The 72,089-nt window shown below is 46.7% G+C and overlaps 1 protein-coding gene across 1 annotated transcript; it reads right to left on the bottom strand.

Annotated features, from left to right (window-relative positions):
- Positions 1–31,635: 31,635 nt before the first annotated feature.
- Positions 31,636–55,927, bottom strand: LOC146809275 (pleckstrin homology domain-containing family H member 2-like). Its single transcript, XM_085614852.1, has 3 exons — positions 55,909–55,927; positions 39,434–40,758; positions 31,636–32,076 (listed from the first exon to the last, which is right to left on the bottom strand). Exons 1-3 carry the CDS (start codon positions 55,925–55,927, stop codon positions 31,636–31,638), a joined length of 1,785 nt encoding a protein of 594 aa, XP_085470978.1.
- Between the last annotated feature and the right edge of the window lie 16,162 nt (positions 55,928–72,089).

Genomic DNA, 72,089 nt, shown 5'->3' with positions numbered 1-72,089 from the left:
ACATCAGCAAGTTATATTCATGTGATGATTGTTCCTCTTCTGCACTGCTTGAAAGCAGTGGGGCGATGCTCTTCCGCCATAGTGGATGAGCCACCTCTGGGGGTGCGCCATCTACGTGTACTAGACCTGGGCAACTCGACCCCCAGGCGTCCTGCGCTACGCGTCCCACCTTCTCCTTACCTGGACATTGACACTATGGCGCACTCTGCTGCACCCTCTCCAAATCTGTGACTCAGTCAACAGGAGCCTCAACCAGGTGGGATTTCACAAGCCTGGGCACAGCAGTCACGGCCAAGTCCGCAGGTGAACCTCCCAATGCAGTTGATGCAGAAGGGCCTCCTTAGGCATGAAGTTGCAGCGCTCCCGACACACAAGTTCGGCGCAGGTCAGGGGCCTCACCCTCCACAGCGTCCGGACAGCCCAACATCATCCGGCCTGTGATGCGAGAGACGGCACCCACCGTTGGTAATCTCCTCCGTGCACCCCCATATAGTGGTGGATCAAAGTATGCAATACAGACCTTCCTACGTTGGGGCACAGGAGAGCCTCTACTATTAACAGCTCCAAGGTGCGCAAGGTGGTCTTCTCATGCAGGTCAGCAATGTGTCTCCATGCGGCCTGCCAGACTTTACCACCAGGTACAGGCGATTGTCGCGCATCAATATCTACCACCACGGCTCATTGACTCCACAGCTCCTCCGCATCCCACTCCAGGCTCCAGACACAGGTCCAGCGAGGCAACCAGGCTCCAGACGCAGGTCCAGAAAGGCATCCAGGCTCCAGACGCAGGTCCAGCGAGGCATCCAGGCTCCAGACGCAGGTCCAGCGGGGCATCCAGGCTCCAGATGCAGGTCCAGCAAGGCATCCAGGCTCCAGACGCAGGTCCAGCGAGGCATCCTGGCTCTCATCCTGGTCATCCTAGAAGTTGGGTGGCTTGCAGGGGTTGTTGATGTGTGCTGCACTTGGCCCAGGCAGCTCCATTCTGCATTTTGTTTGGTTTTTATGCCTATTTTCTTTTGGATGTTGACTGATAGGCTTTTTTTTCCATTAGAGACAAAAAGAACTAATGTTGGGCTGGCTAACATGAGTTTTTTTTGCAGCTTATGGGCCTATCGGTAGATTACGCCCAGTAACGCAGGATTTCCTATCGCCTTTGTGCTGATGTTAGTGGCAGTTTTCACCGCCGTTCCCTGATACTATTGCCATGTAGCGATGGCTTGTTAATACGCCGCTAACATGGCCATAGTTTTCAGGGTTAGGCGGCGATAAAAAAACTGCCGCTAACTGGCGTTTTCGATAGGTATCGCCGGTCCTTGTGAATATCCCCCTAACTGGGCTGTCCTACCCCAAAGCCAGATCCACAGGCTGTGCGAAATATACTTCTGTTTCCTTGACAAAGCCCGGCCTATTATGAGGGGGCACTTGTAATTCGGTTATGGGATGTCTTTCACATTTGTGATGGAGTACCTGTCTTCGTAACACTAATTCAGCCCTATCTTTCATAGCTCATACAGGCCCAGATCACAGCCATGCCTCTGGTTGCACAGATGGTTGGCTCAGGATCTTCATCTCTTACAGGTTCCGGGGTTAGAGGATGTGGCTTAACTGCCAGTGCTGCTGATTTATAGCTGGGGACCCAGATTCGAGTCGGGCCGTGGCTCAACATTCTGTGAATCTCGGCAAATCACTTAGGGGCATATCAGCAACAACCAGCGATAATTATCGCTCAGCGCTCTTAGCGTGAGGATAATTATCGCCAGGTAACGTGGATTTTTATCGCTGAGATAGCGTGCTATTAGCAACGCTTATCTCCTCAGCGATAAGAATCCTCACGCTAACTGCCTAACGTGAGATTATCGCTGGAAACCCAGCGATAATCTCACGTAGTGTTGCGTTAGCTTGCTGATAGGGACTCACAAACTTAGCCATGATAACCACCTTCCATAGGATATCATGGCTAAGTCAGTCCTGAAGCAGGCGTAAGGAAAGTAGCGATAACAGGAGTTATCGCTACTTTTCCTGACGCTATGCTTCATAGCGTGGGGCTTGATGATAGGAGAAATGTCACTTAGCGACATTTCTCCTGTCATGTCAGGTCAGGAACGCCCACTTTGCGTGTCATTAGAGATGCAAAGCTGGGCGTAAAGAATCCCCACGCTAAAGCAAGGTTTCACGCCTTAGCGTGGCCTTGCTAATTAGGCGATAAAATTATCGCCGCTTTTCGGCCGAAAACGACCGCTTAAGCGGCGATAATTTATTATCACCTCCTTGTAAATATGCCCCCAAGGCCATAAGAGAACAGCACTATCAGTGATGTTATGGGAGACACCGAGGGGCCACCTGCTTGTGGTATTTTAATTGTGATTTTGGCCTCGGGTGCTCATAGATCAGATCCAATCTTTTTTCAGAATTGCATGTGTGACCTTGGGCAATGTACACTCTGCCTACTCTCTCAGACTATAATCTGCAGACTACTAGCATAAAACATTGGTTGGGTGTGGTGTAAGTGCTGTTCCAATGATGTCTGCTGAGGGGTTCAGGGAATACAAATACCGGATAGAAGCCACTCATCTCCTCGCTGTGCAGTATGTACTTTAGACTGCTTCATCCCTATGACCTTGCACTTTACAAACATGCACTAATTCAAAGTGCCAAGTAAAACAAGAATCATTTGAGGATTACATTCAGCTGCAAAGTAATTAAAGTTTACAAAGGAACTTCTGTTTTTCTTGGCTACAACGAGACGTTAGCCGTGCTCACGTGACGTGGCGCACAGAGCCCACTTTAATCCTCTCTCTAGGTTACAGAGCTGTTTTTTCCAAAAGTTCATTGCAATTAATTTGTCCATGTTAATAACTGAACAAACTCATACAAACTATATAACATTCAAAACAACCTTCATTTTAAAATCACACAAATATGAAATCGTCTAGAATTTAGGCAGTCTTCTTTAAAATGTTGAATTATGTAGAAACCCATTTTATTAGCTTTCCAATCAAATTAGAATTCATGAAGTCTTATGTTAAGTAACAACAAAGCTTGACAAGAAGATGCTAAAATGATGTATCTGTCACACTAGAAATGTTGAATAAATTATAAAATTAAAACAACAGGTTATGGTACTTTAAAAAACAGCACACCGTTCCTTCTAACTCCAGTATGCTCTTCTAAACTGTCTCCCCCTTCAAATTCAGACGTTGATGAACTCGAAAGACAGTGACAAAAAGGTAGAAGGAATAACTGCTCTGCCATGTTTCCAGGTCCACGAGTGACATCCGGCAACAGTCAACTTTCTTTGCGTTCTGGGACTTGTAGTTTTGTTTATAGCATTATACAAATAGGACTGGGATGGACTGGAACAGCCTGTCAAGCATGGTCCTGGTAAGAAAGTTATACACCTGCTCTTCTGGGATCACTCCAACACCTGCGAAAGATTTCTGACATCTTGTGGATACACAAAGCATCCATGGGGCACTTCAGGAGATGCACAAAAGTCGGGCATTTCCCGAGTTCTACGAAGTATAACATTTAGGCTGCCTAATTTCCACCAGTTGTAACATTTTGTTGCTGGAGTTGAAATGCAAATGTGGATCACTTACCTTTTACTTGTTTTTTCCACTGGAAATATTTTTGTACGGAGAAAAGTTCTGCAGTATTTCCCCCAATTAATATGTGAGTGTTGTTGTGCCCTGTACTGCGCACACTAGGGGCCTTGTGCAGCACGAGAGCAATAACTGACACCCACACTGGGTTTGCGGGGTCGGATGGAAAGACCTTGAGCGGTCTCCACCCATTTATTTTATAACCTCGGGCCACGCCTGGCACGAAGGTGAGGTGTGAGAGCATCCAGCGTGCCCTCCTGCAAACAACAGGACTGCTGACCTTCCACATCCCATCCCAACTCAGTCCTTAGCAACAGTTGGTATGTGATCATTCAGGTGGCATGCAAAGTCTTTGATCCGTTGGCTTGGTTGAGGTTTGGGCCTCAGGAGGAATCGTTGATGTTGATTGCGGCCGGTTGGGTCTTGATGGGCTGTAAGGGGTGGCGCACTTGGAATATCCTCGACTATTGTTGTGAGCCTGCTGGCTGGTTCCGTGCCCCCGCCCCGGGCCTACCCCCTCTCTCTACTCCTTCACCTTCCGGGGTTTGGTGTTGTGGGGCCACATCCACTTTCTTGAACCAGAAGATGTTCCAGGTCACAGTCTCCTGTCTCTTTGAGGCTGTTACCATTGTTCCTTCCACCTTTACTATTGTCCATAATCCTTGCTCATACGGTATCTTGAATTTCCATCTGGGTCTTCGGTCCTTGATGACCAATTGGTCCCGCGGCTAGAGGTCATGATGCTTGGCCCGCCTTTTGTGGCTGGCTGCTGCATTCGGTTGTTCCCTTCGCGTGTGTGTTCCGTGATCATCATACAGGGGCAGCGCCCACCCGAGCACATGGGGAACTTGTTCCTGCACGGTCCATTAAAAATCAGTGTCTACAGGGCTTGTTGCATGTGTGTTGTGTGGTGTGATCCTGTAGTCCCTTAGAAACAATTGCACGTGGCACTCAGGGTTAGCGTGCTTGGCCACTGCAATCCGCAGCATCTTATTGAGTGTCCTTATGAACCTTTCGATTTCCCCATTAGCTTGTGGCAATGGGGGAGTGCTGCAGCGATGTCGCACTCCATTAAGTTTCAGGAAGTCACTGAATACCCCGCCTTGGAAGGGTGGGCCATTGTCACTCTTGATTTCGGCTAGGCAACCGAACACTGCCAACACTTTACCCAACATGGGAGCCGTGTGTGAGAGCCGTTTAGCTGACAACTTCAACAACAGGGTATTTGGAGAAGGTGTCTATCATTACTAGCATTATCCTCCCATCTTGGAAGCTCCTGAAGTCTAAGCTCACCTTCTCCAGGGCGCTTTGCATGACTCCTCTGTGATGATTGGTGCTAGGCTGTCTGGAACTCCAGTCAGTTGACATGCCTGGCATCGCTGTACTGTTTCTTCCACCAACTTTTCCAATCCAGGGAAGCATATTTTCTCCTGCATCCTTGACTTCATCTTCATCAACCCCTAGTGTCCCCTGTGTGCCATCTGCGTTACATGATGATAGAGCACTGCTGGGATGACGATGGGGGACCTGCGCAGGAGGACACCTTCCTGGGTTGTACTAAGTTCATTCCTCACTCTCTGCATCTTAGGGAGGTACTCACGGTCTTGCCCTGACCAATCGTTGGCACTCTGTAGGAAGTTCTGCCATGTGCTTCCTTGGACAGCGTTTTGCACTTTGGTATAGACTGTCTCTGTTTCCGCTGCTTCTGTGATGTCGTCCAATGTCATGGCTCGAGGACACGCGGTGTATGAAATCATGTTGATGTATGCTTCCATTGTCTCAGCATCTAGAACTGCGCCTTGGGTGTCTGACGATATCGTTTGTCGGAAGAGGAAGTCGGCTGGGTTTTTCTCTCCGGGTCAGCAGACGACCACCATCAGGTATTGTTGTAGTTGAATGGCCCACCGTTCAATTCTGGGAGGTGGGTGCAGTGCTGATCCTCAGAACAGTGGGACAAGCGGTTGATGGTCGGTTATGACCTTGAAGGGCTGGCCACTTATGTAGAAATGAAAATGTTCAAACAAAAACAAAAAAGGGAGTAGAGAGGTACCACTCGTCCGAGTGGTGGAGGTGGATACTTCCTCCCGGTCAGATGCTAGTAAACATAGGGATCCACCCGTAGGTAGAATATGTAAAGAGACTCCCAAAGGGGAATGAGATGTATCCCACAGCCGTGGAGAATACACATCAGTTGTTTAAATACCCCTCACACACCAAAAGGCCCCTTGGTGTCATGCTTCATCATGGGGGTCTTCCCGCCCCTCTACGGGACGGGGCGTGCTACGACCTGCGTCTACGCGGGAGCACTGTTATCAATGAGATGACTATGTGTGATGCAAGGGTGTGAGAGGAAGGGTCAGGGGTGAAATGGAAAAGTGAATTAAAAAATACCTGGCTCTTTGGTCTAACGAGATTTATTATACCGTTTGAGCTGGTATTAGTAAAAATAGTGGGGGGAGGAGGAAGTATGCCTCAAATGAAAATGTTGCCACAGCCATTTGATCGCCAGGGTTTCTCCTCGATTTTGGGCGTATCGCGCCTCAGTGGGTGGGAGCGCTTTGCTGGTGAATGCTCCGGCGGCCCACTGACCTGGCACTTATTCCTGGGCCAGCACTGCTCCAAGGCCCACTGGGTTGGTGTCCACGATTAGTTTGGTGGGTTTGTCCGGGTCGAAGTACACCAGTGTGGTGTTGTCGAGGAGGGCACCCTTAATGCGCTGGAATGCTGCTTCTTTATGGTGGCCCTAGCCCCACTTTGTGTCTGTCCGAGTTAGGGACTTCAGTGGCTCTGAAATGGTAGTCAAGTCTGGGATGAATCAGCTGCAGTAAATGCCCATCCCAAGGAAACTTAAGGGCATTTTAACAAGGAACTGACGCATCTTCATAGATGCGTCAGTTTCCTTGCGTCAGCGTTGAATGTGCTTGCGCCACTATGGATGCGCTGTATTTACAATACAGTGCTCCATGGCGCAGGGATTAACAGATGCGTCAGAAATTCTGATGCATCTGTTGGCGCAAAAGTGACGCATTGCTGGAGTTGCTCATGAAAGTGACGCAACACCAGCAATGCGCCACAATAGATGGGTGAGGCCCATTCAAAAAGCCATGTTTCATTCCTTACGCCTGGTCTGAGCAGGCGTATGGATTTTGAAGCAGTGAAGGCATAGAGTGACGCAGTTAAATCTTGTAGATTTCACTGCGTCAGTTCTACATGGCTTTTTGCGTGGGAACACCCACCATGCATACATTATACCTGACTCAGGTATAATGTGACACAGGGCTTTACAACGTGACACATCTCCCTAGATGCGCCATGTTGTAAATGGGCAGCAACATTTACGCCACAGCTGCATCACAAAAGTGACTCAACAGCGGCGCAAAAGTCACGCAAGGGGCTTGTAAATCTGCCCCTAAGTACCTCAGACACAGATGTGGGTGGCGTTTCTTGTTTTATCGCTTAGGATTTTCGGGGGTCTACCTGTATCCCGTTCTGGTTGAATATGTATCTGAAGAATTCTATTGTCTGCTGGAAGAACAGATATTTTTCTCGGTGTAGCGCAACACCATGTTCTTTGAGACACTTCAATGTGGCCCGGAGGTGCTTGTAATGTTCAGCTGTCGTGGCGGAATGTATGAGGATGTCATCGTGAACATTTAGGACACCTGACAGTCCTGTTAGGATCTCACGTACAGCATTTTGAAACACCTGAGCTGCTGAGGAGATGCCAAAGTTGAGGCGTTTGTACTGGCACAACCCTAGGTGCGTGCTGAAGGTGGTTATAAACCTGCATTTTTCTCCTAGAACCAGTTTGTGATATCTGGCGTTCAGGTCCAATTTGGAGAATCACCGGGAGCTGTTGACATCAGCTATGATTTTGTCCACGGGTCGGGGTTATGTGTAATTCCCTCCGGATGGCTTTGTTTGGGAGTCGCATGTCGATACATAGTCTTATCTTCCCTGGCTGTTTTGGTTTCTCGGCAATGACCATTGGAAAGAACCAGACACTTTTTCTATGACTCCTTGTTCTTCCAGTTTACGTAGTTTGCGCTCCACCAGTGGTCAAAGGTGGAATGGGATCCGTCGGTGTCGGAGTGCTGTCGGCCTTATTGTTGGATCGATGTGTAGTTTCACGGGTGGTGATGCACCCCAGTCCTTCGAAAAGTTTCAGGAGTTGGTCAAGCAGATCGTTCATTTGGTTTGACTTCATGCACCTCGCTATGACACTAAACCCAAGTCTTCCGGGGAGTGGCTGCTGATTAGGGTGTCCGCTTCTTGGTTGGTGACATGGATCGTTGTCGTGATTTGGTTATTTTCTGATTGAATGGGTACTGCCATCTGTCCACATAGGGGTAGATGTGATTGGCTCCCATGCACAAATATTTTGGTGTTGGACGGTGCTAGTTGCGGCGTGGGCCATAGGCGATTGTACTGTGGTATTCCCATGACATTCACGGCGGCCCCGGTGTTGATGACCGCCTTTATTTCTGACCCTGCTATGCGGATTGTGCATGTGGGTTGCAGTCTCCGGCGCCTCTTCAGCTTTCTTGTGAACGATATAAGGAATGTTTCCTCTTCTTTGTCCTCTTTCGGCGAGGAGTCTTCCACAGGGTATATTGATTGAGGGGTGGTCTTCAAGTCACCAGCATGTGCAAGGGTGGGGCTTGATAGTTGGTGTACCATTTTCCTCAGTGGCTTATTGCCTCGGGGATCTCTGCCTTGGGTTTTCTTTCAGCACACTGAGGCAAAGTGGTTGGGGATTCCGCAGTGGGAACATGTTTGGCCTTGGGCGGGGCAAGTGTTGATTGGATGTTCTTCCCACCCACAGTATCTGCATCTGCTCTTCTGTCAGCATCTACTTGTGCTGTCTTGATGACCACGCTTTTGTCTGACGTCCGTATTAGCACTAGGTCCATCTCGTTGGCTCTTGCTGCAGATAGGTTGTGCGACCTTCATGAGCATTAGGATGTGGTCCAGGCTTATGTTGGGTTGTTTTAGGGTTAGTCCACGCAACGTCTTGTTGTGTCATCACTGAATTAGCTGGGCATGGATTTCTTTGGGCTGGTCATCAGCTGTATAGGTGCTCGCTAACTCCCGTAGCCTGGCGTACAATGTGTCAATTGATTCGCCCTCTCGCTGTCTCGCCTAGAGCAGTTTGAACTTCTCGAAATCAGGTTTAAGTTGCGAACCAGAATGAGCGTTGCATGCTCTTACAGCGGCTCTTAGTCGATAGGTGGGATTGTGTACAATAGGTGCTTGAATAGGAGGTAGATTTATTCTCCCATGTAGTGTTGCAGCAATGACCGTTTAACAGTGCCATCTGTGTCTCATGTTGTCACAAAGTAGTTGTTCAGACGCCCTACTCATGTTTTCCATCTGTGGAGGCAGTTGTGGGATGGGCCAGCTCGCTGAATGGCAGTAGTACACCTGTGAGGGCGTGTTGCATGACAAAGTGGCTGGGATTTTGGGCAGTGTTCGGTTAATCCCCCCATTTTTATGGTACAGTGTGAGCCTTCCCCTCTGTAATTCTCCTTTTCTGATTGAGGGTTGTGCTGTCTCTGTTTTAAAAAAAAAATGTGTTCCTGTATAACTTTGCTCTCCTGTGTGCTGCCCTCCTTTATTTATTATTTTCGATGAGCCATGGACTGTCTCTTGAAAGCACAACTATTGCCTTGACCAATGCTTGTTTTTGGCCATTTGGATGGGCAGAATAGAGTGTGAGACAGTACCTCTTGGCTGCCCCAGATGCTGGTGCACGCATATGTTAGAAGGCTCCTGATAGGGGGCGATGCTTTGCAGTATGCGGCGTATGTTTGTCTCATTTGATTGCCAGGAATCAGTTTGTTGCTGGTTGCAGTGCATCTCCTCCCTCAGGGCTTGCCGAAGGCAACATGCCATGTCATAGCATATAGAGGCATGGTTGGTGGGATGCACCCAGCTTGCAGGTTCACCCTGCCGCCGACTCGCTGATCGCCTCAGTCTGTGGGCCCTGCTCCACTGCATCGCAGGACCCTGTTTTGCGGGCTCGTCCCCACTTTCATCGCCAGTGGTTTTTTATTTTAATTTATTTTTTATTTTAATGCAGATTTATATAGCACGAACTTGACCCAAAGGTATTGGAGTGCTTTACATGAGCACCGGTTACGTTAAACAAGGACACATTCAGGCACGGGGAGATTAAGTGATTTGCCCAGAATCACAGGATGTGGACGCAACCCGGAGGCTTGAACCTTGGTTTCCAGCACCAAAGTCGGCAATCTAGCCATCAGTACTGATGGGTGAGTGACGCTGCACGCACTGCGGGCCTTGCACAGCGCAAGAACAATAACTGACACCCACACTGGTTTTCTGAGTGGTCTCCACCCATTTATTTAATAGCCTCGGGCCACACCTGGCCCAAGGGTGATGTGTGACAGCATCCGACGTGCCCACTGGCAAACAAGAGGACTGCTGAACTTCCACAAGTGCCACCTCCTCATTTCAACCTGGAAGAGCAGTCATTCTCCCAATTTCCATCCAGAACGACGCTTACTCCTCTCTTTGACAGGAGGGAATTTACATGTGTTTGTAGCGTGGGAAACTACTTGCAACAAGTGTTGCATGTAGACTTCATCTAGAGTCCACTGAAAGTTGTGATACCATCAAGTTAGTCGATGGGTTAAAAAGTCTGGACCTAAACCAAATTGTCACTGAGCCCACTCATATTGGTAAACACATTTTGGACGGTATCTTTACCAATCATGCACAGATTAAATTTAGCAGCACGCTACGGATGATCTGGACAGATCATAGTGCTATCTTATTTTAATTATTCCCCATTGGACCGTCCACCAGAGCTCGGAAGAATAACAGGATTGGCGCATCACGCCCCTGGCGGCAAAAAAATACTCCGGACCTGGAAATCACTTTACGGTCCCTTAGCCCCTACATAGATACTGACCCCGATTCTGCAGCCCTAAATTTCAATAGCTGGATTGACTCAGCAGCAAAGAAACTAGCCACAGAAACATGCACACACATTGGCAAAAGATTACCATCAGCCCCATGGTATACAGCGGAGTTAAAAGAACTAAAGAAAAAATGCAGAGCTAAAGAACGAGTCAGGAGGAAGGAATACTCTGAAATTGATAAAAAACAGTACAAAGAGGCGTTAACAAAGTATAAAGAGTCAATAATCTCAGCAAATCATGTTTCTTTACCGAGAAAATTACGGCAGCTTAAAATACAGCTGGAGAACTTTTTTAAACAGTCTCTACCTCAGCCAAGTTTGGCAATAGCAACAGTTTAGTACTAATTGGCAGTTTTGCGACAAATTAGCAGAGTTCTTTCACAATAAAGTGGTAAAAGTTTACGACGAGTTCTCTAATAGCAAAGCTGGAGTTAAGTTAGATGGGCCAAACAATGGTCTATTTACAAACATTTAACTCCCTAACGCCTGACTGAGTCGAGAAGCTTATAATGTCAACAAGGATTTCTATGGTCCTTCATATGGTCCCTAACATAATTGTGGACCATTTAATACCTCTTCTCAATAACGTTCTGGGCGCAGGACACTTTCCTGCCACCTGGAAAAAATCCCTGGTCAGACCTATCTTGAAGAAACCATCCCTTGATCCTACGGAGGATAGCAATTATCGACCCTTCTCCTGCCTACCATTCCCATCTAAAATCCTTGAAAAAGCCCTAAATGAAGAATTGCTGTCTTTCCTAGAGGCAAACGATAAACCTACCGGTGCAACATGGATTCCGGCCTCTGCATAGTACAGAGCCGGCAATAATTACCGCCACAGAGGATATGCGTGTCCAACTTGACAGGAGAGGGAAAGCCATACTGATTTTGGTAGACCTCTCAGCCACCTGACATGGTTGATCACCAAATACTCATCCAGCGTCTGGATGTAATAGGGATTGTAGGTAAAGCCTTGGATATTCTTCGATCCTACCTAACTGATAGAGAACATACTATAGTGATGGAAGAGCACAAATCGAACCCATACGCTTTGCCGAGCCGGGTGCCCCAGGGATCCTCACTTTCGCTAAGCCTGTTTAATGTTTATGTCACCCCATTGGTCAAACTTATATGCTCCCATGGCTTCACTGCCATTTGTTAGGCAGACGACACGCAAATAGTCGTGTCTTTATCATCTAAGCCGGAGGACGTGTCAACAAGTTTTAATGATTGCATGAGTCATAGCATTAGGTGGATGCTAAATAACTGCTTGAAGTTAAATACTGGAAAAACTGAAGTGGTTATGTTTGGCAGGGATACTTTCCTTTGGAATTCTTCCTGGTGGCCGGAAGCAGCAGGGCCCTGCCCGCGGGCTGTAAAAAGGGTAAAAAACCTTGGGATTATGTTAGATGACCATCTATCAATATCTGACTAAGTCAACAACATTACTTCATCATGTTTCTTCACGCTAAAAATTCTTTGAAAGATTCTACATTTTATTCCTATGGCCCTCAGAAAAAACAGTCATCATTGCCTTGGTAATATCTAAAATTGATTATTGTAACATGCTCTATTTGGGAGCAAAAAAGAGTACGATATGCAAGCTGCAGACACTACAGAATGCAGCTGCTCGCTTGCTACATAAGATTCCCAAATTCAGCCCTATAAGCCAAGGCATTCAAGATCTGCACTGGCTTCCTGCCCAGGCAAGGACCCATTTCAAATCTATGTGTATCCTGCACAAGACACTGAATGTGGTGGGCCTGCCTATCTCAGACAGCATATCAAGCATCATATTCCACAGCAAAACCTCAGATCCTCATTGGCCTCCTTACTCGTGGTTCCTAGGGTAAAGGCCGTAAATTTGGGGTGGTAGAAGATTTCTCAATCTGGCCCCTATATTATGGAATACATTTCCATTAGTCTTAGAAACCAAACCAACTACCTGCTGTTTAGGAAAGCACTGAAAACATGGCTATTTGTCCCAAAACCATAGCGGTTTTTATCCCCCGTTGCATAGATCAATGAAAGCTAGCGCTAAGATGCACCAGCAAACACGCGCTTTACAAAACCTTAATTTCATTGTGAATATCATACTCATCATCATATCTGTTTTTTAAATGTAAAAATATTTCAATAAAACATACAGCCATACAAATGTACAACACATAATAAAAGCGCTACTAAAACAAAGCTAAAGTCATCAGATATTTCGAAAGTTCAAGTATATACAAACAATACCAAAGAGTAGATCAGAAGGTGTTGCCTCACAGCTAGAATGGTCCACCCCGATGCTGGCGAACTGGGTTTGAGTCTCAGCAGGGACGCTCAACATCCTGTGAATCTGGAGAAATCACTTAAACTTCCCGTGCCTAACAAGAAATAAAAATGAATGTGTCTGCCGGTAACGCAACTGGTGCTTATATAAAGAGCTGTGACACCTTCTGGTCAAGTTCATGCTAGATTTCTGAACAAAGCTTATCTATAGAAAATGTTATCATACGGGGGCAGTGCCCACCCCGAGCACATGGGGATCGTGTCCTTGCACTGTCCGTTAAACATCAGTGTCTACGGGGCTTGTTGGGTGTTGCTGTGAGGTGTGCTCCTGTAGTCCTTTAGACAAATGCAGGTGATGCTCAGGGTCAGTGTGCTCGGCTACCGCAAACTGCAGCATCTTATTGAGTGTCCTCATGAATCTTACGATTTCCCCATTAGCTTGTGGCCACTGGGGTGTGATGCGGCAATGTCGCAATCCATGAAGTCACTTAAGTCCCCCCTTGGAAGGTTGGGCCATTTTCACACTTGATTTCGGCTGGGCAACATAACACTGCCAACACTTTTTCCAACATGGGAGAAACGTGTGTGAACGCTGTTGAGCTGACAACTTCGACAATGGGGTATTTGGAGTAGGTATTTATCATTGCTAGCATGATCCTCCCATCTGGGAAGCTCCCGAAGTCTATGCTCACTTTTTCCCAGGGCGCTTTGCATGACTCCTCTGTGATGAATTGTGCAGGTCTGTCTGGAACACTAGTCAGTTGTCATGCCTGGAATTGCTGTACTGTTTCTTCCACCAACTCTTCCAATCCAGGAAAGCACACTTTCTCCTGCATCCTTGACTTCATCTTCATCGACCCCTGGTGTCCCCCGTGTGCCAGCTGAGTTACATGATGATAGCGCACTGCTGGGATGATGATGGGGAATCCACGTTGGAGGAACGCTTCCTGGGTTGTACTAAGTTCATTCCTCACTCTCCGCATCTTCGTGAGGTACTCACGGTCTTGCCCTGACCGATCATTGCCATTCTGTAGGAAGTTCTGCAATGTGCCATGTGCCCCCTTGAACAGAGTTCCGTACTTTGGTAAAGACCAGGTCTGTTTCCGCTGCTTCTGTGATGCCAGTTGCAGGGCTTGAGGACACTTCATGGCAACTTCCTCCTATGTTGCCAAACCCCGAATACAACATTTTTAGAGCAAAGAGGAATGGACCATGTCATGAGGATGTAAAATGTGACATCATCAGAGCGCATTGAGGGGGCGGGAGTTACAGTTAGCTCAACAAACTATAACGGACGAATTTCTCTGGTTTTATTCGAGCGAAATGTCTATGTAACGATAACGTAGCTGAAACCTGTGGTTTATTCCGTGAATTTGTAAGGTTTTTTAAATGCTAATTTCTAACTATAACATAGTAGTCGCGTTTGCAGAGTGGTGCAGAAAAGGGGCTGGGCCGCCGACCAGCACTCAGGAATTCCGCTGGGTAGTACTCACAGGAGGCCCAAGAGGGCAACTTGGCCCCCAAATTTCCTCAGGAGTAAAGTGGGTTTCATCCCCCAACCAGTAGTGTGCCAGGATGTGAGTTTGAAGAGTGGTGGAGAAAGGGGGGCATGGCCTCCGAAGACCTCTCAGCAAACCCACAGTGTGGGGCTTACTGGAAGTACATGGTGGGCTAGTTGGCCCCTAAGGACCCTTAAGATTCAAGGGGACTTAATATCCCAACCCAGAACACTCCAGGAGGCACGTTTGCAGAGTGGTACAGGGAGGCGGCGGGGCCTCCGGCAAAATGGAGGTTCTTCCTTTTTTTTTTTTGCAGGGGGGCTGTCTGGCCCCCTTCTCTTAGTATTTCTCGGGCCCTGGGGACCCTATTACCCAGTGCCTGAGCCATATTTTAATTTTATTATTTTTAAACAGGAATGGGGCCACAGGGCACCCTCCCAAGGCCGATTTCGGCCACGGGGACCCCATCCCCCCATTGCATGGCAACTTCTTAAAAAAAGTAAATTTAAAGGAGGGGGACCTCTCGGCCCCCATCCGGAGGCCTTTTTCAGCCCCGGGGGCCCCATGCCCATTCCCTGCGGCTTTGCCACTTTGCTCCCTTTCCCTGGACCCCTTTTGGCCCAGGGGATCCCATTCCCCGAGGCATGGCCTCACTGTTGGGGACCGCAGGGAGAGCCCCAATGCCCCGTGGTCCCAGCCGTCTCCCCGCATTCTGCTGGAGCCGGCATTGCTTTTGGGCAAAGGGAGCTGCTGACATCCCATGCCCAAAAGCAATCTGCTTCGCTTCATGGAAGCAAAGCAGTGTTTGCTATGACAGGGCGGGAGCTGTGCTCTCTCCAAGTCATAGCAAACTGCAATGTCCCAGGGATTGGCACCTCAGGACATTGCTGGAGCCGGCCCTGGGAGGTGGCGGTCCCTAGGGCCATCTAGGGCTCCAGGAGGGGGGCCGCGTGGTCCCCCTCCCATCTGTGTGCTGCCAGGGGAGGTGGTGGTCCCCGGGACCAGGGGTCTGCAACAGACCACCATATTAGAATAATTAGTGCCCCGGGTAGGTGGTGGACTCTGAGGCAGTGTGGGGGGGGCAGAAGTCCCCCCACAATTCCATTTAATTATTGAAGCCCCAGGAAGGTGGCAGTCCCTGGGGTTTGGGGGGCCCACGTGGCACCCCCACTCATAATAATTGAGTGCCTTGGGGAGGTGGTGGTCCCTGGGGCAGCGTGGGGAAGCAGGAGTCCCCTCCACACATATTTATAAAAAGGCCACTGGGAGCCCACCGGGGGGTTAAAAGAAACGAATGCAAGTGTGTGATTGGGAGGGTTCAGCCAATCAGATCTCACAATTGTCAAATATCGATATCTGTAAGTGTCTAAATTTCTCAAAAACTACTGAACGGATTTACACCATTTGAAAAAAAAGAGTGCCTTTCCAAAAGCTACCTTTTTGCCAAATGTGGTGTAATTCTGTTCAACAGTTTGGGCTCTAGCCGTGTCTAAAGTTTCCTATGGAAATTAACATTAGAAAACACGTTTTGGGACCCCCCTTTTTTCTCAGCCCCCTCTAGACGAATTAACCTGAAACTTTCAAGACAGGAGCTGACCAGAGTGGGCCATTAGTTTTGAAATTTTCGTGAGGATTCGTCAAATGGTGCCAAAGATATGATAACGTTCCAACTACAACTACCTTCTGGAGTAAATGGGCCTAAGACTGAGTTAGACGTCCCGTTTATGCCATCTATTACCATTTTATCCCAAACTTTCCTTTTGACGGAAGTAATACTCTCTTGTCTTTTTGTGTTCGCCAGTCCATATCCCAATAAGCCCCAGAGCTAGTGAGGTTCTGCGAGAAATGCAACCCATGGAAGCTTTGGGTCGTTATCACAGCTAAGGGGCTCTTTCAAGTCCTAACGATACACCAATACTTTAGGATTCATCTACAGTTTTAGCCAAAACTGAGGAGGATTAATAGCCCATTTATGCATGTTCTGTATCTTTGTGTAACGTAACTGGTGCTCATGTAAAGCGTTCCAATACCTCCGGATAAAGTTCGTGCTACATAAAACTGCAAAAAAAACAAAAACAAAAAAAATAATGTTTGTATTATGTCAGTATCTAAAATAAGGCCACATCGGCCAACTGTCTTGTACTGCTAATATGTAAAATCCAAACAATGCACTTGATCCAGTACTGTTCTTTCAGTTTACTGTTAAGTCCAGCAATGTTGAAAACACAAGAGATAATATGCCCCAACGCCTTTGTCTAAATTTCCGAAGTGGCATAATTAATGGCATTGCCTTACTTAGGGTAAGCAGAAAAGTTCTTTGAAAGTAGACTTTTGTTAGAAATTGGCTCACTGGTTGAAGGGGTGAAACCCTATTCCAGCATCAACCACAATCCAAGTGAAGGTAAAGTCAGAAGCAAACCGCAAATTAACCTGTGCTCAGCCCTCTGGTAGCGTGGCACAGAGCAGTCATGCTTAACTTAGGGGCAATGTGTAAAGTATTTCTGCAAACAGTAATAAAGTGAAAACACAACACAAGAAAACCCCCACATCAATTTGGACATATAGAGTACAATTTAATAAATAAATCAAGATTAAAACGAAAAAAATTCAATCAGTAGAACCAGAGATATGCAATTTTAAAAGTTTAGGTGAAAATAGCACCAAAAAACACAAAGCGCCAACTGTGGATAGCTAGTCGCAGTAGTCACAAGTACAGGCTGACCACGTTAGAGCGTGGGCCAACTACAGGGACCCAGATAGGCCTGCTGAACAAGAGTACCTTAAATCCTGGTTGTGAAGAGTTCAGGAGTCCCACGTCGAGGAGGCGCAGTCAAGACAATGCGAGTGTTACAATTGCAGTCTCTATGCTTGTTGTGTTCCTTTTTGTCCTCACCCTCATTAATGTATCCTGAATTTTATAATGTACATTCTAATTCCATCTGGAACGTTGTGGTTGCTACTAAGCACTCAGGCCAGTTATTCTGTTCCTGTTTGCTGACCAGTTGTATCCTGTTGCTGTGCTGCCTTATGAAAATAAATACTTCAAAATAATTTGGATCGCTTTACTGTTTCAACAGTGAGGTCCTGGTCAGAGACGCATAGCATCAGTTCCTAGGACTGGCGTGGTTGCGATACGAGGTCCTGCATCATTGTTGAAGATACCATCCACGAGGAGGGCTTGCGATGTGAAATTCTGTGAAAATCCTGTGTCAAGGATGTGTTGCGCACTGGCTGGTACCGAAGAAGCTGTGGGGCTTGATATGCTTAATACTGCGTTATCCTCAAGGTTACCATTGATGAGAGACTTGTGATGTGAGGGCCAGTGTTGAGGATGCGTCGTGTAGCAGCGGTTCTGATGAGACTGCGGGCTGCAATGCAAAGTCCATGAGTCAGGAAAGTCCACACAGCAGAGGCAATGCGTCAGTTCTGCTTGGGGTTTTGTCGCACAGCAGACGAGATGCACCGGTTATGCTGGGTCCACAGATGGGCTGGCTGAGCACCTTCAGCTTCACTTCCAAGGGTCAAGGACTGGGGTGGCACCACTTCGCAGGGTAGGGCTCAAAGTTGGCCACGTGCTGGGTTTAAGGCTCTTGAAGCCTTGTATCCCTGGGGCTCTAGTCAATAGGACAGCCAACTAGCCCTTGGAGTCACTCTGGGGCCCTGTGTAATGCAGGTCCAGTCATCCTCACCCTGGCAAGGGGGCAGCAGGTAGCAGGGCAACACAAAGGGAAGCAGTTCTTTCAGCAGCACAGCAGTTCTTCTTTCTGGCAGAGTACATGGGTCTAGAAGAGTTGGAATCTAAGGTCCAATATATTTACCTGGTGAACACTTTGAAGTGGAGGAAGCTTCTAGAGGTTTCCACATCCTGAGGTGTCAGGCATCCACTTCCTCTGTGTCCTGGCCCTAGCTTTTCTAACATCACAATAGACAAGTGTCAAGCCCTTTGTGAAAGTGCTCAGGCACAGCAGTGTGATGTGCAAGTGTGGTAGGTGATAACACCTTCCTCTCATTAAATCAGGGTGGCCCATCCTGCCAACACCTGTCTTCCCTCTATCTCCATGGCTGCAAGCACTCTGCATAGACCTACTGCCTGCTACACCTAGTCATGTGACCCAGGATCAAGTTGCAGGCACCAAATGGTTCGGACAAGAATTTCAGGGTTTTTCACTGCCAGGACATGAAAAACTTAAATATACATGTGCAACTTTTTTAATGGACTGCACCGTGTCCTCTGGGCCTACCCTAGCGGTGACCTTTATGCATTAACAAGGAAGGTTTGTGGATGGCAAATTATTTATTTTTATTGCAAGCTGGTGACCAGATATACCACCTGACCAAATATGCACAACCAATGGGCCCATAGGCCATCATAACACAGTCAACTGTATATTTTTCATAATTTTTATCGCAGTCATCCATTTTCATCCAATTTAATCAAGATGAAATGTTAATGTCCAATCCTCCATGTTTTATTAGTGACATAACTCCAGTGTTAAAAGAGCATGGCTAAAAATCCATTTAAAATGTATTTCTGCAGCAGGTAAATCAGCAGCGATGTAGGGTCCGCACTGATCTATAGGCACCGGAACTGGTCCCTTACCCTGTTCCTGGCTGTCCTAGCTGTGAGACAACCCAGTCACCTCATCCATGTCATAGTCATCGTGGTAGTACTGCCGGCTCCAGGGAACATCAAAATAGTTCCCGCTCTGTCTATTGTACGATGTATCCTCTGACTGGGTCCCCCCTCTGCCTCCTCTTCCTCGTCCACGTCCTCTAAGCCCTTAACCTCTTGGGGCCTCTCCCATCTGCAACAACTCCGGGCACTCATTCCGCCAATGTCCCTACTGCTTACAATATGCACATTGGTTAATCCCAAGGGGCGCACTCGAATCACCACCCCTATTGGACCTGGCCTCTCCACCTCGCAATCTTCTGCATCAACACCCTCGTCATCAGATCCGTTGACTTTTTCTCCACCTTTTCTTTGTCCTCATGCTCTCTATGCTCGTAGTACTGTACCATCCTCAAAATCACTGATGGGGATGAGGTTGTCCAAGTACTTTCCGAAGCCTACAACCTAGTTGCAACTTTGGGAAGCAAATTTGTGACAAATCTGTTAACAAACAAACGCACACCACCCTCCTGTGACAGGTCCCCACCACTAAAGTATAGAAACACCCCTTCAAAACTAATAAAGAAATTCGACACATTTTCATCCTTCTTCTGACGACATGCAGTCAACTTATCCCAGGCCACTCTGTTTGATGGGATAAGGGAGTGCATGTAAATGATAATACGCCCCGGTAAAGCTAGGAGCTCGGCTTTTGGCTTATTGCCGGGCTTACGCCCCTTATCCCATGCCTTGATCTCATCCCATGTGCCACCCAACTCCAGTGCATGGTCCTGCGTATGCCCCAGCCTCCATATATCTACTGGTACTAGCAGACCAAAGAACAATTTAATATCAGCTAACATCATCACTGTGGAGGAGGCCGCCTCCGTCAATTCTTTATAATATGCAGTAGGGTTTTTCCGGGGGTCTGACAGCTGACTCTTTAGGTATAGGACCTCACTCCTCTTCCAAGGGGTATAGATCCACTGTTCCTGGAACCGAGCATCAACCCGTGGTCTAATTACAGGGTCCGTGTAGTCACGCAGTTCTGGAATTTCAGGATGGTTAATGGAATGGACCTCCCTCATGGGGTGCTGTGTCCCTATCCTCGGAACCTTTTGGAGCAGTCTGCCTCGGTAACCCACCAGTGTTGTTACATTGCTAAAAACCTCATTGGGAGCCATACCCGTCGCATATTCCCTGCCCCGTATGTCATAGATGATATGCGCTGCAACACCCTGAAAACACTGTTCCCACAATCCTATTAGCGTGGCCGATATGTGCTTAAGAGCATGCTGATGTATGAATGGCTCATGATCTTTCCTCACACTCCACACACGATAGATCAAGTTCCAAGCCCACTGAGCTGCATGATTTGCCACCATTTGCTTTTCCTCATCACCCACGGCAGAACGCATCAACACTTTCTCGAGGTGGTCAATTCGCACCATGCATCCCACGAACAGGCGTCTCAATATTTGACAATGTTTGAGGTGTCACACCCAAGGGGGAAAGGGCAGATGCAGAGGCAGGTACCATCAGGTAGGGAGACAATGTTGTAGGGGTAAAAGGGGGCATAACAGTTGAAACAGAACTAATAGACAAGACAGGAAAGCTAACGACTCCCGCCCCTGTGACTGGTGTGGGTAAGGGAGAAGCTTGTGGGGCCGGGGCTGAAGCAGTAGTGCCAGAAACGGAAACACTATAGAGAGGGTGGCACTAGGGACCGAAGACTGGGATTTTGGAGCCGTCGGGTATATTCATTTAGGGGCATAAGGAGGTGGGGGGCGAGAATCCAATAGTTCTTCAACAAAATTGTCAGCTTCTTTTCTAGGAACATAACATTTATCAGTCTGTAATCGGAACTTTTTTACCTAAGGCCACTGCCTTCTGTGTTATAGTTTGCGTCTGCCTCTTCCGGGCCTCTTCCGCTGCTCTCATATGTCACCGCTTTGCTTCTTTCTGCCACATTCTTAAAGAATCAAACATCGACTGCCTGCTCTTTTTAGCGAACAATTTATCCTGCAAGAAATTACATTTTTGTTTATCGAACGAACCTATAAGTGGCAATTGCAACTCAGCATTTTCCCTCGTATATTTATGCCACAACGTGCTAAACATAATAGGGCCAATGCCATGTTTGACGTATATGTCAAAATTTGGTGAACCCTCCGGAGACACAGGCTGGCTCTCTTCCAATCGAGCATCAGTAGAACAACATCGACATCCAAAACATCCGAACTTACTTAAACAAGGCATCTTAATATAAGACACATACACTGCCCTCAACAAACAAATACAACATCAACGAAAATAATAGAAGGGAAATTAACAAGACTACAATTGTTCAAGAACCAAGACTAAACAGTCCGCAAACCGCCCACTGCAGTCCGGAGACTGTACCAAGTCCAAGAAGACAGGCTCTTGCCCCAGACCTTTTTCGTGAAAAAACAAAAACAAATTACCAGTTGGTCTGGCAGATTGTTCGCAAACACTCTGTATCTTTTAAAAGGGTCCAAAAACCCATCAAGTTCAAACCACAATAGCCCAAAAAAACCCGTACCAAGACACAGCCCATCGACTTGTGCCGTTCAAGCAATGCAGTCTAAAAACAGCACTGAGGCAGTCAAGAGACGGTATCAGGACACATCCCGCAGGCTTGTGCCGTTCAAGAATGGCGCCATTTTCCAAGAATCAAATCACTCACCTGGTGCACTCAGGTGGACTCAAATTATTTTCCACTCCTGACTCTTCGGACCAAATGGTCAACTCCAAGGTTTCGCCTTCTCAGGACCCCAACCGGTGACCACCAGACAAGGAGTTGCCCGATCAGACGGGCGGGGCAGCTGCGAGAACCAAGCTCAATCGTGTGGGGTACCCCGATCCGCCCAACCGACCAGACGCACCCCGACCCTCCAAATCAACTTGCGGGGTCCCTGTTTGGGTGCCAACTGAAGGAAGTGGCCCTTAAGGGCCACCTGGGTTACTTACAACCACCTGCTATGCGTTCCCAAGAATGGAGAGTCGAATGGACATTAGAGAATACACAATTACATGTTTATTATCAATACTCTGCAGAGGAGTTCATCATGACCTGCACCCTAAGATGTCTGCCGAGGAACTGGTCCCCCCAACAGCTTGCAGTGAATAATCATTCCTCCCAGGAAGCCACCAACCACGCCCACAATGGAAAACTACCGTACCGGCCTGGGCCAAACATGAACAAAGAGGCACAGTAGGATGAGCTAACACCTGCCAGATGGATACATATTATCAGGGACCCAAGGCCACGGTATTGGGTCTCAGCTTCTCCTAACGTGGGAGCAGAAACTACACAGTCAGATAGGTATGCGAGGGCAGAATTGGCTATTCATTAGTAAGTCGAGAAACAGCCTTGAACAGAAGAGAAAATTATAACGAAATACAGTGTTCTGCTGAGGCAAGCAATACAAGTACTGAGGCCTAACTCAGGCACAGTGTAAGCAGCCTAATAGGGATCACGAAATACAAAATGGAGTCACACTCGCTAACTCAAGCCTGCACATTACGGGGATAACTCAGTGGGTTGCATAACATGAATACAAATGGCATCTGTTTAGCCACACACTTCTAACCTGACCTGTGACTCGGTGTCCTCATCAGAGGCAGAGCGGTCAGAGTTGCTCTCTTGACTCATTCTTTTAAATAATCCTGATTTTATAAATTGCTATTTGCACAGGTGCTTCGTTTTAACGGACACAGATTTTTTGTGTGCACTTTCACGCGTGGGGGCTACCAACCGGTAAGAGCTGTGTTCAATGCTCTGGGGGTAGGAGGGTCCTGCGCACCACTTCTGCGTTCTGAGCACTTCAGATGCACGGGGCAGCAGTCTAGTTGCTGCTCCCGGCGTCGGAGGAAGTAGCCTAAATTCACCCTATGACGCGACTGTGCACTGGCTGACCTGTGATTCGGTGTCCTCGTCAGAGGCAGAGCGGTCAGAGTTGCTCTTGACTCATTCTTTTAAATAATCCTCATTTTATAAATTGCTATTTGCACAGGTGCTTCATTTTAACTGACACAGATTGTTTGTGTGCACTTTCACGCGTGGGACCTACCACCGGGTAAGAGCTGTGTTCAATGCTCTGGGGGTAGAAGGGTCCCGCGCACCACTTCCGCATTCTGAACACTTCAGACGCACGGGGCAGCGGTCTAGTTGCTGCTTCTGGCGTCGGAGGAAGTAGCTTAAATTCCCCCTATGACGCAACTGCGCAGTAGACACGCGCAGCAGGCGTGCTGCTGGCATGCCGAAGGCGCGCCTAAGGCAAGCCCGTCTGTGCCTGAACGGGGCCGGGGTCCAGGACCCCTGAACCTTTTTCCCCGGTATGTCACAGCTACTCAAGCGCTCAACTACACCAGCTAAATAGCGCACCTAGGACTAACTGTCTCCACCATATGCGGGGTCTAATTACAGGGTCCGTGTAGTCACGCAGTTCTGGAATTTCAGGATGGTTAATGGAATGGACCTCCCTCATGGGGTGCTGTGTCCCTATCCTCGGAACCTTTTGGAGCAGTCTGCCTCGGTAACCCACCAGTGTTGTTACATTGCTAAAAACCTCATTGGGAGCCATACCCGTAGCATATTCCCTGCCCCGTATGTCATAGATGATATGCGGTGCAACACCCTGAAAACACTGTTCCCACAATCCTATTAGCGTGGCCGATATGTGCTTAAGAGCATGCTGATGTATGAATGGCTCATAATCTTTCCTCACACTCCACACACGATAGATCAAGTTCCAAGCCCACTGAGCTGCATGATTTGCCACCATTTGCTTTTCCTCATCACCCACGGCAGAACGCATCAACACTTTCTCGAGGTGGTCAATTCGCACCATGCATCCCACGAACAGGCGTCTCAATATTTGACAATGTTTGAGGTGTCACACCCAAGGGGGAAAGGGCAGATGCAGAGACAGGTACCATCAGGTAGGGAGACAATGTTGTAGGGGTAAAAGGGGGCATAACAGTTGAAACAGAACTAATAGACAAGACAGGAAAGCTAACGACTCCCGCCCCTGTGACTGGTGTGGGTAAGGGAGAAGCTTGTGGGGCCGGGGCTGAAGCAGTAGTGCCAGAAACGGAAACACTATAGAGAGGGTGGCACTAGGGACCGAAGACTGGGATTTTGGAGCCGTCGGGTATATTCATTTAGGGGCATAAGGAGGTGGGGGGCGAGAATCCAATAGTTCTTCAACAAAATTGTCAGCTTCTTTTCTAGGAACATAACATTTATCAGTCTGTAATCGGAACTTTTTTACCTAAGGCCACTGCCTTCTGTGTTATAGTTTGCGTCTGCCTCTTCCGGGCCTCTTCCGCTGCTCTCATATGTCACCGCTTTGCTTCTTTCTGCCACATTCTTAAAGAATCAAACATCGACTGCCTGCTCTTTTTAGCGAACAATTTATCCTGCAAGAATTACATTTTTGTTTATCGAACGAACCTATAAGTGGCAATTGCAACTCAGCATTTTCCCTCGTATATTTATGCCACAACGTACTAAACATAATAGGGCCAATGCCATGTTTGACGTATATGTCAAAATTTGGTGAACCCTCCGGAGACACAGGCTGGCTCTCTTCCAATCGAGCATCAGTAGAACAACATCGACATCCAAAACATCCGAACTTACTTAAACAAGGCATCTTAATATAAGACACATACACTGCCCCCAACAAACAAATACAACATCAACGAAAATAATAGAAGGGAAATTAACAAGACTACAATTGTTCAAGAACCAAGACTAAACAGTCCGCAAACCGCCCACTGCAGTCCGGAGACTGTACCAAGTCCAAGAAGACAGGCTCTTGCCCCAGACCTTTTTCGTGAAAAAACAAAAACAAATTACCAGTTGGTTTGGCAGATTGTTCGCAAACACTCTGTATCTTTTAAAAGGGTCCACAAACCCACCAAGTTCAAACCACAATAGCCCAAAAAAACCCGTACCAAGACACAGCCCATCGACTTGTGCCGTTCAAGCAATGCAGTCTAAAAACAGCACTGAGGCAGTCAAGAGACGGTATCAGGACACATCCCGCAGGCTTGTGCCGTTCAAGAATGGCGCCATTTTCCAAGAATCAAATCACTCACCTGGTGCACTCAGGTGGACTCAAATTATTTTCCACTCCTGACTCTTCGGACCAAATGGTCAACTCCAAGGTTTCGCCTTCTCAGGACCCCAACCGGTGACCACCAGACAAGGAGTTGCCCGATCAGACGGGCGGGGCAGCTGCGAGAACCAAGCTCAATCGTGTGGGGTACCCCGATCCGCCCAACCGACCAGACGCACCCCGACCCTCCAAATCAACTTGCGGGGTCCCTGTTTGGGTGCCAACTGAAGGAAGTGGCCCTTAAGGGCCACCTGGGTTACTTACAACCACCTGCTATGCGTTCCCAAGAATGGAGAGTCGAATGGACATTAGAGAATACACAATTACATGTTTATTATCAATACTCTGCAGAGGAGTTCATCATGACCTGCACCCTAAGATGTCTGCCGAGGAACTGGCCCCCCCAACAGCTTGCAGTGAATAATCATTCCTCCCAGGAAGCCACCAACCACGCCCACAATGGAAAACTACCGTACCGGCCTGGGCCAAACATGAACAAAGAGGCACAGTAGGATGAGCTAACACCTGCCAGATGGATACATATTATCAGGGACCCAAGGCCACGGTGCTGGGTCTCAGCTTCTCCTAACGTGGGAGCAGAAACTACACAGTCAGATAGGTATGCGAGGGCAGAATTGGCTATTCATTAGTAAGTCGAGAAACAGCCTTGAACAGAAGAGAAAATTATAACGAAATACAGTGTTCTGCTGAGGCAAGCAATACAAGTACTGAGGCCTAACTCAGGCACAGTGTAAGCAGCCTAATAGGGATCACGAAATACAAAATGGAGTCACACTCGCTAACTCAAGCCTGCACATTACGGGGATAACTCAGTGGGTTGCATAACATGAATACAAATGGCATCTGTTTAGCCACACACTTCTAACCTGACCTGTGACTCGGTGTCCTCATCAGAGGCAGAGCGGTCAGAGTTGCTCTCTTGACTCATTCTTTTAAATAATCCTGATTTTATAAATTGCTATTTGCACAGGTGCTTCGTTTTAACGGACACAGATTTTTTGTGTGCACTTTCACGCGTGGGGGCTACCACCCGGTAAGAGCTGTGTTCAATGCTCTGGGGGTAGGAGGGTCCTGCGCACCACTTCTGCGTTCTGAGCACTTCAGATGCACGGGGCAGCAGTCTAGTTGCTGCTCCCGGCGTCGGAGGAAGTAGCCTAAATTCACCCTATGACGCGACTGTGCACTGGCTGACCTGTGATTCGGTGTCCTCGTCAGAGGCAGAGCGGTCAGAGTTGCTCTTGACTCATTCTTTTAAATAATCCTCATTTTATAAATTGCTATTTGTACAGGTGCTTCATTTTAACTGACACAGATTGTTTGTGTGCACTTTCACGCGTGAGACCTACCACCGGGTAAGAGCTGTGTTCAATGCTCTGGGGGTAGAAGGGTCCCGCGCACCACTTCCGCATTCTGAGCACTTCAGACGCACGGGGCAGCGGTCTAGTTGCTGCTTCCGGCGTCGGGGGAAGTAGCTTAAATTCCCCCTATGACGCAACTGCGCAGCAGACACGCGCAGCAGGCGTGCTGCTGGCATGCCGAAGGCGCGCCTAAGGCAAGCCCGTCTGTGCCTGAACGGGGCCGGGGTCCAGGACCCCTGAACCTTTTTCCCCGGTATGCCACAGCTACTCAAGCGCTCAACTACACCAGCTAAATAGCGCACCTAGGACTAACTGTCTCCACCATATGCGGGGTGAAGCAACCATCTCAAAATGTCCACACTGCCCGTTCACATTCTCCCTCCACTCTCTGCCCTCCTCTCCTTCCATGGTCTCATATAAAATCCTTCTCTTAAACTGCAGATCCCTACCTAAGCATACCACAGAAATCTCAATGTTGCTTCAAGATCTTGCCCCCAAGGTCCTATTTTTAACAGAAACCTGGCTCAACTCGAGTTCTGAGCCTGACATCGTGCAAACTTTTCCCCAGGGGTATTTAATACAAAGAGTGGACAGAACTACAGGCAAAGGCGGTGGGATCGAGATTCTTTATAAAGACCACCTCACCTATCACCTACTTGGGAACCCACTCCCTGACTGCGAGAATGTGCACTTTTCTATAGAATTCACCCCTCTTCTCTCGTTTTCAGGCATCTTGAACTACCGTCCTCCGGGTGCGGCCGGCGCCACCTGCAAAACCCTACTAGAAACAGCCATTAACCTAGCCAGTTCGGCTGCTAACTTCACCCTCCTTGGTGATTTTAATGTACACTTTGACGATCCTGGAGCTTCCTCAGCACTGAAATTAGCAATCGACCTTGCGACTCTCCAACTGGCTCAAAAAAATCTTACTACCCACTCATGTTCAAGGACACTGCCTCGACTTGGTAGAACCTTCGGGGAAATGACCCTATCCCCATTCTCTGGTCCGACCACTTTCTCGTCCCCCTCTCATGGTGCCCCCAGGTCTCCATCCCCCACGCCCAACCCTCACGGAGCCTTAACCAGCTATGGTCCAAACTCCCCCAGGACAAATGGATCCAAGAGCTGGAAGAGACCAGACCCCTGCCTGCTCCCAGCCATGTCATAGCGAACAATGACTTCTGCAATTGGATAGAAGACTCGCTGAACCAGGCCCTCCCCAAGACCCTGATCAAAAAAAGGAATGGTTCCTATAGATCCCCCTGGTATTAGTCAGCACTATGTACCCTTAAACAGGTCTGTAAAGTACAAGAAAGATGCTGGAGGAAAGATTTCTAACCTAGCAGCAAGCTCAAATACAGAAGAGCCATTGACATGTACAGAGCAGAAATAAAAAAAGCCCAGGCATCCTTCTATGAGGAAAAAATCCTGCAAGCGGCCAATTTTCCCAGAGAGACCTTCCTCATCATAAAAAAACTTCTCAAAAGTACAGTCCCACAAGCCGCCCCCGATACCTCAGGCACACGCTGCGAAAACGAGGCTGAGTTTTTTTACTCAAAAATTAAAAAACATTAAGCTGCTGCCCAGAATCGACCCTGCAAGCGCGCACGCTGGTCAAGATCCTCCCCCCACTGGCCACTGGTTGGAGTTCCATCCCCCGCTCCCTTAGGAAACGCTAAAGATATTGATCTCCTCAGTAAAAAGTGGCTTGCCCAGGGACCCCGCACCCATGAACATCCTAAAAAAGGTATCTCCCATAAGCACTCCCCCCATCGCAGACGTCATTTTCCTCTTGTGACATTGTTTGTATAACTGTGTAGTACCCTTGATAAATTTCAAAAGATAAAACTTTTTTTTATATATACCCGTGTTTTGAATATTTATTGTTTTGTGATTGGTTCATTGGTTCTTATGTCCTCACAAGGAACAAAAATATTTCTTAGATAAAAGACATTTGAATAATATCTCTGTGGCGAGTTTATCAATAATTCTTGCAGTTAAAAATATATATCAAAAGCAATAGAACAGAGTATTCCAAAAATAAACCCTTGAAGGCGCTTTTTACCCGTTCATCTGATTTGCCCAAGCCCTCAAGGGTAGATTGGGTTTCCCATTGTATTATATTTGACAATCCAGCAGTTGCATAGCAGGGAGAGAGAATGTAGCGTACATAAGAACCATCCAAGGTACCTGTAGGAAAACGAATTACTACTTTTGTGTGTAATAAAGTCACAACCTTTTTTGGTCCAGGCTAAGTTTTCAGTAATTTAAACCTACACTGTGCTCCTGCTAGATATAGCACAGAGCAGACAGAGTTAAATTAGAGAAAATGTGTAAAGCATTTAAAAGTACCAAGACACTTAAAAGTTTAAAACACGACACAACTCCAAACTACAAAAATAGAGTAAAATTCAATAAACAGATTGACTTCAAAGCAATGAGAAACCAATAACCGGAACCTGAGATATTATTTTTTTACATGAAAGTGTACCAAGAAGAAGTCACTGTTCGTGGGGAACCTGGACCTAGATGCAATTTGAGGCAAACCACGATGAAATGCAGTCAGATACACTAAATAAGTTCATCCAGGTTGAAGATTTGTTTCCTTAGGACTTAGAAATGCAAGTCACAGGCTACACTAGTAGAAATTTTCTGGAGGCCAGATAGTTTTTAGGATAATGTCATGCTGAAGCTGTTGTTTTGGGTGGGGAAAGGTCTGGGTGGAAGAGGTTCGAATTTTGTGTGCAAGGCAGTCCTTTTGTCAGCCTGGTAAAGATTTATACCTTTGGACTTAGAGCCTGAATATGAGCTTGGTGATGTGTGAGCAGATCGTCGTGCCACCATCCCCCTCCAACATTGTCAAACCTCACCACCAGCCACGCACCAGATTGCGAGTTGTCTCGTGCTCTAGCAGGTGGTCCTTTGGCGTTCCCACGGTGGCGCCTATTAAAAAGACTCTGCAATGGGAATGCCAAAGCCCGTTCCAGCGCGGCATGGACTGTAAAGTTCATGGCATGCAGGAAAGGGGGTGCATGCAGACAGGGAGCAGACCATGTGCCCCCCTGCATGAGTCCCATGGCCATGAGGGAACAAGAGTCCCTCTATAGCCCCCTAAATTTCCTCACTGCCACCCTTTTCATGGGGGCTCACCACCATGAAAAGGGTGGATGTGAGGAATCTAGTAATATGCTTGGTGGTGCTGCAGCGGCACTGCCAGCACATTTCATCCCTCAGACTGCTGCGCCATCACCAGGCATCGCAGATCATTGGTGGTTGTGGTGGACCTATGGCGGCGTGACTGCCATACTTGTTATACAGCAGTCGGACCACTGGTGCCGCGGTTACCGCAGCACCACCTTGTTTTTGACGGTCCATCGCACCGCCAAACCTATAATCAGACTGAAATAATCCACTACTGTTGATTTATAAAAAGATTTAATTGTGGATCATAAACTAACATCCATCATGACATTCCACGAGCGTTCCAATTGTAGGGGTGAGTGGAGGGAACCAAACAAAGGAAGCAAAATACAACACAGACCCTAAGTCTCTTTTGTCAAAGGTCAGAATCCTCCAGCTGACAAAGCTAAAGGTTGTCTTTGACGATGAGCTCCAAGAGGCTGGATACCAACTCATAGAGAACCAGCTGAAACAGATTTGCTGCTGCAGAGATTCATGTTGTGTTTCACTGTGTCAGGTTGAAGTTACATGGGTGGACCATGAACATTCCCATACACCCACCCTCGTATTTTAAAGCAATCATGATTTAGTAAAGGTAGTAGACCTGGTTTTATGTGAAAATCGGGCACCTAACTGAGAGAGGAGTATCAGGGACAAATAGCTTAATTTAGCATTGTTATTTCCTCTTTCTATATGTGCTTCATTCTGCAGCACGCATATTTTTCAGTGCAGGCAAAAGCCTTTATTAGGAGACAGTGACTGAAGCGGATACGATACTAACAAGATGCCAGCATTCCTTTGACTCCCTTACAATGCAAACGATCTACTGTCTTCTACATTATGTCTTCAAATCTTATTTATGTTTAAAACATTGTACTGTTTTAAATTAAGCAACAGCCACTTGAATGTTTCCAGGTTTAATTTGGTAGTTCCTTGTGCATCAACTGGCCCTGAATCTAATAATGTGGCAGTTTTATGCATCAGCTGTCGCTGAAATTGCATGTCGCTTCCAGAGACCCTGCAGAATTCAGTCTTAGACACCCAGAGAAAAATACAAATTACATTTATAATTAACATTAAGACATGTAGCTATATCAACATATTTGCAATGTAGGCTTTGCAATCACAACACTTAAAGTGCTAAGCATAATACAAAACCCTTAGGGAACTAATCAAATAGATTTATTCTCGATCAGGCAAACTAACAGGCTTCACTGAGCTAAAAATCCTTCTTTTTGTTCTTACAAATGAGAAAATCGCATATTCAGTCCAGTTAAATTTAAAATCGACTTATTTAGTTGATTTCGTTTTCACATTGAAGGTGTTCAACACTTCATTAATAAATAACATACGAACAGACAAGAGAAGATGGACATTTTTGTTTGAGGTACACAGATCCCAGAAAAATATTGATGTCAAGGTTATGGTAATACTTCATATGTATTTATATGCATTTTCCATCTTGGAGTTGTTTTAACCAATCACTTGTGTATCTGAAAAGCTTGTGCTCTCAGTGTTCCAACAATCATGCTCTTTTTCTATTTAACAACCTTAGTTTATGTCTGTGTGCTGAGCCCAGTCGAGCTATATTGTATTCACTATTGCTTTCTATGTGTTTAATGTTTGAATTGCACATCGGAAAAAGCTGAGGCATAAGCTGAGTGAATTCTTCTTTCTGTATATTGCGATGGGGTGCAGCAATCTTTGTGTTCTTCTTCTTTTAAAGTCCTTATTCGTTTTTTGTAAGGTTGCTCTTTCTAGAGAGTCCTGTCCAGGTAGGACTTGGGTTTCGCCTGGCTATACTATGTTTCCCTCCCCAGTGGAACCAGATGTCCTGCTCACTGGGGTGGTTGGTTTTGGTTGCTTCCAGTGATAGCTCTAGAGTCTGTTTTAGGACGAGAGTGAATAAGTCAAGTGAATGAAATAAGCCTTTTACATCCATCACTTGCCCTCTATGAGGGGTTGCACAATAGGGCAGGTGACATCTCACTTTATAGAAGGGTAGGGCCCTTTGTTGGTCGGTTGCTCGATAATAGTGGCTGACTTCCGCCCTGTTTTGACTTTTGCTCTTCTGTCCGAGATGAGAGAAGTGCTGGAGCAGACAGATGATGAGCAGCTCCCTTCTGCTGATGAAACGTGTTAATGTAACTCGCAATTAGCAGCGTGATTTCCAATATCTTTGGCCTTTCCATGCCAAAAATAAGCTTTTCGGTGGACTTCTCCTTTGTTTGGCTGCTTCCAACGACCAGCATGAAGTCATCTCTATAACCGCCAAACGTCATCAGGTTCTTGAACACAAATGTCGTTAATAGTCGCATAGAGCTGTACTCCAGGACATTAATGCCGTCTTCATGAACAGCCAGCCATGTAAAGGTGGTTTCCAGTGGTGATGGAGCCAAAGGCTTAGCAGAGAACAGCTTGGCACCAAAAAAATGTCAATTTTCTTGCGACAGTCAGATAAATACGCACACAATCTGCAGCACTGTGACCGCGGAGAGCCATCCATCTTGTGGATAACCTCTGACGAAGAAGTCTCAATTGCTCTTCAGAACAGCCATTCCTGTACATGTGTGGGTAAAACCTCTCCAAAATCTGTTTTACTGTTTGATTTGACTTGGATTGTGTTGTGGCTTGGCCTGATGGAGTTTTTTTTTTTTTTTTTTTTTTTAAAAAACCTTTATTGAGCATAAAAAAATAGTACACAGCTGTATGCCTACAACCTGAATGATCAGGCCGGCTGCAACCACATGCGTTGGGGCATCAATGAACATATTTTGAAAAGCAATCACTGGTTGACACAGCTTGTCGCCTACAACCCAAACGGGCCGGCCGCGAAGCATAGGAACTAGTACTGTGTAGGCATGTAGTAGGGAATAATCAGAGCTGCATGAAGTGATCCAGCATGAGGAGCCTGAGGTTTCATTCAACTTCAATAACGGAACAAAAACAAGTGCTACATAACCAGCGCCCTTCCAGCGAGGATCCAGCGCACCTAGCATGAGGCAGCCGTGGCAATGGGGTGCCTGGTTGTGCGGGTTTCACATCTCTCTATGGCATGTGGGACCCACCCAAGGTGTCGACGTCACGCGCCACGAGGCACCGTCAAATGATCTGGGCGGGCATAGCAAGGCCCTAGTAGAGAATCATGACATGACGCTGCCGCCGGCAGTGTCGCGCATGCCATGTCGTAGTGGGGGGGGAGGGAGGGGGGGGAGGGGGGGACAATCAGCTCGCGGCACCCACCACCCGCATACCCCATGAGTGTTAGGTGTTTCCACGGGACGTGTGTAGCCCAGCCGAGGGCAGCGAGTGCGCTGGCGTCGCATGTATGGAGAACTAAGGGAGCGCGGGAGGGGGGGCCAAAGCAGTGTCAGCTGGCAGTGAACTGGGCGCTGGAGCCGGCGAGGTGAACCGGCTTTCCACTGTAACAGCCCCACTCGTACCTGCAGTGGGCTCGTCTGGGAGCTGCATTTTCAGGAGATACGCAGTGAGGGGACCCCACAGGTCCTTGGGTCGCGATTTGTGAGGCAGAAGGTCCGAATAGTTGTGCAGTTGTTCCTGCCAAGTTGTCATAGTATCCAGCCACGTCTTGAATTTAGGCGCTCGCCCTCGCCCCCACCTGCATGCGACATGGCGTTTTGCCAATAGTAGGCCCATCGCGAAGAATTTCCGGTGCGCCTTGATATCAGGGTTGGATTGGCCCAGCAGGGCAATCTTAGGACAAGGGGCAATGCTTACCCCAATCATTTCGGCAAGAGCTGCAAACACTTCCACCCAGTAGGCGGCAACGGCCCGACAGGACCACGCCAAGTGCATGAAGTCCGCGCCTGGCCTCTTGCAGCGGAGGCAGCAATCGTTGTCCCGGAGGCCGAAACGGTGTAGTTTAGCGGGTGTGAAGTAGAGGCGATGCAGGAATTTAAAATGAATCAGGCGAAGGCGGGCATTTCCCGTCACCGCGCTGGTATGGGAGCAGCTCTCCTCCCACTGAGCGTCCGACAGTGGTTCCCCCAGATCGCAATCCCAGTCACTCCGCGCTCGGAGAGGAGGGGGGGAGGGGGCGGCCTGTGCGTGAGCATATAACATAGAGACCACATGTGTCGGTGTTCCCTTCTGCAGCAGTGCATGGAGGGGCGCCACGGTGTCAGGCTCGCTCGGAAAATCGGGGGTAATCGCCTTGATATTTTGCCGGAGCCGAATGTAGAGAAAGGTATCCATAACGGAAGGAGTGGTATCCCTGAAGAAATGTGTAGCTGTGCGGAAACTCCCCTGGTGGTACAGATCCCCCCAGGTGTGAACCGCAAGCCTTGCCAGCAGTCTACGGCCAATTTCCTCCCGGGCCACACTCACCCTCGGATCGTGAGCTAAGGCCATACGAGGGGAGTATAGGAATTTCACTTCCATGCGGTCCGCCAGACGTTTCCAGGCACTGACAGTGCATTCGACCGTGGTGGGATCTCTATGGTCTATTCGGGCTGGTGTGTATAAATATCCGGAAGGTTGTTCCGGCCTCATATACCCATCTTCGACTGCCAAGTGCGCCATAAAGGGGGGAGGGTGCAGCCAATAAACGGCGAAGTGGCCCTGTGCGCAATCATAGTATCGTTGGAAATTGGGGACGTCAAACCCCCCTTGGTGATAGGGTAGCATAAGGGTTCGCAGCCCGAGTCGGGCTTGCTTGCCTCCCCAGATAAGACGAGAGAGCTGGGAATTGAGGGCGCGGAAGAAATATGCGCCCGGACTATATGGAATGTTCGTAAAGAGATACAGCAGCTTGGGGAGGACCACCATTTTAATCAGTGAGATCCGACCTGCCATTGACAATGGGAGGCGGATCCACTGGGTAATTTTGTCTGTGAGTTGATCCACAACTGTCCCGTAGTTGGCTCTAATCAGGGCCTCCCGATTTCTTGTCACTTGGATGCCCAGGTATTTGATCTCCTCTTGCTCCCAAACCAGGGGATAATCCAGGGGGAACTGTGTAGTGCTGTCAGTCAAGGGGAACAAGGCAGATTTTGTCCAATTTATCTGAATCCCCGAGAGGGCGCCGAATTTAGTGACCTCCCGCAGCAGAGGGTTCAAGTTTTCACGCGGCTTATGCACATACAGAGTCATGTCATCCGCATATAGTGCAATGAGCAGTTGGCGCTCAGGGTATATGAGAGATCGGTGATTATGATGCTGCCGAAGCTTGGCCGCAAGGGGCTCTATAGCTAGTGCGAACAGCACCGGGGAGAGGGGACATCCTTGTCGGGTCCCCCTGTGGATCTCGAAGGGGGGGGAGCGGGCACCATTAAGCAGCACCATTGCTCTCGGCCGGCAGTATAACAGTCGGATCCAGTCAGACTGTAGTAAGGCTGGAAACGGAATCTATGTTACGCTCAAAGAAATCCTTTATGTCTTGCTCAAGTTCCGCATGAAACACCGGGTCTGTGAGGTGTGCAGGATTCAGTCGCCAGCTCAGATAAGGGGAGATCGCGAGGGGAATGCGCAGGGACAGAAGGACCGGAGAGTGGTCAGAGAAGGTGCGAGCCAGGTGAAGCGCCCCACCCAGCCAAGGGGAGAGGCCAGATGAGAGGAACACGTAGTCAATACGCGCCCAGGTGGAATGTACTGCGGAATGATGGGTGCCCTGTCGGAACGTGGGGTGAAAGTGCCTCCATGCATCAATTAAGCGATGGTCGTCCACTATATTCAACAACGCGCGCTGTGTGTGCGTGTAGTGTGATGCCTGCGGGTGTGACCTGTCCATCCCAGGCCGAAGTGCAGTGTTGAAATCACCCCCCAGTATAATGTGGGAAATACGCGCACGCTGGTCAAGATCCTCCCCCCACTGGCCACTGGTTGGAGTTCCATCCCCCGCTCCCTTAGGAAACGCTAAAGATATTGATCTCCTCAGTAAAAAGTGGCTCGCCCAGGGACCCCGCACCCATGAACATCCTAAAAAAGGTATCTCCCATAAGCACTCCCCCCATCGCAGACGTCATTTTCCTCTTGTGACATTGTTTGTATAACTGTGTAGTACCCTTGATAAATTTCAAAAGATAAAACTTTTTTTTATATATACCCGTGTTTTGAATATTTATTGTTTTGTGATTGGTTCATTGGTTCTTATGTCCTCACAAGGAACAAAAATATTTCTTAGATAAAAGACATTTGAATAATATCTCTGTGGCGAGTTTATCAATAATTCTTGCAGTTAAAAATATATATCAAAAGCAATAGAACAGAGTATTCCAAAAATAAACCCTTGAAGGCGCTTTTTACCCGTTCATCTGATTTGCCCAAGCCCTCAAGGGTAGATTGGGTTTCCCATTGTATTATATTTGACAATCCAGCAGTTGCATAGCAGGGAGAGAGAATGTAGCGTACATAAGAACCATCCAAGGTACCTGTAGGAAAACGAATTACTACTTTTGTGTGTAATAAAGTCACAACCTTTTTTGGTCCAGGCTAAGTTTTCAGTAATTTAAACCTACACTGTGCTCCTGCTAGATATAGCACAGAGCAGACAGAGTTAAATTAGAGAAAATGTGTAAAGCATTTAAAAGTACCAAGACACTTAAAAGTTTAAAACACGACACAACTCCAAACTACAAAAATAGAGTAAAATTCAATAAACAGATTGACTTCAAAGCAATGAGAAACCAATAACCGGAACCTGAGATATTATTTTTTTACATGAAAGTGTACCAAGAAGAAGTCACTGTTCGTGGGGAACCTGGACCTAGATGCAATTTGAGGCAAACCACGATGAAATGCAGTCAGATACACTAAATAAGTTCATCCAGGTTGAAGATTTGTTTCCTTAGGACTTAGAAATGCAAGTCACAGGCTACACTAGTAGAAATTTTCTGGAGGCCAGATAGTTTTTAGGATAATGTCATGCTGAAGCTGTTGTTTTGGGTGGGGAAAGGTCTGGGTGGAAGAGGTTCGAATTTTGTGTGCAAGGCAGTCCTTTTGTCAGCCTGGTAAAGATTTATACCTTTGGACTTAGAGCCTGAATATGAGCTTGGTGATGTGTGAGCAGATCGTCGTGCCACCATCCCCCTCCAACATTGTCAAACCTCACCACCAGCCACGCACCAGATTGCGAGTTGTCTCGTGCTCTAGCAGGTGGTCCTTTGGCGTTCCCACGGTGGCGCCTATTAAAAAGACTCTGCAATGGGAATGCCAAAGCCCGTTCCAGCGCGGCATGGACTGTAAAGTTCATGGCATGCAGGAAAGGGGGTGCATGCAGACAGGGAGCAGACCATGTGCCCCCCTGCATGAGTCCCATGGCCATGAGGGAACAAGAGTCCCTCTATAGCCCCCTAAATTTCCTCACTGCCACCCTTTTCATGGGGGCTCACCACCATGAAAAGGGTGGATGTGAGGAATCTAGTAATATGCTTGGTGGTGCTGCAGCGGCACTGCCAGCACATTTCATCCCTCAGACTGCTGCGCCATCACCAGGCATCGCAGATCATTGGTGGTTGTGGTGGACCTATGGCGGCGTGACTGCCATACTTGTTATACAGCAGTCGGACCACTGGTGCCGCGGTTACCGCAGCACCACCTTGTTTTTGACGGTCCATCGCACCGCCAAACCTATAATCAGACTGAAATAATCCACTACTGTTGATTTATAAAAAGATTTAATTGTGGATCATAAACTAACATCCATCATGACATTCCACGAGCGTTCCAATTGTAGGGGTGAGTGGAGGGAACCAAACAAAGGAAGCAAAATACAACACAGACCCTAAGTCTCTTTTGTCAAAGGTCAGAATCCTCCAGCTGACAAAGCTAAAGGTTGTCTTTGACGATGAGCTCCAAGAGGCTGGATACCAACTCATAGAGAACCAGCTGAAACAGATTTGCTGCTGCAGAGATTCATGTTGTGTTTCACTGTGTCAGGTTGAAGTTACATGGGTGGACCATGAACATTCCCATACACCCACCCTCGTATTTTAAAGCAATCATGATTTAGTAAAGGTAGTAGACCTGGTTTTATGTGAAAATCGGGCACCTAACTGAGAGAGGAGTATCAGGGACAAATAGCTTAATTTAGCATTGTTATTTCCTCTTTCTATATGTGCTTCATTCTGCAGCACGCATATTTTTCAGTGCAGGCAAAAGCCTTTATTAGGAGACAGTGACTGAAGCGGATACGATACTAACAAGATGCCAGCATTCCTTTGACTCCCTTACAATGCAAACGATCTACTGTCTTCTACATTATGTCTTCAAATCTTATTTATGTTTAAAACATTGTACTGTTTTAAATTAAGCAACAGCCACTTGAATGTTTCCAGGTTTAATTTGGTAGTTCCTTGTGCATCAACTGGCCCTGAATCTAATAATGTGGCAGTTTTATGCATCAGCTGTCGCTGAAATTGCATGTCGCTTCCAGAGACCCTGCAGAATTCAGTCTTAGACACCCAGAGAAAAATACAAATTACATTTATAATTAACATTAAGACATGTAGCTATATCAACATATTTGCAATGTAGGCTTTGCAATCACAACACTTAAAGTGCTAAGCATAATACAAAACCCTTAGGGAACTAATCAAATAGATTTATTCTCGATCAGGCAAACTAACAGGCTTCACTGAGCTAAAAATCCTTCTTTTTGTTCTTACAAATGAGAAAATCGCATATTCAGTCCAGTTAAATTTAAAATCGACTTATTTAGTTGATTTCGTTTTCACATTGAAGGTGTTCAACACTTCATTAATAAATAACATACGAACAGACAAGAGAAGATGGACATTTTTGTTTGAGGTACACAGATCCCAGAAAAATATTGATGTCAAGGTTATGGTAATACTTCATATGTATTTATATGCATTTTCCATCTTGGAGTTGTTTTAACCAATCACTTGTGTATCTGAAAAGCTTGTGCTCTCAGTGTTCCAACAATCATGCTCTTTTTCTATTTAACAACCTTAGTTTATGTCTGTGTGCTGTGCCCAGTCGAGCTATATTGTATTCACCATTGCTTTCTATGTGTTTAATGTTTGAATTGCACATCGGAAAAAGCTGAGGCATAAGCTGAGTGAATTCTTCTTTCTGTATATTGCGATGGGGTGCAGCAATCTTTGTGTTCTTCTTCTTTTAAAGTCTTTATTCGTTTTTTGTAAGGTTGCTCTTTCTAGAGAGTCCTGTCCAGGTAGGACTTGGGTTTCGCCTGGCTATACTATGTTTCCCTCCCCAGTGGAACCAGATGTCCTGCTCACTGGGGTGGTTGGTTTTGGTTGCTTCCAGTGATAGCTCTAGAGTCTGTTTTAGGACGAGAGTGAATAAGTCAAGTGAATGAAATAAGCCTTTTACATCCATCACTTGCCCTCTATGAGGGGTTGCACAATAGGGCAGGGTAGGGCCCTTTGTTGGTCGGTTGCTCGATAATAGTGGCTGACTTCCGCCCTGTTTTGACTTTTGCTCTTCTGTCCGAGATGAGAGAAGTGCTGGAGCAGACAGATGATGAGCAGCTCCCTTCTGCTGATGAAACGTGTTAATGTAACTCGCAATTAGCAGCGTGATTTCCAATATCTTTGGCCTTTCCATGCCAAAAATAAGCTTTTCGGTGGACTTCTCCTTTGTTTGGCCGCTTCCAATGACCAGCATGAAGTCATCTCTATAACCGCCAAACGTCCTCAGGTCTTGAACACAAATGTCGTTAATAGTCGCATAGAGCTGTACTCCAGGACACTAATGCCGTCTTCATGAACAGCCAGCCATGTAAAGGTGGTTTCCAGTGGTGATGGAGCCAAAGGCTTCGCAGAGAACAGCTTGGCACCAAAGAAATTTCCATTTTCTTGCGACAGTCAGATAAATACGCACACAATCTGCAGCACTGTGACCGCGGAGAGCCATCCATCTTGTGGATAACCTCTGACGAAGAAGTCTCAATTGCTTTTCAGAACAGCCATTCCTGTACATGTGTGGGTAAAACCTCTCCAAAATCTGTTTTACTGTTTGATTAGACTTGGATTGTGTTGTGGCTTGGCCTGATGGAGTTGAGAGTGGTCGTACATAGTCACCATTTTCAACCTGGGCTAAGAGAGCTGCCATTTCCAATGCCAAGTCCTTGTTCACCGGAAACAGCCCTTTCACTATTTGGTCATTTGTCTGATACATTAACAGCAACTTTTCCCTCTCTGTCTCTCCACGAGCTTGCATGGAGAAGCAGAGCCTGTTTTTATATGTGAGGCGCACAGTCTTTGTGCCTTCGCATTTACCAGGCTGCTGTTCTTTAGACGCCTGCTCCCACTTAGAAATGATATCACAAATCTTAATATTTCCTCTGAGACAGTGCTCCACATCCTTGCCAGAAGGATCATCTGTGAACAGTGCATACCCAGAATGTGCTGGATTCCTCATTCCCGACTCCTGGTTGAGAGTGCACAAAAATTCTTCCACTGAGGTAGAAGCATCAAACCCAACCACCTGGTATGTGCCATTCATGAAGTGCACCGAGATGCTGAAAGGCAAGGAATGATGGTACGGATGTCGAAGCAGGATGGATAGGATTTCCATTCTGGAAGGCCTGGCCTCTCGATCCCCATTCTTTTGGGTTCTCTCCACACAACGCTGACAGTAGATGGCATATTTTCCTATTTCTGTCCTCGAATCGGCATTTCTTTGCAGATGGAGCTTGAGAAGCCAAAAGAATGGATGTTGGGGTAGAAACAGACCCACACACAGAGCTAACAGTTGCCAACCCTGCACGGGCACTGGCTGGCCATGCGGCTGGCTGGGAGTGGTCTGTTTAACCAGCTGGCACAACATCTCGTTTTGCAGCTCAGTGTGTGTGAGGCAAACTTGTAGGGCACTCTGGGACAGCGACACGTGGTAATCGATTGCAGGAGAGTCCACCGCAGCATTTATGAATAACTGGCAAGTCTTAAATAATTTCTTTGCTTCAGTTTGCAGGGCTTCTGATGGCAGCGTTGTGAGTGGGGAAGTAATTCCTTCTTTGGTGTAACACAGAGTTGGGTGACTCCAAATTTCAGTACATGGCTCCTCTTCTAAACTCATAAGCTTGCAAACAAGTTGTTCAAATTCTGATCCAACTGAAACATTAGCGCTTCCAGCAGCAACGGTCAGGTGATTAAGCCAGGTGTCCAGGCCTCACAGCGCCTGGAGGTGAAGCCTCTGTTACGGAGCACCCTGGTGCTGCAGCTGACGAGTCACACTTCCTGACTGCAGCACGCATATTAATAGGAATATGCCTCTAAGTATGTTTTTATGCAGGGAGGTATGCCTTCCTCCAGAAAAACAATAACTGCCCATAATACATGCTCCCTTGCATCCTGGCACAAGACTTCCTGTGTTTGCGCAAGCCACCCACAAGTGCATCAGCAAATGTAGACAGCTATAGCTCAAATGCCAGAAACCGATCCTAGAAAGCTTGTTTCCGGTCCAGGGAAGACATGGCTTGGCAGTTCGGGCTGGACTGTTCCCATGAGGCACAGGGTCAGACTGATTTGCATATGGCCATGTCTGAACTAGGGTGAAAAAGTGGGCTAAAGAACGGTGATGGATCAAACCCAGATCTGTTGACTGGGTGTGAGTGTTTGATTGGTTCTGATGCTCCGTCCATCACCACCCCCTTTTGTACCGCTTTGTTCGCCATAAGTTGGCAGGGTATGCTCAGACGTGAGTCCCTTGCTCACTTTGCCACTGGATTCAAGCAAGCCTGGCTGAAGACGGCTGAAATGCCAGAAACCGGTCCTAGGAAGCTTATTTCCGGTCCAGGGAAGACATGGCTTGGCAGTTCGGGCTGGACTGTTCCCATGAGGCACAGGGTCAGACTGATTTGCATATGGCCATGTCTGAACTGGGGTGGCAAAGTGGGCTAACAAACGGTGATGGATCAAACCCAGATCTGTTGACTGGGTGTGAGTGTTTGATTGGTTCTGATGCTCCGTCCATCACCACCCCCTTTTGTACCGCTTTGTTCGCCATAAGTTGGCAGGGTATGCTCAGACGTGAGTCCCTTGCTCACTTTGCCACTGGATTCAAGCAAGCCTGGCTGAAGACGGCTGAAATGCCAGAAACCGGTCCTAGGAAGCTTGTTTCCAGTCCAGGGAAGACATAGCTTGGCAGTTCGGGCGGGACTGTTCCCATGTGGCACAGGGTCAGACTGATTTGCATATGGCCATGTCTGAACTGGGGTGGCAAAGTGGGCTAAAGAACGGTGATGGATCAAACCCAGATCTGTTGACTGGGTGTGAGTGTTTGATTGGTTCTGATGCTCCGTCCATCACCACTCCCTTTTGTACCGCTTTGTTCGCCATAAGTTGGCAGGGTATGCTCAGACGTGAGTCCCTTGCTCACTTTGCCACTGGATTCAAGCAAGCCTGGCTGAAGATGGCTGAAATGGCAGAAACCGGTCCTAGGAAGCTTGTTTCCGGTCCAGGGAAGACATGGCTTGGCAGTTCGGGCTGGACTGTTCCCATGTGGCACAGCGTCAGACTGATTTGCATATGGCCATGTCTGAACTGGGGTGGCAAAGTGGGCTAAAGAACGGTGATGGATCAAACCCAGATCTGTTGACTGGGTGTGAGTGTTTGATTGGTTCTGATGCTCCGTCCATCACCACCCCCTTTTGTACCGCCTTGTTCGCCATAAGTTGGCAGGGTATGCTCAGACGTGAGTCCCTTGCTCACTTTGCCACTGGATTCAAGCAAGCCTGGCTGAAGACGGCTGAAATGCCAGAAACCGGTCTTAGGAAGCTTGTTTCCGGTCCAGGGAAGACATGGCTTGGCAGTTCGGGCTGGACTGTTCCCATGAGGCACAGGGTCAGACTGATTTGCATATGGCCATGTCTGAACTGGGGTGGCAAAGTGGGCTAAAGAACGGTGATGGATCAAACCCAGATCTGTTGACTGGGTGTGAGTGTTTGATTGGTTCTGATGCTCCGTCCATCACCACCCCCTTTTGTACCGCTTTGTTCGCCATAAGTTGGCAGGGTATGCTCAGACGTGAGTCCCTTGCTCACTTTGCCACTGGATTCAAGCAAGCCTGGCTGAAGATGGCTGAAATGCCAGAAACCGGTCCTAGGAAGCTTGTTTCCGGTCCAGGGAAGACATGGCTTGGCAGTTCGGGCTGGACTGTTCCCATGTGGCACAGGGTCAGACTGATTTGCATATGGCCATGTCTGAACTGGGGTGGCAAAGTGGGCTAAAGAACGGTGATGGATCAAACCCAGATCTGTTGACTGGGTGTGAGTGTTTGATTGGTTCTGATGCTCCGTCCATCACCACCCCCTTTTGTACCGCTTTGTTCGCCATAAGTTGGCAGGGTATGCTCAGACGTGAGTCCCTTGCTCACTTTGCCACTGGATTCAAGCAAGCCTGGCTGAAGACGGCTGAAATGCCAGAAACCGGTCCTAGGAAGCTTATTTCCGGTCCAGAGAAGACATGGCTTGGCAGTTCGGGCTGGACTGTTCCCATGAGGCACAGGGTCAGACTGATTTGCATATGGCCATGTCTGAACTGGGGTGGCAAAGTGGGCTAAAGAACGATGATGGATCAAACCCAGATCTGTTGACTGGGTGTGAGTGTTTGATTGGTTCTGATGCTCCGTCCATCACCACCCCCTTTTGTACCGCTTTGTTCGCCATAAGTTGGCAGGGTATGCTCAGACGTGAGTCCCTTGCTCACTTTGCCACTGGATTCAAGCAAGCCTGGCTGAAGACGGCTGAAATGCCAGAAACCGGTCCTAGGAAGCTTGTTTCCAGTCCAGGGAAGACATAGCTTGGCAGTTCGGGCGGGACTGTTCCCATGTGGCACAGGGTCAGACTGATTTGCATATGGCCATGTCTGAACTGGGGTGGCAAAGTGGGCTAAAGAACGGTGATGGATCAAACCCAGATCTGTTGACTGGGTTGAGTGTTTGATTGGTTCTGATGCTCCGTCCATCACCACCCCCTTTTGGACAGCTATAACTCACCATATATTTGTAATGTGGAACTGTTCTGATTTTTTCCATTCTCATATCTGACATCCCAGCACAGCAAATTGTCTTGCTGCATTATATTGTGTGCACTTTTACATAATCTGCCAATAGATTTTAAAATGCCTTACTTTTAAATACAATACATCCTGCTTTATGGGCAGAAAGGCCTTCATATGCATGACATGTTAATATTTAAAAAGAAAGTTCTGACCGGTAAAAAAAGGGGTTACTTTGATAGGTCGATTTGTAATATTTAAACTGACACACACAGTCTATAATGGTAATGTAGGGAAGTACCCCTTTATGTATGGGCACCCCCTCACTGCTCCAGATGCTGATGTCTGTGCTCTCTCCTAAAAGTGTTATGTTCGACTTCCAGATTGGCAAAAATGTACCTGCTTAGAAGTCCATAGAATATGCTACCAGGGTTACGCAGGGCATTGGTGGTAAAGGAGTCCCCAGGGCTGCACCATGTTTTTGTGCCATCCCGGGTGGCCTACGCAAAATATGGGCAGCAAGCCTGCCATTGCAGACAGCAGAATCTCTGCAAACTGCTAGAACTCGATTGTGCCCTCACCATGTGTGGCACAGTCAACTTCACTGCATTCACTGTATCTAAGGCACCCCTTAATGTAGGCCTCCTCAGCCCAGGTGTCAGGGTGCATTATATTAAAGTCATTGACAAATAAGTGCAAGCCTATATGCCCCTATAGTAGCTTTCCCCATTGGAATCTACTATATGTGTTAGCGGTCCATATGATAACATGGGCTGTTCTGATTTTTTCCATTCTCATATCTGACATCCCAGCACAGCAAATTGTCTTGCTGCATTATATTGTGTGCACTTTTACATAATCTGCCAATAGATTTTAAAATGCCTTACTTTTAAATACAATACATCCTGCTTTATGGGCAGAAAGGCCTTCATATGCATGACATGTTAATATTTAAAAAGAAAGTTCTGACCGGTAAAAAAAGGGGTTACTTTGATAGGTCGATTTGTAATATTTAAACTGACACACACAGTCTATAATGGTAATGTAGGGAAGTACCCCTTTATGTATGGGCACCCCCTCACTGCTCCAGATGCTGATGTCTGTGCTCTCTCCTAAAAGTGTTATGTTCGACTTCCAGATTGGCAAAAATGTACCTACTTAGAAGTCCATAGAATATGCTACCAGGGTTACGCAGGGCATTGGTGGTAAAGGAGTCCCCAGGGCTGCACCATGTTTTTGTGCCATCCCGGGTGGCCTACGCAAAATATGGGCAGCAAGCCTGCCATTGCAGACAGCAGAATCTCTGCAAACTGCTAGAACTCGATTGTGCCCTCACCATGTGTGGCACAGTCAACTTCACTGCATTCACTGTATCTAAGGCACCCCTTAATGTAGGCCTCCTCAGCCCAGGTGTCAGGGTGCATTATATTAAAGTCATTGACAAATAAGTGCAAGCCTATATGCCCCTATAGTAGCTTTCCCCATTGGAATCTACTATATGTGTTAGCGGTCCATATGATAACATGGGCTGCCAAAAGAACACTCTCTAGATTGGCCGCTCCATTAAGGTACCACTAAAATAAGTTGTGTTTGATATCAAAGAACGTGCCTTCTCACCCCTGACACCATTTTTGTGCTTTGGGTCATGTGGCATGCACCCAGGTGGCATCTTAGAGGTTACCCCCAGCTTTATTTACCCTGGCTGACCTGCCTGCTCTTTGCTGAGCCTGCTGCAGCAAAGACAGGATTCAGACCTCCTGCCAGGTGAGGTTATCACTCTCAGGAGTCGGAAATAAAGGCTAGGCAGGTAGGAGGTCACACCTCCCTCCTTCCCCTCAGGCTAGTGAATTGACACATCAGAGTGTTGAGCTTCAAAGGCTCGGCTCCGCTGATAGGCATCTATCCCCTGAGGAGGAAACAGCCCTCCCCTTGGCCCAGACACACTTGCACCCGGACAAGATGGGAAATTAGCTATGCAGGAGGTGTTCACGCCCAGGAAGGCTGGCCACACCTCCAGTGTGGGCAACCTGGTAAGTACACCTACAATTGAAGTCTGCTATCTTTAGCAGAGCGGAAATAGTGGTTTCTGGGTAGAAAAGGTGACCTGCACCACAGATCTAGTCACTAAAGGGGAACACTAGCTACAGGAACTAGCTGCCCAATGACTATTAGCTCCCACACTCCTAACTTCCCTAAATCTAGGATTTCAGGAACCACCAATATTAGTACCTCGGATCTGAACAACCTACTTTTAAAAAGGACCAAGAGGAGACCTGTGTAGCCAAAAACAGGACTTTGCCCAGCAGTCAAAAGCAAAAGAAGGTACTTTGTCCCTAAGGCAACAGACTTGGAACTTAGTGAACACCCCCGTCCTTGGCTAAAACTCAACACTCCCTTATGGAAGCCAGAAGCACCCTTAGTCTCACCTGGACCAATGGCACTAGTCCCCTGCAAACTGCAGGTAAAACACTCACCGGCTCCAAAGAATTGCTAGCCAATAGGCATAAATCCAGGTGGTTCAGTGCATTGTGGGAGTTATAGTCTCACCTGCCCAGACATTTCAGGCCACTATGTTCCTCCCCTGACCCAGTGAAGTTCCTGAAGCTTTTTGTTGTGCTAACCGCTGCTAAGACTTGTTAGTCACCAATCTGGACACTGACCCCCACAGTGTACGCTGTATCTATTGAGAACACTGCAACCAACATCCTGCATCAGCAGCTGTGTGCCTGTTGTGGTTTTGCATTTTGTTTCCAGCAACTCTGTGTAAGTGGTAAAATCAGCACCAACCGCGGCTCCCGTTCAGCACTAAGGAAGAGCCAGAACAACTCTGCACCCGGACTCCATAGGCTAGGTAAAATTGATCTGGCTGTTGTGATCCTGGGGCCTGCATGTCCATAAACCTATCAGGGTTCCAAGTAACTCAATCAGCAAGTGATCGATTGTAACTAGTAGATTTTGCCATTGACCGCAATATTATTTTGTCTATATATTTTCCTGCACTGATTTAATATTGCTTCAAAAATCTATTACTCCAGTTATACATATGCTATTCCGTTCATTTTGGTATCTAAATTATAAAAAAAACTACACTCAATTTGTATAAATTGGTGTTGGATTTCTCTCCAGTCGTGTCAATGACTAATTGTCCATGTTGGCACGCTGAAATGCTTAACGCATGTTACTCTAGTAACACCTGATTGCTCTTTGCCACTCTACTTACTAGGATTGAGCTAATGATGTATTAGTGTGAATCCAAGGACCATCTTTGGGGTATGAAGATACTATTACATGGTAAGGTTCCCCAGCCATAATATATAATATTCCACATTCCTACGGGTAGGCCCAAAACCATATTTTACAACATAAGTTTAGTGGATGGCACACTCTGTGATGCATTCCAATAGTGACATTTAACTTGCAGGCCCTGGGTACACTTTCTACCACACACTAGGGCCTTAGCGGTAAGATTAAATATGTCAATTTAGAGTATAACAATTTCATCATTTTGAAACGAGGAGCACAGGCGCTGTCAGTCATCATAACTTTATTTCAGTCATGTGACAATAGAAGTGCAAATGCATACAATTCATAGGTACAAAACTGTTCAATACATACAAAAAATACAATGATGATCAGTTAAAATTATTACTCGATTGCTTAATATTAATTTTAAAAAATCATATGGCACAAAGCTAAAACAGAAGATTCAACGTGGGCCAATCACAAAGAAATGGTAAACAACAAGGTCCACTATAAAGGCTTATTGATCAGCATAGCGCTAAGAGGCAAAACCAGTTAAAATCACGACTTTCACATTTACACAGGGGTTAAACAAGGATTTAAAACTCCACAAAAAGTATTTTAAAAGATAATTTTTACATTATCAAACATGTTAATGTTACAATTTCAACACAGACCTTCGAATTGCCCACATAATGCCAAGAAACGTTGCTACTGCGCAGACTACCAGTACACTATTGTCAGATTTTAAGATGCCCAGTGCCTCAAGTTGACACTGAATACCGAAGCATTTACAAACGGGAGCAAACCACTTGGCTCTCAGCCGTTGATAGAGTGGGCAGGTGAAAAATATGTGACCAATCGACTCAACAACATGAGGACAGCTTGGGCAAAATTGTGAAACAGTGGATGACAAACGCCAGGAAGCTGTAAGAGAATTCATGGGAAATGAGCCAAATAGAAATTGCATCTACAGCTTCCTATCCTGGGGGATTGTGATAGTCTCCAGTTAATATTTGTATGAGGTGAACAGTTTGAGCTCCATAAACTCTGTGGTTAAAAGGCCCCAGGGCCCCAGGACAAGTATGAAAGGGAGGACTGAGCCACCCAGTGCCAATAATATTTCTTTAGCAATCCCTTAGTAGGCAGCCCTTCTAGAACTCTTGGTTCCCACAGTTCCTCTAGGCTGATTGCGGTGAGCAGAGATTTCACCTCCCAAAGCCAAGAAATCTTCTTAAATCGATCAAATGCCTGCTCTTCGTAGAGGGCTGCAACATAAGGCGACAGCTCTGGGGTTGATTTTAAACGGAATAAAAAAAGCAAAGGGGCATGACTTGGCGTTCTCAATAATGGTGGCTCGTCCCACAGCCAGCCTTAGTGGGTGAAGATGGGGTACCCTGCGGGAGCGAAACTAAGGCCCTCAGAAAATTGTTCTCTGTAGTCAATAGACCCAATAGACCTTCCATCTTATCGAATCCCCACAGTTCCGCTCCATACAATACTGATCTTATTGCCCTGCAGTCATATATATGTAAAGGAGCTGCTACCGGTTTACTATGGGAAGACCTATTCTGCATGATCAAGGCCCCAGTAATCTGTCTATGGAGCAGAGTGTGCTTCAATACCTGGGGCTTTCAAGACATGTCGTGGGAGAGTGATCCCCAGATAATCAAAGGTACTCACTCCCTCCGGCGGGACCCCACCCAATGTTAACTTCCCTTTGTATGTCTTATGTGGGTTCAACATTAAAAGCTTTGTCTTCGAAGTGTTAACCTCCAAGCCCTGAGAGTCACAAAAGGTCTCGAAGCAGTCTAGAAGCAGTTGTAACCCTCTAGGGGTTTTGGTGACTAACAAAGTATCATCAGCGAACAACAAAGTAACCACTTTGTCGCCTCCTAGGGTGGGGGTGTCTGTGGGAACCTCAGAAAGGTACTGGACTACTCAATTTATGAATAACGAAAATAGTGTGGGTGCCAGTATACAGCCTTGCTGGACCCCCCTGTTGACTTTAATTTGATCGGTGAGCTTCCCCTGATTGCCCCAGCGAACCCTTGCATTGTTAGCCTCATGGAGGCGGATGACAAGTGCAAAAACCATGAGAGGAAGGCCCATCTCTTTAAGAACAGTCCAAAGCTTACCTCTTGGAACTAGGTCAAAAGCAGACTGTTAGACCTGGCATCCTTGGCATAGTTTCCCCAGACTTTTTGCCTCTACCACTTGTATTTTTGGACACTGTGCTGGATTTCGTTTTTGCTGGTTTAGATGCTTTGGGAACTTTGCCACTGCTGATCAGTGTCAAAGTGCAAGTGCTCCCTGTAAATTGTTATTGTGATTGGTTATCCATGATTTGCTTATTTGTTTTACCAGTAGGTCCCTAGTAAAGTGCACTGAGTGTGCCAGGGCTGGTAATTCAAATGCCACTAGTGGGCTTGCAGCACTGATTGTGCCACACACATGAGTAGCACTGAAAAGAGGTCTCAGGCCTGCCACCGCAGTGCCTGTGCACAATTTGTTAACTGCCATGTCGACGTGGCCAATGCACCCATTTGCCAGGCCTTATCCTTCCCTTTTCTTACACAGGACACCCCTATTGTAGGCCCAAGGTACCCCACTGGGCAGGGTGCAGTGTATGTGAAAGGTAGGGCATGTACTAGTGTGGGTAACATGTCTTGGTAGTGAAATACTGCCAGTTTTGTTTTTCACTATTGAAAGGCTATCTTGCCCCATAGGACAGAATGGGGAATGCTTTGTAACATTTTACAAGCATATCTTCCCATAGGGATGAGATTGCAACATAAAGTTTAGACTCTCTGAACTCAGAATTTAATAACACATCTTTTACTAAAGATGGTTTTTATATTGTGTGTTTCAAAAAGTCACTTTTAGAAACTATGCATTTTCTTGTTTCACCATTCTGTGTGCCTCTGCCTGTTTGTGTATTGACTGTCTGGTTTTTTGAGTGACAGGGGCTGGGGAGGGGCATTCTCTCAGACCGCCACTGTGGAGGGGGGGTTGATGTGTGTCCTGCCTTTCCTGAATGAGTCAACACTAGGTTGAATAGGCTTGATCTGCATTTGGAGTGGTGGGAGGAGTAGCACCTGTACCTGAATAGGGCTGTGCCTGCCTTCCACAATGCTGGCTCTGCCCCCCTTTGGTGGGTCTACACTGACAATGGATGTTGTTGTGCACTTGCAGAGTGCAACCCAGAACTGGTTTGAACTGGGCTCAGAGCCCCTTGCATAAAGAGAAAAAAATACATTTCGGGGTATAAGATTCAGACCCAAAACCCCAGATTTTTAGACTACTTCGTGATCAAGAAGAATCCCTGCCAAAGAAGATCAGCTGAAGAGACTGAGGAAAAGTACTGCCCTTGCTGTGTGTCTGGGGTTGTCCTGCAGTTTGCTGTTTCTGCTGAGAAGAGGACCAAGGGAATTTGCTGTGTCCCCTTCTTTGTTTAGACACAGACTTTGCTGTGTGCTGTGTCCATCTGAAGAAAAGTCTCCAAGAGCTGGCCTCCTGTTTTGAAATTCCAGGCACAAACAGGCTTCACCCCCAGCTTTACTGAACTTCCTTGCTGGGTGTTCTGACCTGCCAGAAGGTGCCTGTAACTGTGTGTGAGGTCTTTGCTGTTGGGAGCTGGAGGAGCGACGCAATGAGGGAGAAAAAGCGTGTCGCCACCGCAGCAGCTGCTGTCGAATCGCCGAGTAAGCGTGTTGCTGTTGCCGATGTTTGCCGCCGCATCACCGGAGAAGCGTGTCGCAGGGCCCGTTGCATCGCTGAGGAAGCGTGTCGCCGCTGCTGCTGTTTGTTGCCGCATCACCGGAGAAGCGTGCCGCCACCACCGAGGGTGCCGTCGCATCACCGGAGAAGCGTGTTGCAGGGCCTGTCGCGGCTCAGGAAACCACAGATTTCGCCGCACGGCCGTCGGGCATGCACTCATCACCTCCCTGTTGTCGCATCACATCAAAGATGCCATTTGGTCGCATCGTAGCGGATCGTCGCAACACATCAAGGCCCCATCTTGTCGCATCGTGACCGGAGCGCAGGAAGAATCAACGCATTGCTTTCTCTGCGACCCTTTTGTTTGTTCTGCGTTACGCACCCAATGTACTTTGAGAGTAAAGTGTCGCATTTACCATCTACAAGCTTATTTTTGCCACAACCTTTTTAAAGACATTCTACTGAGTATCTGTATGTTGGATTTTTGTCGTTTTGGTCTTGTGTAGTTTAGATAAAGAGCTTTTATTTTTCTAAACTGGTGTGGTGTCCATTTGTGGTGATTTCACTGTGTTACTGTGAGTGTTGTTACAAATACTTTACACATTGCCTTTGGAATAAGCCTGTCTGCACATGCCAAGCTACCAAGCGGGTGAGCCGGGGTTATCTAAAGTGTGTGTCCCTCTTACCCTGACTAGAAGCAAGGGTCCCAATTTGGTCTACCAACTAGAGACCCCCAGTTCTAACACAGACCCTAAATCAATAAGAGCTACATAGAGGCTTCCATGTCCAATAACCACAGTTTTTCAGGTCAATAAGAGAAATCAAAATGCCTGGTCAATGGTACTTGTTTTTTACCTGAACCCAGCTTGGTATAGAGACAGAATATTATGGTCGGTAATCCAGGCCTGTATTTTCAGAAGGAGTGCATGTGCGAAGACCTTCTGTACACAATAAATGATTCTAATGGGCCTGTAGTTGGAGGGTACAGATCTATCGCCCTTCTTATATACTGGAATTAGCTCCGCTCCCTTCCATGAAGATGGAATTTGGGCCTCTGCTGCAATCCCGTTGGCTAGGGCCAAGATGTAGGATGCCCAAATTTCTGGGTCATTAACAAAGACATCACTCGGGATGCCATCCGGGCCAGGGGCTTTAGCCCTTACAATGGCATTGATACTAGCTGTGATTTCATCTCTCGAGAAGAAATCTATGGCAGTAAGATGGACTCTACCATTGTTGGGGTCTTCCTTGCCAGAGACACAGGGCCCAGAATAGAGCAACGAAAAATAGTCAAACCAAGCTGATGTTGAGATATTGGTGGTCGGTGGCAGGGGTCTTCTGGCATCCCCCCTGGTTACTAGGAGCCAGAAATGCTTAGAATATTTTTTAGCACAGGCCTCACTAATTTGCTCCCATTTATTCTGGTCCCTTTCCCTTTTCGCTCTAGCTTGTACGTTGTCCTCATTCCCCGTATTTGCATCACATTGTTAATGCCATTGGCATGGGCTAGTTGTAGGCTCCTACACTCTTTATTGAACCAGGTGAACTGCGACCTGGGCTTCTTTCCTTTTTACTGGAGACATCTTGGTTCTTTAAAGCAAGCAGCCAGTTGTTTTAATAAATGGTCACTGCAGGCTGGGATCCTGATGGAGAGACAGTCTATGCAAATGTGCGGTGCTTTCCAAAAGATTAGACTTGATTAATTTGAGTTTTTCTTCATCCATAACTACCTGCGACCCTTTTAACCCTCCTGCTGTCATTCGTTGGGTTAACCTCCCTAGACGTAAAGGTGATGTTAGAGGGATTCTGAGGGATATCCCATGGGGATACCAAGTGCAATTCCAGGGGGTTGTGGTCGCTGTCCATTGTATGGCCCACAGTCATATCGACCATTCTAGGCCACATTCTCAGGAGAATGTAGTCTATACGACTTAGATTAGTGGTTCTGTTAAATGTGTTAGCCCCTATTTTATAAGATTTTTTACGGTCATTTGCTGCCCTAAGGCCGAACTCAAGAGTAAGTGCATTAAGCTGAAGTGCTTTTTTGATTGGTGGTGAGTCAAGGTGAGGAACAAGCCACATCTCTTCTTCCTCTCTACACCCACATATGTCCTCCTTCTTAGGGGTTCAAAGGTGTCGTTGAAGTCGCCAGCTACAACCAATAGATGCTTTGCGGCCCTATTGTTGAGTAATTCCTCCAACTCTTGGAGGGTGATTGACCTTCCACCAGATTGAAACTACTGAAAGTCGCTAGCTCATTGGAGGGGGTAAGATGCATGTTGATGGTTGCCACCCCTAATTGCGCCTCAGCCCAAATTAATGGTGGAAGCAGAGCCCCTTCCCCAAACCTTTCGCCAGCAGACAACAACTCATTTACATTTCCAAGAATCTTGATTTGAGGGACTTTCGAAGAGGTGTCTATGTGGTGGCTATCATGTGTTGTAGCTGTTAAAGTGCAATAAGAACTTGCAGTGTGTGACTTAGTGCATACAAGGATGTCTTGCTGGTTGAGTCAATCATTTGTCGCCAAGGCGGAGTCAGAGCGTAGTTTTTAATTTGTGTTAATTGTCCTAGGAATGGTGTGCTCGGTGTCTCCCAAGATAAATTTAGGAAAAGTATTCTCTTAAAACGGCTCTATCATAGAAAAGTGTACAAAGGCTACAGCCTCACTGGTAACTATCTCTTTTAGTTTTGTCAATCCCATTTAAACTTTCATGTATTAAATATAGTCCATTTGCACAAGAATTGACATCATTAACAACCTGCCAAACCATCTTTACAAGAAGATGTGAGGCAAGAAGACTTCATTCCCGATCACCCAATTCCACCAGAAGTAATACCACATATTTACCCTCATCTATCTCCACAGGAAGTGACATCACTGGTTTTCTGTCAAAACCATCTTTAGAAGAAGAAGCCGGGCAAGCAGACTTTGTTCTCCATTATCATATCCACAAGAAGTGACATCACTGCATTGCCATCAGGAAGTGATATCACTTCCTTCGTTCTTCCTACATCAATCAGCTCCTCAGAGCCACCACTCAGGTGCCCCCAGGTAAGGGCGTACACAGACAAGGGCATTCACAATAAGGGCCTGTTAGTCCTGTTAGAACTAGCAATTGCCGTTGGCTAGAGCCCCATTCAACTGAAACCTTTAAGGTAAGATATAAATATCTGCCTTACCAGCACTCCATACTGCCACTCTCCACAATCACACTCAGACCTAGACAACACCAACACATAGAATTCTGAAAACACTTAGACCCAACCTTGCACACATCACACTAACTACCACACACCCTTAAATGACAGAGTACACATTCCAACTCATGCTCATTAGCACTAATTCTGTAATACTCAATTCACAAGACATCACAGACCTCATCACCTTGATATCCTCTGAACTCAGACACATGGTTCACCCCCACATACTCACACACCTGAGTCCTTCTTTCCATAGGCAACAGCATCTAATGTGTGCACTCTGCACATAGGAAGGGAAGAGTCCCAAAAGTCATCCATAAATCTTCTTGGACCTGCTCCCTAAGCAAGCAAGTAACACTCAACTACATGGAGATGCTTTCCATAGGCAACAGCATCTAATGTGTGTACTCTGCACATAAGAAGGGAAGAGTCCTCAGAGTCATCCATAAATCCGCTTGGTCTTGCTCCCTAAGCAAGCAAGTAACACTCAACTACATGGAGATGCTAACATGCCATGTCCCACTATCTACAACTCAGACCACAATCTTCCATACCATTTACAGGCTTCCAGGGCAGAGCAAGGACTTAATTACGGAATTTGTGTATCCCCTTGTCAGTTCCTTGATCTGATATGCCTGCATCACCCCTTGAGTGATTTCAACCTGCCAGACAACAAGTCAAAGGCAAACAAGAGACACCCTTCTCAACCTCATCGACACAGACAAAAAGATACAGCATGTCATCTAACCAACACATTCTAAAGGCCACATCCTCCACCTCATCAACAGCATCAACAATCAAATTCAAACTACCTTTTCCTATTGACTGAACTGACCATTTTGCTGTTTTTAGCTCCCTGCTTAGTGTCATACCCCACTGCAAAGCGAGACTTTATTTTCTCACTGTATAAAGAAGCTTAAACTGATGCATAGCCATCTCTCAAATATATGTGTCCTTCGGAACTGTGCATGATAATCCTCTGTTTCCAGTACTATATCAAGGAGGTAGTGGAATAATGAAACAACATTGACCTGAGACCTTCCTCTTACCAATCCCCATCCAGGGGTTTTGGATCTCAAATTCACCTTTGGGTTGTGGGTTTCTGGGTTTTAGCATATGCTAAACCCTTTTGTTTCAGTCCAATAAAGTACCAACTTGAACTCTGGACTGCAGAACACAAAAGGACAAAAATCAGATGCATCATAGCTCTTTAGATACTTAGTGGCCAATTAACGTTGTAATGTCTTGAGAGTTAGAGATGATGGGACCCTTTTAGTTCCTGACGGACTTCATAGAACAGGAATGTAGAGTGTGTGGGTGATAGAATTCATGATGTGGAATGTTTAGCTAATGGTTACATGCTGAGGTATAAAGACGTGTAATACTAAACTCTGTGTGGTTTGATCATTTTCAAATAAGCGGGCTAGGGTAGGATGCTACAACTGGCAACAAGATAAGGGATTACGTAAACCCCATGACCCGAAGAACCAAGAGTGCTCTTCCGTAGTCCAGCAAACTGCTCGTGCATGACACATGTGCCTCAGTCAAAGTGAAAATTGATGGTTTGCATATGTGGAGTCAAAGTGACTCTCCAGCCAGTGCAAGGTCTGTGAGAAAAGTGAAGGCCTTACAGAAAGTTTGTTTGTCGTGACCTAGAAATTTGCTGATAAAGTTGAGTCAGAGGTACTGCGCCACAACGCAACACAGAATCATCATTCATATAGCACGATAACACTAAAGGCAGCAACAACTGGGTACACAGAGGTGCTAGAGACCGTGCTAGCTGAGTGCAAAGAAGCAATAAAAGCAGAGACATGTCAGACATCAAGAAACATTAAAGGCAGTGTCAACCTGAAAAGCACAAAGAGCAGCAATACACAAACATAAAGAGAATACCAGAACTTGGGTAAAGAGAGTCATCAGACCACATTGTTTGGCTAAGGGTTGTGAATATAGAGCTGGTGGTCCCCGAAGTGGACACCACAAATGGTGTCGAGTGTGGTCTGCACAACTTGAAAGTCCATCAGGAATTGAACGGCTCAAATGGAAACGCAAAAAGAAGCCACACAAGTTCAGATTGGCCATAATGATGTTGTAGCCAGAACGTTGCAGGGACAGATTGTATGAATGGTGCAAGTCTAGGTGAACAACACATACTCTCATCAGTAAGGGCCATAACTGGTTATAATACCACTGTTTTCTTAAAACCACGTCCCTTTCTTACTGACAAAAAGCAGAATATTGGTAACAAATGCATCTCCTGGGTAGAATGCTTTGATGATTTCATTGATGCGCTGGAAGAAGCAAATAACAAAAAGATCATAAAATATCTAAAGAACATAGCATGTTAAGGAGTAAAAGAAGTGATATATAAAATACCACAAAGTGATGAAGTTATGTAGCGTCAAATCAAAGAAACCTTAAACACCAAGTTCAATCCAATGCCGAATGGCGACTATGAAAGGTACATTTTCAGTGAGGAAAGGCAGAGAGCTGGTGAAACAATGGATGCATTTGTAGAAAGACTTGATTCGCTCATAAAGCATTGCAAGTACAATGAGTCCAACCATGAAGAGGCTATGCGTCTCAAAGTAATAGATGGTTAGATCTCCAATTCCTTCAGACCACAAATGCTGAAAGAGATGCTCAGCTTGGAGCGAGTACTCATGGCTGTTACAGCATAGGAGGGAACTGATAGACAGGCAGCTAATTTGGAGGCTGGAACGGGCCAAAATGAATCAGCACTAAGTGCAAAAAGTAAGTCAAAACACAAGACAGAAGGCCAAAAAGGGATGTCTCCAAAGAAAAAGAAGTTGTGTTTCCGATGTGGATTTTTTTTTTCACATGAGGATAGATGTCCCGCCATTGGACAGGTATGCAAAGGCTGCAGGAAAGAGAACCATATTGTCACATTTTTCAAAGCAAGGGAAAGATCAAGTGTCACTTCAAGAAAACAAAATGAAGGTATGATCAAGTGAGTCACGTCAAAAAACCAAAATTGATGCCAGAAAGTTCCAGACACAACGTTTTATGCATGCCTACAAGGTCACGTGGCAACATCAGTTGAGGCACGTAGAAACTTAACAATGCCAATTGTCAACAAATTATTTTCTCAAATGTTATCATCGTTGAGCGACAGTGAGGAAGGTGGGTCCTCAATCTCAATGTTGACTGTCGGATGATTAGCTACTTGCAAAGAACGATGTCGGTCAAAGCTAGGCAGACAAGTGAAAGTGCAAAATTCATTTGGACACTGTGCCAAGATCACACTGAAAGTGAATGGTTTCTCCAACCTTTTCTCATAGGCAGTGGTGCGTTAATAAACATTATGCCAGTAGAAATGTACAATGAAGTGTCCACTGTGCGCCGTTCATCGAAAACAAAAATGTATACATGGGCTGCTTCAATACCACTGCAAAGTAAAGGTTCATTCATAGCCACTGTGCACTATAAAAACATGAAAGTACAAGGGCCAATTCATGTCTTGCCATGCACTTCATTGAGTACATGCTTACTAAGTTTCAGTACTGCTACTGACATGGGGCTGATTTCTGTAAACTACCATGTCAATGTGTATCATGAGACAGTGAATCAGTTCTTTGTTTCATGGATTAGGAAGACTTAAGACCATGAAAGCGCAACTTCACATAAATGAAGACATTCGTCCTGTTGTCACTGGCATTGTCAAATTGTAGTCCATTTACAAGAGGCTGTTGAGAAATAACTTGATACCTTATTAAAGCATCACATCATTGAGAGACCCACTAGTCTGACAACAAGGATATCACCCATAATGTTGAAAACGGATAGTAGAGAATCAGTGTGTGTTGGACTTGGCCCTTCTGGCAGGTTCACCCCTGAACCTTTTTTTTTGCTTTTATGGATCACATGGTGTAGTGATTTTGGGGTTTCTGCGCACTTTACCGCTGTGTCCCAGGGTAAAGTGCGTGCGTGTGTTGAGGTTGGCCTGCCCTCCCATAGGAATGCATGGGGGAATGTATGTGTCCCAGTAGTTCCTGATGCGTGGGGTGTGCAGGCCCGTGTTTGGTATGTGCGGACTCGTGTGAGTGAATGCTGCGCGTTGATGTGTGCGGCGTGCCTGTACCTGGTGTGGAAGTGCCACTGCTAGAAGTGGGCACTTCAGTGTGCAGTCTGAAATGTGTGGCTTGTCTGGCGATTGGCTGGTGAGGTCAGGTGACGGACTAGGGAATTCTCCAGAGTCAGGATGAGTCACCCAGTGGTGAATGGGGAGATCAACAGCTAGATGGGTGGGAGGAGTACACCTGGGTCCTGAATAGGACAGGGTTTTCCACACACAATGCTGGCCCCGCCCCCTGCGGTGCGACTGACGACCCTGGCCCTGCCAATGAATAGAGTGAGGGGCTGAGCACATCAAGGGTGCTCCCCAACCAGCTGCGACTGGTTTTCCCCCTCACCCTGAGCCCAGAACAAAGGGATGTGGTGTATAAAAAGGGGCTGTGTCCCCTTACAAAAGGTTCTTGTTCCAAACTCGAATCTACCAGGGGCATGCTGCTGCTGGGGCCCAGGGGAAGGCTTGCCTCCCTGGGCCCTGCCCAGCCCCTGGATGCCCTGGATACCTGGAGGACTTCTGGGACCTTTTTGGACTTCATTTGCTGTGCTTCCTTACTAAGCCTTATGGACTCTAGGCTGCCCTAGCGCTTGGTGGGCGCTGTACCTGCACTCTGCTGAGAGGCGCTTCATTTCTGTGGCAGAGCGCTTCCCTGGTTTACCCGAGCGCCTCTCTTTGCTGCCTGCAGCGCTGGGCTGCGATCTTTTTTTAGAGGGAATCCCCAGCGTAGGGATTCCCCCGCCTTGTGTCCTGTTGCGGGTGCCCACCCCGCTTATTCCTTTATTTCTAATTGTATGCAGGTGCCCACCCTGCGTCTTCATGGCCGTATTATCCCTATTGCGGGTGCCCACCCCGCTTATGGTTGTTTTATTGCGGGTGCCCACCCCGCGATCATAGAAGGAGAAATCACCGCCGCGGCCCGAGCTTCAGTTCAACTGCCGCCGAGTCCGCGGCCCGCCTGGTTGTGGGCGGGGCCGCGGGACGGAAGCGGAAGTGCCGCCATTGCCCCCGGAGCCTCGCAGGCTCCACCAGAGAAGTCCCGGTCCCGAGATGGGGGACCGGGCGAGGACCGGCGCCTCCAGGGACGGAGCTCTCCTGTGGTGAGAGAGCCCCGCAGGCAGCGCTGAAGGCAGACTAAAGGCGGAGGGGGCTCGAGGCACATTGCCGGTGCCTGCCCCGCCGCGGATGAAGAAAAGAGCCCGGTAAGTGGGGGCTCCTTGTTGTTGGTGCCCCTCGAGGCACAGTTCTCTCGGAGCGGCCCCGTTTGGCAGCGGGTCGCTCCAACCGGGACCGGATATTTCCTAGAGAGCGAGTGGCGCTCCCACGGTCAAGGGGCCATCTTTATGGTTGACCACAAGAAGCTGCTCCTAGTGTGATGTGACCTTACTACAATTGTGAGTCAAGTGTGGACATCTCACAAAAAGTGACGGACTGGCCTCACACACCACCTGGTGTCATGCTTCATCATCGGCCAGTCCTCGCCCTCCAAAACCTTCGTTTGATGGAGGGCGGGCATACACCTGGAGACAGGGATGCACTTCTAAACTAAAGAGTGGGGGCCCATGGGGTAGAACGTGAAATTAAAAATCATTATAGTTACTACAAAGTGTTTTTAATGTGATCAGTAACTATATGATGCTAAAAACAAATAGCGGCAGGTGGGGTATATTAGGTGTCCCCTAGCCGTCTAGTGTTAGGTCGACATGTTTCTGCCTTCTTGGCCCGAGCGGGTCCAGGGCATTCATCAGGACCTAGGTTTACAAGAAGAGGGCTCCGGTCTTACCAACTCGTGGCAAGAGAAAACCACTGTGCAGGTGTGGCGAAGGCCACACTCCACTACCTAGATGGCTTCCAACTGTAAAGCCTGTAGAAAGAATCAAAACAAACAAATGTATCTGTATACACAACTGTAGAAGAAAGGTCAAAGGTGAAAACATAAAAATTAAGATAAACGCATGCGTAATTTCCTTAAGGTGGGTGACTAATCACGTGACATGTGCCACTCTACGTGAGAACACAAACATGTTTGAGAGTCAAAAAGTGCTCTCATGAGGCTTACCCTAGTCAGAAAGACTACTTGCCACATGGGGGGATAAAGGAGGAGACACTCCTGTTCAGTCTACAGGGAGAGAAGAACGATACAGTAATGGTCAGCAGACTGAAAATGCCCAGAACGTTGACCCTTGCAAAACCTGGAATCAGGATGGAACCACAATCAGCCCCTCAACCAACAGGGAGAAAACAACGGTTTAGACCAACACCCCAGAACTGGACGTTCAGCTCTGGAGAGGAAAGAAGTGACAGTAGCGGCGATGAGGGCCAAGGACCACAATTCCGGAAACCTATGGGCTATCACCATCCGATGATGCAGGGTCCACAACCCCAACCTCCACCCTTCGGGTTTTGGCCACAACCATTTTACCAACCAGGATTTGGTTTTCCACATGGCCAACCGCCTTTTTTGTTCCAGGGCCGTGGCAGAGGGAGAGGACGCCAAAAACGAAGAAATACGAGGGTCCAGTGGGAAGACCAACCAGAGCCACAGCATGGCGTGGTGACCAGGAGCAGAGGGAGAGGAGAGATGCCCTCGACGAGCAGGGAGTAACCAATATAGTGAACATCAGTAAATACACACTCTCACAAGACGAAACCACCGTCCTTTCCAAAGGGCTGGGATTTGTTCCCACACCCCGAAATGACCCCTTTGCACTTCACACGGAATTGGCCCAATTCTTCAGGAAAATCAAACTCCGCGATTATTTCGGAGATACTGAAGATACTACAGACGAGAATGGGAAGAAGTCCACAGGGCTAAAGAGAAAATCCACCTTCCAACCCCCGAACCAGAACATTTCATGTAACATACTTGCTTTTGAACAGGCCGTACTTAAAGATATTGAGAAGATTGATTTCCAGAACACTCGTGGGTTTGACAACCTTACGGGAAAGGAGCGCACGGCCCTTGCGAAACTGAGCAGCAATAAAGACTTAACAATAAAACCAGCTGACAAAGGGGGCGCCATTGTGGTCATGGACAGTGATATGTACAGAGAAGAATGCTTGAGACTTCTCTCTGATTCAAACAGCTACACCATACACAGGACTGACCCTACCGGTCCTCTGACGACCAGGATTAAGATCATGGTCACAGAAGCACTCGGCAATGATTGGATAACCAAACATGAGGCAGACTTCCTCGTGAATGAAGAACCAAGAATGCCTAAATTCTACACACTCCCAAAAATCCACAAAAACAGGACGCCTCCTCCTGGGAGACCAATTGTATCTGGAATAGGGTCAGTATTAGAACCATTGTCACAATTTTGTGACTGGTTCCTCCGCCCTATTGTCCAAAAATCTGCATCCTATCTCAGAGATACGAAGGACGTCCTGTGCCTCCTCAGAGACCTCACGGTAGATTCAACCAACGACTGGCTAATAACCATGGACATAGAAGCTCTCTACACGAGCATACCACAGAGGCGCACATTGGAAGTGGTGGAAAACATCATCATAAATAGGGAGTGGGATTTCTTAACACCACAGCAGTTCGTAATGGAATGTGCGGAAATAGCGTTAATGGAAAACTTCTTCGAATTTGAGAAAGTCATCTACCACCAGATCTCTGGGACTTCAATGGGGAGTACTTTTGCCCCTAGTATGGCTTGTCTGTACGTACAACAGTTTGAAGAGGACTTCATATACAACCCACATAATCCTTTCCTACAGAACCTGAGACTTTGGAAGCGCTACATAGATGATGTGCTGATAATATGGAACGGATCAGAGGAAGAAGCGACGAACTTTGTCCGGTGGGTTAACAGTAAAGATGTACACCTCAGGTTCACCCACACTATCAGTAAGAACCACGCTATCTTCCTCGACCTGGACATCACTATGGAAAATGATGGTTTCACAACAAAAGTGCACAATAAGCCCACGGATAGGAATAGCCTTCTACTGTACGAAAGCTACCACCCCAAGGCCCTCCGACAGAATCTCCCAGTTGGACAGTTCCTTCGGGTTAGGAGAAATTGCTCAGACACCCCTACTTTTGAGGAACAGGCATCCCACCTTGCAGAAAAACTTGCTGCCCGCCATTACCCCCAAAAAATGATACGCAGGGCCAAGAAACGAGCTAGGAACAACCCTAGGGAAGCACTTTTGGAGGATGCAACAAAGGAGAACACCAAAAGAACTGTATGTGTTACAACATTTACCCCTGCCTCTAATGCCGTACAGAAAATAATTAAGAAAAGATGGAACATCCTTAATAGTGCAGGGAAGCAATGGGACCCACCACTTTTTGCCTTTAAACGTAACAGAAATCTGCGAGACCAACTCGTTCATGCCACTATGCCAACCGCAGAGGGACCGGAACAACAGAGGCTCTGGGACCAACCACGAGTAGTGGGACACTTCACGTGCGGGGGTTGTATTTCATGCAAACTCACTTCTAACACCAAAGAAGTCGACATTGGCACAGATAGACCATGGCAACTCCGCAAGTTTAGTAACTGCAATACTGAGAATGTGGTTTACCTACTAAAATGCCCCTGCCAACTCCAGTACGTTGGCATGACAACCAGAAAGATCAGGGTACGTATCAATGAACACTGCAGTACCATAAGGTGCAAGAAAACAAACACAAAGCTCACACGCCATTTTTTGGAGAAGAACCACAAAGACACTGATTTGCGATGGACAGTCCTAGAGGTCATGAATAAAACCAAAGCTGATCTCTCAAGAGCTCTCCACATCAGAGAACAACGCTGGGTGTTCCGCCTGCGGTCCCACGAAAAGGGACTTAACGACGATATACCGTGGCTCCAACTGACTAGATGACCTCTCCATCTACCCTGGACTCCTGGGCATCCCTTCCATCATGTGGTAGTTGCCCTTACACACTATTAACACCTCCTGTCCCTCTACCTGCCTACCCTTTGGTTTCTGTTACCTTCATCGCAGGGATCTCCAGAATATGATCGTAGTGACAGGAGGACTTGGGCATTACACCACACTTATCATACATGTTTTCTGCGACACCCTGGTCTTGTCCGGAGCTGACTGACTCTCCATCTACACTGGGATATTTTCCATTACATACAGAGAGCAACGCAGAGGGCATGGTGTTTACTTTCACTTTTTCTGTTGCCATTAGCAACCGCCAAACCCCCTCACGAACTCTTTGAATCTACGCACTAATCAAATGCTGCATGAATGACCTTTCACCTTTCATCGGGGTCTTAGCGGCATATGGCGATGATATCTCCCTTTTCATGCCCCTTTCTGACTTGGGACGCGCACACGTGCCTCTGAATTTTCACAACACAAACCCGTCCTGGGGCACCTTAGCACGCGTCGCTTTCATCCTCGGGAGTCACGCCGAACGCATGCACCACGTTGCCCGGACAACCTCTGACGCGCACGCCCACACGGGACCGCCTTCCCTGGGCGGATCCCCTGACTGTTTCCTTATTTGGGCACAAGACTCAGCCTGGACGCTCCAATAGGCCCCCACAATCGGCCATTTCACAACCAGGCACTGCACTGCATGCGCCGCCACCACGGTTATTCCGGACTCCGGATGCACCGCACCAGGAACTGCCGCACAGCCGTGATCACTCCAGGCTGTTTACCATTTACCAATTAAGCACGCTATTTAATCCTGCCCTGCGGTCTCACTCCCAAATTCGGGCGGACAAGGAGCAACACCGTAGGCTGAACACGGGACACCTTGCCTCAGATAGTAAGAGTATGAATGGTGGTTTCGCGTTGTTTTAACCCCTGTGTGGGTTTATTGTGGAATGATTGTGGTTCCATCCTGATTCCAGGTTTTGCAAGGGTCAACGTTCTGGGCATTTTCAGTCTGCTGACCATTACTGTATCGTTCTTCTCTCCCTGTAGACTGAACAGGAGTGTCTCCTCCTTTATCCCCCCATGTGGCAAGTAGTCTTTCTGACTAGGGTAAGCCTCATGAGAGCACTTTTTGACTCTCAAACATGTTTGTGTTCTCACGTAGAGTGGCACATGTCACGTGATTAGTCACCCACCTTAAGGAAATTACGCATGCGTTTATCTTAATTTTTATGTTTTCACCTTTGACCTTTCTTCTACAGTTGTGTATACAGATACATTTGTTTGTTTTGATTCTTTCTACAGGCTTTACAGTTGGAAGCCATCTAGGTAGTGGAGTGTGGCCTTCGCCACACCTGCACAGTGGTTTTCTCTTGCCACGAGTTGGTAAGACCGGAGCCCTCTTCTTGTAAACCTAGGTCCTGATGAATGCCCTGGACCCGCTCGGGCCAAGAAGGCAGAAACATGTCGACCTAACACTAGACGGCTAGGGGACACCTAATATACCCCACCTGCCGCTATTTGTTTTTAGCATCATATAGTTACTGATCACATTAAAAACACTTTGTAGTAACTATAATGATTTTTAATTTCACGTTCTACCCCATGGGCCCCCACTCTTTAGTTTAGAAGTGCATCCCTGTCTCCAGGTGTATGCCCGCCCTCCATCAAACGAAGGTTTTGGAGGGCGAGGACTGGCCGATGATGAAGCATGACACCAGGTGGTGTGTGAGGCCAGTCCGTCACTTTTTGTGAGATGTCCACACTTGACTCACAATTGTAGTAAGGTCACATCACACTAGGAGCAGCTTCTTGTGGTCAATAGTAGTTATGGAGGCCGCTAGCTCCTAGCACCCCGTGCCTCCTGTTCCCCCCTCCACACTCTGTGGAGTTCTTCTAGTGATTGCCATCTTTATGGTCCCAGAGCCCCCTGAGGGGGACTCCAACGAGATGGGCAAAATTGGTTATAGAGCCTAGAGGGCTCCAACGTGCCCCGCATTGCGTGTGTTAAGAGCGCTAGTGCGCTCTAAAAAGACTGAGGCGAAATTATTGGTTCAGAGCCCAGAGATGGCTCCCACGTTGGGCGCATATTGATTTTAGGAGCCAGTGCGCTCCCAAGTGACTTTCTGAGCTAGGTGGCTCCAACGTGCTGGATATTGTGTCATGGGCCATTTGAGAGCCCCGGCCCCTATTTGCCTTCCACAGCTGCGCAGCACTTAGTGCCAGCTGCAGCGTTTAGGCCCTGTGCTTGTCCCCAGCTGCCCAGCAAGTAGTGGGCAGCTGCTACGTTTAGGTTCTGGTGCGTCCTGGACTCTAATGGGATTGAGGTGTTATTGCGATTCATGCTAATGTGCTTTTGGGTGCTAGGAAATGTACTGTATATAGCATGTTTTGCGCACCCTGTGTTGTGTACCTCTAGATGTGGTCTTTTCTGCCTAGGAGGTTGTTTTACCTGCGTAGGTTGTTGGTAGGGAGAATGTACTTCCCTGTGTTATGTACGCCCCTAGTGTAGGTATACTTAGGTGGCTAGGTCTAATGAGTTAGACCAATGAGAATTGCATAATGTGATTTATGCCCCTGTGATAGATACAGGATAGGTTTTATACCTGATGCTAGTATGATGACGCTGAGGTCATTATTGCGCCAGTAGAGACTGGTTGTGCTCTACAGTTACTTTGTGTTATGTCCTATGTTTACTATTGGCGATTTGTGCTATGTTCTAAGTGCCAATTCCTGACAGTGGTCCATGTGGCCCTGTCCCCTGTGCATATAATCCCTTGTAAATTCTGCCCGTGCCTGTTGGCACATTGTAAAGTGTGTGTTTTTATCTAATGTGTTGTGTATAATACAAAGGTTATTTTTATAGAATACCTTGTGTGGAGTTTCCTTTGTGGTGGGCCTTGGGTGTTGTTGCTGGGTGCGCGCGCAAACGCTTTACACATCGCCTCAGGGATAAGCCTGACTGCTCGTGCCAAGCTACCAAGGGGGTGAGCAGGGGTTATCTTTGGCGTGTAACTCCCCAGCCCTGACTAGAGTGGTGGTTTCTGTCTGGCTTTGGCGCAAGCCTTAGCCAACCAGAAATCCCATTTCTAACATTGGTGGCAGCGGTGGGATTTGGACTTGCGTTTGCGCTGTACCGCAGCGGCAACTGGCCGCACTACAAAACTCTGCATTTAGACAAATCACATGGTATAGGGATTATTGTTTTAAAGTTTAATGTGTTCTTGTGCACTGTGAGTTAGGTGTCCCTAGCTCGGGAGGGTAGATCATCCCCCTTAGTGCATTGTGTTTTCTGGATTCACCAGAGGGTGGGATCCAGTGGTGGCAGCAGATGTGTGTCCAGTGCATGTATTCCCATTCCCAGTTCCAGGGGTAGTGGTACCTGTGTCACGTGGTGGTCAGGTTGAGAAGTCAGGGGCGGTAGAAACTGTCTTACCAGTCTTGGGAGGGGTTTGGGGATGAATGTGTAATGCGCTGGATGAATGTGAATGTCCCATTCCCAGTTCCCAGAGTAATAGTACCTGTGTCACGTGGTGGTCAGGTTGAGAAATCAGGGGCGGTAGAAACTGTCTTACTAGTCTGGGGGGTGTGTGTGTGGATGAATGGTGTGAGTTCTCTGAAATAAGGAGCTTGCTGGTTGATTGGGTGTGAGTTCTCTGGGATAGGGAGCTTGCATTGGGGAGTGATTCCAAAAGTAGTGGCTGAGGTGTCTTCCAGCCCAGCGTGGTGGAAGAGGTTCAGAGTAGCCCAGCTAGGTCTCGGTGTAGGGGCTCACGGCCTGTCTCTGCGGAGAAGGAGTGGGTGGGACTGCGTGTCTCCAGGTGCCCGAAACCCAGTGTCAGGGCCTGGATGGTTTCTTTAGGGAACATCAGGTCGGGGGCCTAGGCTGTACCAATAGGTCACTTGAGGAGGAGAAATCCCATTTCTAACAGTGTGCATCTGCATTGCTATGCATCAAGCAAACAAGGTGATTGAAAGAGAACGACATCCAGGTCCTCACATTGCTGACATGATTGCGCAGCTGGGTAGAGCTACAGTCTTTGCCCACCTTGACTTGAACAAAGGGTATCACGAGCTCGAACTGGAGGAGAATTGCAGGTACATTACTACCTCTTCGACTCAAGTTGGTTTGTTTCAATATAAAAGGCTATGATTCGGAGTGTCATCAGCTGCCGAACTTTTTCAGGATGTCATTCGTCACATAATACAGCCAGTCACAAATGCATTCAATTACAGCAATGACATACTAGTTTTGGGGCCACACTAAAGGAGCATGATAAAGTGTGCTGCATACTTGCTGATGCAGGTCTCACTTTAAATGTGGCAAAGTGTGAGTTTCATCAAACCAAACTCAAATTCTTTGGCCCTGTTTTTTTCTGTTAAGGGATGACTTCAGCCCCGAACAAAGTAGAAGTCTTGTTATTCACTTTTACCCCACAATGCTGAGATCCTTCCTTGGTATGACCAGTTAATGTTTAAGTGCCCCATTGAGAGATTTAATTAAATGAAATGTCTCATTTCAATGGTCAAGTGAATGTGAACAAAGCTTCAAGAAAATCAAGCATCCAATTGAGAATGCAACTGAAATGGCATACTTTGATCTGAAATTGCAAACAGAGGTTGTTGTTGATGCAAGCCCGGTGGGGTTGGGTGCCATCCTTACCTAGCACACTGGACATCTTAACGCCCCAATCCCCATTGTGACAGAACGTGCTTATTCACAACCTGACAAAGAAAGTCTAGCTGTAGTGTGGGATTGTGAACATTTTCATGTGTTCACGTATGGAAAACATTTAACAGTTGTCACTGACCACCAAGCATTGTTCACCATTTTTGGCAGTCGTAAACTCAAGATTCCCCCTTGCATTGAGAGGTGGGGATTGCGATTGCAGGAGTAGGATTATGCGATTGTGCATCATCCAGGCAAAGATCAATAACTTGCTGACTACTTCTCACGCGTGCCAATACAGTGTCATGGCACTACTTCTAAAGCGGCTGATGCCTATGTAAACTTCATTGTGAAGCCCAGTACCCCTGCTGCCATGCCAGTAAAACAAATTATTACTATCACAAGCACTGACAGGGATTTGCTAATACTCAAAGACATTACTACACACAAGTTATGACGAAAACATACTCAATTTCTTCATGATGACCTTCAATACCAGAAAATCAAAAATGTGCAAGAAGAACTTTCAGTTACTCCAGAAGGCACCATCTTACAAGGGACAAGAATTGTCATAGCTGGGAGTTTGAAAAAACAAGTCATTAAACTGGCCTAAGAGAGCACCGTGTTTTTAAGAGCTGCCAGCATACTGAAATCCCATAAACTGGGTCTGTTTCCCTCATCATCCACCACACTGTTATGTGCTGCTTCCATAAGAGGATAACATCACCTGGGTGGTCATCACATACAACATAGAAACACTTCCCACATAGGATCACAAAACAAATATAATACCCTTTCAACTACACACCTCCTTATATAGCCTAACTTGCAGCCAATGTAAGTAAGTGCATTAGTGCTATGCATAGGAGTAGTAAGCACTATACCAATGCTGCAATACAATACAATACAGTGCAATATTTATCATTTGTGCATCAAAAAGATTTTTTTTATTCTATTAAAATCTTTGCTTTCATCACACTTCAGAATTAGAAAAAGCAAAATAAGCTTTATTTGGACTTTCATAACTGCTAATATATGTAAAAATATTTGTACAGTTCATTACAGGTATTTAATTTTTGTGTGTATTAGAAACACATTTTCACCTATCAATGTACTTGTGGTTGTATGAATGAGGTGCCTGTGTCAGTACTTAGATGTGTATGTGAATGTGGGTGAGAGTTTGTGTTTGTATGTGCATGACTATGCTTGCACCTGGGTGTACCAGCCTATGTCAATGTATTTGCTTTGCTACCTGAGAACTTTGGGGATGCAGAGTCCACAATAAATAATTATGTGCTTTAATTTAATAATAGAGAGACACAAATGCATTGTTTTACCTGTGTTTAACATAACACTAATGCTATGTTTGATATAACTGTGCCTTTGTATACTTGTAGTTTCAGACTGCATAGTTCAAATACATGGAAGGTACACTTCCTCATGCTAGTTTATTTCTCCCTCCTTGCCTGTGCTTCAAGAGGCCTCCAATATGATCTCTAATTTTCCAATTAAATGTGTGAAATTCAGTTAGTTCTGTGGTCTTGCTAGCATGGTAGCATTTATGAAATGTATTGATATCTGTTCATGTTGTTCTTGATTTTCTTGGAGAGGACAGATTTACAACTGTATACAAATTGGCCAAAGGGAAATGCTGTTTATTTTTTTAAGTGTGCCTTTGTTTTTGTTGCAGGGCATAATACAGGGGTATTTAATAAACATGGAGTAAAAATAATACTGCAATGAGATCTGTTTTCTGTATTGCTTTTGGATAGTTCAATGTAATGTTTATGTCAGACCACAGTGATTGAATTTTTTTTGTCTGAAAGTGTATAAAAACCGACCAAAGGGGAAACGAGCCAGGGAAACAAGCCAGGTTACTTTGTCTGTCAATCTGCACTTACAATAATTTTCAGGTTTCTTTTCTCCTGCAGATTGAGCAGTCGTTAATACTAATGCTCTTTGATTTCTATTTTGTCTTGTGGTAGACTGTAACCAGTGCTGGCTATTGATTAGATGAGTGATCAGCTTCCGCTGTGATAGGTATTCTAATTGTATTCACATTACAAGCATTTTGAATTGAAAGATTTCTGTTCTGATTCTACATTTTATAAAAACTGGCTTCATGTTATGTACCTTGAACGTTGTCTTGTGTGGCTTTTCATGTGTGGATTTTCCTATGTGGTTTCTTTGGGTTTACCTGATTTATGTCCATTGCGACTCACACCTTGCCCCGATCCATCAGTAGGCCCTTTAACTGATGAACAGCTTTAAGGTGGGGAGCACATCGCAGGCATTTGGAGGCATAATTGTGTCAATCTCTTAAATAATCTCCTAAATTAATCTCTTAAATAATGGTAGCCATAGCATGTCATCTCAGATTTTTGCATTTTGCTTCCTTTACTGCTGTATAATAGTGGACCAGATATATTTTGGCTGTCAGTTGTATTGTAGCACTCTTGAACTATAGGCCAGAAGAACAAATCACTAGTCACTAAATTAGAGGCTTTACAACTGTTAGAAAGCATTTTCTAATATAGTGCTTCCCAAACGTTTTAGAACCAAACCCACTTTTTAGAATTTCAAAGGATCTTAACCCACCTAGCTTTAGTGGACATGAGGCAGGAGATTTTTAATGTAACTGAAGCATTGTGTGGTCGCGCACTGTAATTTACAGATAACACATTTTCCATTGAAATGGCCATTAATTTCGCATGGACAAACAGTTTTACAGAAACAAATACATTGCACGCAAATAAAAATGGGTGATAATTGGGGTTCAGTGAATATTTATCATTTTTGCATCACCAAGAAATAAATTCTTAATCTCTTAATTTCTTTTGATACTATTAAGGGGCATTTCAGCAAGGAACGGCGATGAATAACGCAAAGTGCGCTTAGCACTTTGTTATTCATCGCCGTCTATCTCTGGAATTTATCGCCCTGGTAGCGCGTTATCAACAACGCGTTGCTCCAGGGTGATAAAAATCCCAGAGTTAGCGGGGGAAATTGCCGTTTTGCAGGGAACATCGATGGTTTTCCAGAATGTTCCCTGCAAAAAGGCGATAACCTTGCTGATACAACCCTGTGGTCGTAGCAGCATAATCCACCCCCTATGTTAGGGATGGATAAGTCAGGATTTTAGCAGACGTTAGTTTTTGGAGAAAACAGCGGTTTTCTCCAAAAACTAACGTCTGCTAAAATGCTGGGGCAGCCTTGTAAATATCGCGATGTGCACATCAGCGATATTTGCAAGGCTGTACTGCCCAGTGACGCCCACTTTGCATCCCATTAGAGATGCAAAGGGAGGCGTCGGGAAAAAGGGTGCTAACATGCGATTATGCATGTTAGCACCCTCTTGTAAATAGGGCGATAGTTTTATCTCTGCTTTTTTGGCTTTCAAAGCCAAAAAAGCGGAGATAAAGCCCTTGTTAATATGCCTCTAAAATCTTTGTTTCCATCACACTTCAGAATTACAAAAAAATGTGCTTAACTTTTGTTTTCCGAATTATTGAATGTGTGTAGTTCATTTACATGTGTTTACATATTGTTGTACGTTACCCCAAAAAGATTGTGTACATTCAAGATTGTAATTCACTTCACTTTTCTTTCTCTGACTGCACAGTAAAATGAATTTATAAACACCGATCCCCATGTTAAAATAACATAAGCTGCAATTTGACAGAAAAGATAGCCTTATATTTAACCGTTACACTGGTCGCAAACCATTCATAAGTTACTGACTCCTCAGTTGGGGTAGTAACTGATTTACAAAGGGGAAGGGATTCACCCTTTACCGACCTCCTTTTGGGAATCAGTGTGCCAGCTTCAGAGGGAGTAAGCAGTCATCCTGGGGACCACTGTCAACTTTCAACAAAGTTTTCAAAATGGAAAAACCTTTGTTTATGTTTAGAAAAGTTTTGATTTGCGATGGCCCCATTCACTGGTTGACACCCATGGAGGCTCGAGAGCCATTGGAACTCTTCATGTCTGCGTTGGATAATTTATATGTCTTGAAGCACTCAAATGTCTATTAGAGGCCGTATTATTTATATGGCGCACTTTCCCTGCTTGTGCCACGGTGCACCTTTCAAACAGGGAAAGTGCACCTTATTATGAAGAATATTCTGTCCCCAGGGCAGCTGCACACTTGCACTGCATGGGGGCAACGAACTCAAGTGCAGTATGGAGCATCTGCTTCAAAGCGGATCTGTGTTTCACAGTGCAGGTGTTATGCTGCTTGCACTCTCAAGAGGGGAGAGAGACCCCTTGAAGTGACTGCACGCGCCTGCAGGTGGATTTGTGGGGGGTTCAAGAGATCCCCCTTCTACCTCCCAGAGGACTGCCTTTAAGAGGCACACTGAAAGTGTGCCACCTTTTTGTGGTGCACATTAAGTGTGGCTCCTAAAGTTTGTTTGCCTCTGAAACAACGTCGGTATTATGGTGCGGGCACGGAGCTAAATAATGTCCCCTTTTGCATGGACCCATGCTCCCATGAGTATGAGGGTACACAAACTAATGATAGCTCTGTTGTTACATATGCACCAGTGCTTTCAGTACTACTGAAGGGGATGCACATGCGTCTGTTGCCCCTTCTGTAATACCATTGTACCCCGGGGTGCACAAAGCAGGCCTAGGTGAACAATACATCATGTCAAGTGCCCTAGCCTTGTTTGTTGCTCGTATTTTGTACATTTGTTGTGTTAAAATTAGTATTGCAGACAT

This window comes from Triturus cristatus, chromosome 7, assembly GCF_964204655.1.
Source record: "Triturus cristatus chromosome 7, aTriCri1.1, whole genome shotgun sequence".
In the NCBI taxonomy this organism is placed as follows: domain Eukaryota; kingdom Metazoa; phylum Chordata; class Amphibia; order Caudata; family Salamandridae; genus Triturus; species Triturus cristatus.
The sequence above is the reverse complement of the archived record's forward strand: the minus strand, read 5'-3'. Positions and strand labels throughout refer to the sequence as shown.

Excerpts from the sequence above, each read along its gene's own strand:
- LOC146809275 (XM_085614852.1), bottom strand. Across the intron at positions 32,077-39,433 it reads CTGTCGCAAGAAAATGGAAA|TTTTTTGGTGCCAAGCTGTT; the intron begins TTTCTTTGGTGC and ends GAAAATTGACAT.